We start from the raw sequence: 59,368 nt of genomic DNA on the forward strand, positions 1-59,368 counted from the left end.
CAGAGAGGTTTCCATAAAATAGAGAGAACGTACTTTTACCTTACTGTAGAAAGCTGATAGTCTTTGAATGAAAAAAAAAAAAAGTGACATACAATTACACCCAAACCAGCTGCACAGTGTGTTTAAAGCCACTGACCGGCAGTTTTTATTTGTCTAATTCAGAAGTTAATTTTCCAGTGCACATTACAGGCTCTTTCTGCTGATCAAGACCTGTTTTTCCATGGCACAGTCCCTCCTTCCAGTACAACGCAAAGGCAAGTGGATGGATAGCATCAGATTGCGCTGTTTATTTTATACCCTTGCAGCTCTCAGTCATCACAAATGGTTGTGATGACTCAAAGTATTTGCTGCTTTTCTGAAATGGACACAAACAGAACTTTCTGCTCTGTGAGTTTTATCAGGATATTTATATGAGCATCTGCAATGTGTGTATGCGAAAGGGAAGTGTGTATCCTCTTATCTCTCCCACACTTTACCTGTTGTCCTACTGCCACTGCTTCCCCTGATATCCCGTGCCTCTACAGCCCACTCAGACAGAAATCCTCAGGTTAATAATGGCAAGTACTGATAAGATGAAAAAGGCAATAAAGTGTGCTCAAAGGGGCACTCTTTGATCTCTCAGCAATATTCTACTTCCACTGATCTCGAGTGCTGTCAATACTTTAATGACACAAACAACCTGGCCCAGAGGGTGCAGAGCTGGTAGAGCTGCACCACTTCGTGCTATGTCTCAGCCTGACCACTGCAAGTTGAAACTGAAGGAATGCTTTCTCTTTAACATTAAACATTATAATAAATAAATAAATAAATAAATAAATAAACAAACAGTTAATGAGCATTTTATATAAGCATGTGTAGCTAACAGTAAGCTTTCCCACTATTAGACTATTCCTGCAAAACACTGCAAGAGTTTAGGGCTGAAAATTTTCTTGTCTAAGCAAGCACAGCCTCATGGAATCACAGAATCACCAAGGCTGGAAAAGACCTCCAAGAATATCTAGTCCAACCACCATAGAAGTGTTGTGCAAGACTTAAAGGGAATGGTAGCCCTGAGCAGAGCTATAATCCATAGACCTCATCCATGCTGGAGTGTCAACAACCCCATGCAGGGCACTGTAAGGAAGAAGCACAGTATGCTCCAGAGCTGTCTTGAAAGCTCTGCCCAGGTTGCCCAGAGGCTCAGGCCCTGCTGACCAGCTCCATCTTCATCCACTCATATGGACAATCACTGGGAATTTCTAATATTCCTTCCCTTGACATAAATATCTGTAGGTTTCTGGATGGTCTGAGTTCAAGAACTCAGCAGAAGAGTTGGTTACATATTAGTCTTTGAGTTTCAGACACTTAACAGGGAAGGATTTTCTTGTAGCTGAACTTTCTCTTACGATAATGTGTCAAGTCTGATGAGATCCCAATTGCCTCCTTCACAATTGGATCATCTTCACCCTTTCCCTCCACCGACTGCTGTCAGTAACGCAAATGCATGTGAAGATGTTTAAAGAGAAGGGAAGGATTTTCCCCCTGAAAACAAAATAAATTCCTCAAAAACAAATTTGTAAAGGACTTAGATTATCAAGATCATTCAATCACACAGGTTTTGAAATAGCACAACCCTCAAATGTTATACATGCACAAGAAGTGTAACCTTCTTTCCTCATATTACCAAACACTGAAATTAGCTACATCATTCCCATAATTTTTCTAGATTCTTTTCATCATTCCTTTTGCAAGGCCGTAGCATAGGGAGGCACACTTCTTTGACCTGACTCACTATACCAGAAGAGTAAATTCAATATGGGAATACAAATCCACAACCAGTCAAATGGGAGCCTATCCTTGACAGAGGAAACTCCACGCTTACAACTGTGGCTGCTGATCTAGGCATACAAGATATGTGCGTACAACTTCATCTCAGAATCAACATCTGAATTTGCAGCATGATTTCAAGTTAATTTTGGAGAAAAATAACAGACGTATTAATTCATTTTTATAAATGAGGCAAAAATTAAAACATGAAAAACCTTCCTGACAGCTGATTGCTGAGCATTTCCCTGATATTTTGCATCTCACAGTGAACTTCAGCTAATTGTCAGTAAGGAACCTGAAACACTTTCTAAGCAGATTTAAAAGAGAGTTAGAAGAGCATCAGTAAACAATTAAACTACAGTTTTATGATGACACAGAATTTAGTAATGAGGCTTCATATTTGTCTCCAACACGCAATAGATTTGAAATAAACCCCATTCCATGTCAGAAAAAAAGCAAAGCCTGAATTGACAGTGCAGCAGAGAATTTATTTTTTCCCCTTTTCTCCCTAGCTGAAGTTATTATCACAACTGCTAGAGAATTTGTGAGATTGGGAGATAAGAATCATTATGATCCATTGGGGACTCGTCAATCACAGCAAACTGCTACCAGAATCGAAATTGCATCTGCATTTGAATTAGCAACATTACTCGCCAATTTAGTTCAGAGTGAACATTTTTCCATTGAAGATGGAATTAAATTAGAAAATGAGTGAGTCTTTAATTTCCAGATTATAAATCACTGAAAATAATTCAACTCCTGTACCTTAAGGCCAATTACATTATCCTAAGCGACATTTTATCTCACAACCTTCCAAGTGATTTCATGATGGGGAACCATCACACAAATCAGTTTTGCTCTAGTAGCAAGAAATATATCTACCCACAGAGTTAGACATAAAATACTAGGAACAGTTTTAATGCTGGAGCTTATTTTACATGAAATTTGATTGTCTGTTTGATAGTATATTTTCATGTATTAATGAACTGATGCATATACCAGAAATGGTCAAGTTAGGTGACCAAATCAGATACAAAATGAAAAAAGTTAGAAGGAATTTACTGGCTTATTGAATTTTTGCCACTACCATGCCACAGTCCTTGAAAAGAACATAATGGAGTACTTGTAATACAAACAACATGAGATTTAAAGTCACAGGGTAAAAAAAACACCTTTTTTCCCTGAGTGCTCAGCATTATCAACACCACAAAACAACAATGAAAATAATAAGTATTTTGTTTTGGCATATAATAGCTACAATTTGAATTGTTCTTAAAGGAGAAATCAATCGTTTCTAAGTATAAATATTTTTGGTGGGTTTTCTTTTTTCCTTCCTTTTTGCAAGGGCAGAAGAGACTCTCAACAATCTGGCGATACCCATTCTCCATTAAAAAAGATGCACATAAAATGAGAGCTATTACAAATGGAGTGGCCATGCCTGCATATATACATTCAGTGAGCCCTCACCCATCTTGAGTTTCCTCTCCTCTTACTTGCTGCTTGGCCCTGACAAAAGCAGCAAATTCATTTTTCAAAATGTAAAGATCTCAGTTTCATCTCCTCCAGACATCCAAAAAAACTCCTGATGGAATTATGGTATCCTTCTACCACAAAGCTTCAGGTTTTGTCCAATTTTCCCATGCCAACACAACCCTCTCAGGATCCTTGCCGTGGGTTCATGAGGCCAACAGGCACCCATGGGGCTCACCACACAGAAGAACTCACCTCAGTTACAGAGCACATTTGCTGATAGCTGCTGGCTTTTGCCATCTTGGTCACTGCTCCTTCTTTGCTTTTATAAGCTCTTATGCAACTTTTTTCAGTGGTCCACATTCTCTTATTCTGCTGTATTGAGTCATTTTTCTCTCTCCTTACTTGTCTGCATTCACAGTTCATTTTTGCCATGACTATCTTTATGGTTGCAAGCAAATGATCATGAATAAAACATACAGTATCCTTCATTTTATGTATGTAATATAAAATGTATTTTATATTATTTATATATTTTATGTAGATCTACGTTATATAAGTAAAATGCAAAATTCACTTTTTGTTCATTTGCCATCTGAGGTCAAATTTAGCTTTAAATCATTGCTAATTACCAAATTTAATTATTTTCATTCATTTTATCTCTAGCGGTTCACTTCATTAGCTTGTTGCATGGTATCTTTAACAACTTATGTTCCAAATAGATGGCTCTACCTTTCAACACAGTATTATAGAAAACTGTGACATGTATGCCCCACCATAAAATACACAATATAGTTCCCAAGATATTTTTTCATATTGAATGGCACGTGGCCACTCCTGACTTCAGTCACATTTGTTTACAACATGTATTACAATATCATTATCACAGAATACAGAAATGCTGCTCTGTTTTTTCAGTATATAACTTGTTTAACTATGTCTTGCATTTTCACCCCCTTCCTGAACTTGCTTATCATAATTCTACATCTAAACACTGGCCTCTATTCTATTCAGTATGTCTGAAACAATCTTTTATTTTTAGTTAACTTGGATTTTTAAGCACCTAGATCTAGTCTGTGAAAGCTGATAAATTGATGGCAGATGACAGACCGCACTGCCTGTTTGATCTAGGTTAGGCAGAGTCAGTACTAGACTTCATGACATTAAATGGATAAATATCCTATGTTTCTCATTTTTCAGTTCATGTCAACTATCATCAGGTTGCTACTGATGACCTAATGTTCACACAGAACTCTTAGAACATCTGTCTGCAAAAACCTTGGGGGAACTGTGCCATCAAAAGGAACCTAGAGAATCCCAGTTTTCTGCACAATGTGATAGTGGTTATGCGACCACGAAGGAAATAAAATTGCATCTAGTAAAAACACCTGTGGAACAAGATAGTTATCGTCCAGCAAGCAGAACATGCAAAGGCTCAGTCCTTATCCTTCTCGTAAGCTTGTCCACGTTCAATCTATGAGATCCATCCTGGAGTTAGGCACCTAAGCAAGCGGCTTCTCGCAGGTCGTAAGAGCAATGGGGAAGAGTTATTGGGCATCCTGTCTGCAAGGCTCTGATTTTGACATGTCCTCTTCCTAAAAATACTTGAACACCTGCTCCACTTCCAAGATGTTCTCCTCAATGTCAGCATTTGCAGGTGGATCCTCCTAAATGCCCTCCCTACTTATGAGTGAGAATCAGACTTCTCACTTGAAGTGAGTATGGTTCCATCATCACCATTACACCCATTTTACTTCGACTTTTCTTATACAAAACTTCAAGCATAAATCATGCTCACAGGCTCACCTATCATACATAAATCCAGCGGCAAACAACTGAAGCCAATTGGTCTTGTCCTTACACTGAACTTGGAAGGCAGTTTTCATGGTGAGCAAAGCACTGAGAAACACTTTGAGGATCCTTACTCAGGAGCTGGATGTGTGAAAAGAAACGTGTTGGACATTTTCTCTCATCTCTTCCCTTTAAATCTGGAGTCTTCCAAGGCTGTCTAAGGACTGTCCCAATGCACTGAAAAGAGAACTACAGCTTGAACCCAGAGTCCTACTGTGAAGAGAGAAGTCCATCCATACAATGGTTTAAACCTTTTCCTTATAAATGAAGATACAGTCCTTTGGACAGATAATTTTCTCACAAAATTAATTGAACCAACTTTCTGTTAAATTTAGTCTCTAATTCCCTATAAATACATTTTTTACCAACTTTTTTTTTTTTAAACCGTTTTGTCATGCACTACAGATTATACCCAGAATTCAGCAATGCCAGAGTAATTGAAAACTGAATAAAATTTCCCATCGAGATAAATTTTAGTTTTGTTCTGCAATACTATTCTATTATTCTGTTCGTTTAACTTTTGGAAGGTAGCAAAATAACAATAAATATGGGATTGTTGTGTTTAATTGAACATATAACACAAAGATGTTGCTTCTCAAGATATTCTGTACCCTTTACTTCCATTTAATTATGTATGAACTCAAAAAAAAAAAAAAGCCCTCTCAAATAATGTGAGACGTCTACTAGGGGAGAAGATTTAAAGATGATAAATGTTATTTAGAATCACTGTGATATGATTCATATTGTGATGCGATTGGGAACAATATTAAAACCCACCAAGGCTATTATACCTAAATTTTTGTTTCAATTCATGCAATATTGCTGCTGCTTAATATGATTTCTATTTACTTCTTTCCATTGTTAGTGTTTTATTGAGGTTGTGTCGGCTTTATCAAGCTAATCTTTGCTGCAAATGGAGGTCGGCAGAGCCAAAGCACTGGCAAAAAGCCTGTCTCCATTATATTCTGCTCAGTATGAATTTGCTTGAAAATCGTCTCTAATACAAACTCTTTCTTCACCACTCTTCAATTATAATATTTCTACCTGCACAAACCCTGACAGCTTGATATTTAGAAGCTATATAAACTCGCACAATCTAATTTTATATTCTTTATGAAGAGATACTGTACGTCATTTAAAGTAACTGTGAAAGCATTAATCAGAAGACTTAGAATTATGTAATCTTGGCCACAAATAAAAGCTTGAATTTCAGGTAATTTTAGTTGAAACTTAAAAACATACACAGCTACTTTTATTGACAATGACAGTAAGTCATTAATTTGCATTCTTTGAGTGTCAAGGGGAAGGTAAGTAATCCTGTCATGCCCTTGCTAGAACACAATTTGGCAAAACAGGATATTGTAGAAGCTTTATAAATCTTATATCTATATTTCTCCCTGTACTGGTCTAGGAAATAATGAAAAAGAGCATCACATAAATTTACCTACCAAATGGGGTATGCTCTCTCCTGAATACCCACACACAACTTCCATTAGTATAAAATATACATGCACACCAAGGGGAAGGATTGTCTACCAGATATACAAAGGTCTAGAATAACAGCAGAATTAAAGTCCCTTTAGTAACTTCCAATCCACTCTAGATCACTGGGAAGATACATTTGTTAGTTTGAGTTAAGCCTTGAATCTAAAATATTTGCATAAAAATAACTAAAGGTACACCACAATGGAATAAATTGATCCCCAGAGAGAGTCTTAGATCTGCTTTGGTTTAAGTTGTTAGGTTTGCATAGTGTTAATTGTAGTTTAAAATCAAGGGAACTCAATTTAAAAAGAAAAACCAGCAAGCCAAAACCCTCAAAGTTGTTTTTCAGGACTTTTTGTATTAAGTTTCTAAATATATTTTGGGATAGGTGATTGAAATCTGACAAAAAAACCCACAGCATTTTATAATAATGTCCCGCAGCAAAACTATGGCACCAATAACTAAACAATACTTTATCACCTTTGCCACTCTCAACAGCTCCCATTAATACTGAGATCATAGTGTTAGGCCTTCTATTCCCCAGCTGACCATGTTAGTGACAGCCAGGGCTTAGGCAATGACAGTGAAAAATATTTGCTATGACACAGCCACAAATCACTGTGAGACAAGTTTAAAACTCAATATTCACTGATCTTGCATCTGTTCTTTTCTTGTTAGAACATCAACAACACATTTATTATAAGTTGAATTCCTCAAAGTATCAAAGCATTGATGGAAAGTGATAAAAAATTATTGTCTGATAAAACTAGGTGCACAGAGGGGCCTTTGTCAAGTCAATTATTCACACGAAGCTATCGTCTGAGAAGGAATCAGAATGTCTGAGAAAGAGATTTTACTAAGACTGGTGTTCATTTACATAAAAAGCACCCAGTGCATGAACATAAGTACAGTAACTCAGATTTTCTTAACGGTTGTATCATACAAGTATTGATTTCTATTTCCATCTCTCCCTGGGAACCTAAGCAGACAGATGACATAGTAACAGCTACAGGACATTGTTGTTTTGGATCCTCTTTGAACAAGACGCTTCTGAAGCTTGCCATTTCTGGGTATGGTGGTTAGTAGATGTCCTAGATACACAGCTCTAAGAGAAGGTGTAATGCTTTGAAATCACCAGGAGATCTGTTCAAACACAACGGCAGGTAGCCTACAGCAGATCTTCTGGTATTCCTTACTATAGGAAATTTTGGAGAAGAGCATGAACAGGACCACAATAGTATCAGGCAAACTGAATGCCAACAGTTCCATATACAGGTGCATATACAAATGAAAGATGGCAGTGGTGCACCTCGCCCATATCACTAATCCACTGATTACAAAAGCAGAAAAAAATAAGAGGTCAGTAGACTGAAGGTGGACTGGAGATATTCAAAATTCACCTGGAAATTCTCTTGTGCAACCTACTGTAGTGAATCTGCTTTAGCAGGGGGTCGGAATGGATGTACCCCTTCCTACCTACGTGATTCTGTGACTGCAAATACTGACCCAGCCTCCATATCTCTGCTCCCTTGTAAGCACTTCTTGTCGCTGTTGCCTGATTACAGGACAAGGCAGATTGCTGGTCTGATGCAGCAAGGACTGTCTTGTGTAGTCAAAGTTAGTTGTTTCTAACTCCGTATTAAAATTCTGTAATCAGATTTCTTCTGGCCCACATATTCTAGTAGATGATTTTCCTGATGAAGAATGTCTTCAGTAATAGCAAACTTTTGGTGGCATTGAAGAGGCTGCTCAAGAAGGGGAATGATTAATTCTCAATAGCAAGTTTTGAAGCATATTGAATGACACATTCTTACATTATATATTGATATATAGCACACTGGCCCTATGCCATACTGACTAGCAGGTCATTTCCAACAAGGCATTGTTTATAGATAATGCAATAGGTAAGGGACAGAGCCATAAATGCTGGCTCTTTCAGTTGCACCAAAATCTTCTGGAACTTCATTTTGGTTTGAAAGATGACTGTCTTGGCTATTGATATTAAGCAGAGGCAGCAATAAATGTCTGCAAGACCAATCCTGTCCCTGATTCCCTGAGGCAAGAGGCATAGCCTGCAGACTTAAATTTAGATAAAGCACAGAAAGTTAGACACTCGTCTGAGGGTCAGTCAAACTTATTTAATCAAAAGTTTCTTACAGGTTAGTAACCTGACTTTAGTTGAACTGACAAGTGTGTAACACACGTATTAGTGCTTTTTGCACTTCCCAGTACCTACAAGAATTCATACCTAAAATAAAGTTAAAAAATGCATACAGAATACCCGTATCACTACAACTGCTTCAAAAAACATATTTTCATTGAATAGTTACAATTTTTACACCATCTGCCTCATTTTTCTAACTTAAGTGTTTGTCCTTAGTTCTTTATGACCTCTCTTAGGATAACGCTATAATATAACATAAAGTAAAGCAGTAGTAGCAGCGTGGCACAACCCCAGCCTGCAGAAAATGAGAACAAGACCAAATGCAGCAACCATAGACACAAAAACAAAAAAAAGAAAAACTTGTTTACCTTTGGATGACCTCAGATACACAGAGATCTCCAGCAAAATACTTTTGCTTCCACTACTAAGCCTTAAATAAGGTCTGGAAAGGGGTGGATCTTGGCTCCAGCCCTTCCAGTCACTCAGCCACATTGCATGCACCTGAGCTGCCCTGGGTTGGCCCTGCCTTCCACCAGGTGCTCAATCACTGCTTCAGACTGTGACTTAGCATTTCCACTGCACTTAAAAATCTAGATCGCTTGGCCAGGCTGGATAAGGACATGATTTTCCACTGTTTGCACTATGTCTTTTTGTACATGCAGTGTTGAGCTTACAATGATCTCTATAATTTTGCGTAATTCATCTTCCAGTGATAGTATGGAGCCAATGTCAACCAGATAGTACAATATAATAATAAAGTATAATGTGATAATGAATGAAGTACATCTAAATACCTGCGGTAATTCCATGCCAGCTCCTATGTGGAGCCAGGAGTTGGACTTGATGATCCACTTCCAACTTGGGTTGTTCTATAACTCATATTTTAGTTTGTTTATACTTCTTTGCCATTTCTTCACTGATGCTCCCTATTTGAGATATCTGATTACATACTAGCACCAAAGACAACATTCTGTTCGTGTAAACTCCTTTGACTCCAGGGAAAAAGTACATTCTTCTAAGTACTAGGTTGAATATCTCTTCATTTAATTTTGAACCCTTTGACCTCTCTCATCAAGACAAGCAACCTAAAAAGTGAAAATTGAAGGGAACATCTAGATAGCCTGTTAGAAGCAACACTGGTGTGAAAAGTTGGCTTTAAAAAAAAAGCGCTACCTCCTCTGTTTTATCTTTGGGCAGTCTGGACTGGTACTTCAAACACAGACCCAGCCCCAGTGGTCTGGCTGCCAGGGAGGACTGGAGCTCTATCTTAAAACCTCTGTCATCTCTTCTGTCTCAGAAGACCAGAGGGAAATTCAAAGAAGATTACAAATTTGTGCAGCAAGAAACTACATATTGCATAAATATTTTTATTTCCTTTTTGTGCTAAAAGAATATCCAATAAGCTTCACAGAGTAGTTTTGCGTATCAAGTTATTACCAGGCTTCTTAATCCCTTTTATAAGATCAACAGCAGTGTTATTTTCAAATTGGAAGCTTTCTGTGCCCGGAAACTATATCTTGTCTTGCTAGTAGGGTGACCTAGAGATCTAATTGGCATTTCCACCAATTTTGCAAATGTCTCAAGATCTTCAAAGTTTTTGTGAAAGTTCTGATTTAAAAGAAAATAACTGCAAAATTCAACCTTCAGTGAGCTTTTCAATGAAACAGCCCAAATATTTTCAGTTACCTATTTTGAGGAACAAATCTTCAGCTTTATCTCAGCTCAGGTAACAAACCATTTTGTTCCTTTGGCTTTGCTCTAAAATCAAGACAAAAGATACATTTCTAGAGATGATATGAAATGAAATTGAAATGAATGAGTACTGGGGAAAAGAAGAAACCTTTAGTGCTTGAAATGCTTTGTTATGACTGAATAAACTAAATATGCTTAATATGAAAGGTAATGATGCGACTGATTGAATAGTTTGACATTACTGCACATGAAATATCATTAACAGGTTCAAGATGGTTTTATATCAATACCACATCTCAGAATAAAATAAATGGAAATGTGGGACTACAATAATTTGTCACTGAAGCCTTTCAGTGTCGTTTAAAAAAATATTATCAGTGAAAGTCTAGTCAGCATTACCTGGAGTGTCAGAAGAAATTACAGCCTTGTGCATGTTTGAGAGCGGGCCCAGTTAAACAGCTTAGGATACCTGCAACGTATGTGTATGTGCGAGAGGACAAGTAAGTACCTAGTAGCTCCTCCATCTTTGCCTTCTATGGGCACCACCAAGTCGTACCTGTATTGTCTACTGTAACTAGCTTTCAGAATGTGAGGGGGCACCTGGGCAAAAGCAGCATTGATCCCCTCTCATGTCTCTGAGTGAGGACAAAGCAAACTGGGGAAACTCTGCTACCAGATCTCATACACGAAGCTTTTAGGAAGAAAATTCTGCCATTAGTGTGTAGTTACCACAAACACATACCCATCTTTAAAAATATTAGGGAGGATCCTGCAAACAGACATTCAGTGTTTGCACCCTGTATGCCTGCTCTTTCTGCACGGTGGTAGCAGTTCTCAGCAAAGCTCTAATGAGAACTCCTTGTCTGTGTAGATGATGTTTCCTGAGCAAGCCTGGCTTATTGCTATTATTTGCAAGGTGGTCTTGTGAGCAAAAGATTGCACTGCAAACTCAAAGATCCAAGATGCATAGCCTATGTCAGCATCTAATGGCCAAATGATTTACCTATACTCACCATGAGGATTAGCCTACATGATAAAAACCCTTTAGATTTTGATACAGGCTTGGTTCTCCCTTGATACAGGCTTGATTCTCCTTTTCACCTTCCAAAGGAATCACAGTCAGCATTTCAGTATTCACCCATGGGACGCAGATACTTGCAGCCATCTCGATCAGTGTATGCCATCGCCTTGCATGAAAGCACACAATACTGAGGGTAGCAGGCTGTAAATCAGAATGGTAAATCTGAGCTGGCATTTTGTGGCTGCTGTATTAGCTGCGGTTTCTCTGCAGACATCTCATTGCTTTCCCATTGCTGGCAACAACAGAGGTCAACAGAGATTACATTGTTTGTACAGCCTCAACTTGCTAATCACTTCTTCTGTCTATGGAAATTTATTTTCCGTAGAGCTGTGTCAGATGTTGAGTGTGTACACATCCCACATTTTCTTCCAGGTTCTTGCTCCATCTTGAAGGATGATCACCTCATCCTTCAGTGTTTTGGTCTCCTTACTTTTATCTCCCTAATGTAGGTCAATCTCTGCTCAAAGCTCATTACACTATTGACACTAACCAAAAAGTGGAACCAAAAATGAGAACATCCTTTAAAATACAACCACATATTCTCAAGTTTATTTGACAGACGAGGCTTTTCTTTGGTACGAAGTTGAGTAACATTGAGTAAAAAGTGAGCGTCAAGAAATAGTACATTTATGAAAACACTGAGAGTTGGATGGACTGAAACAAGTTTTATGATTACTTTTAATCTCCCCGTAAGATTTTAAAGTTTTAAAATACGTTCTATTCTAATGGTTTCCAAAACAAGCTTTTCCTTTCAAAAAGCTTAAAACCTTAATTGAAATTATAGTGTTATAAAGATTTTAAAACAAAGTTTGAATTGATTCTCTGCCTCTTTTTATTTTTGAGATGGGTGATTGCTTGTATTGCTGAGAGTAGAGATTTTTTTTTTTTTTTTTTTTTTTTTTTTTGTCATCCCAAAGTCTGTTTTTATTTCTTCTTTTTTTTTTTTCACCCAAGGTATTTTCATGTGAATTCTATTTTAGGTCAATTAATGTAACTTCTTTCTGCTAAATCATTAGAACTTTTCCTTAATTAAGAAAACGAGAGCCCTAATGTCATTCCACTAAGGGAAAAGAAAGTAGCAAGTTGTGACACACACAGAGGATTAACGTGGAAAAGTTGTTAACTCTGTGTGTATTTTTTCTATTGTGTCTTCCTTTCCTCTGATTTCTTTGCAAATCCTTAAAACTTGATAAGCTGCGTTTACGTTAAGCTGTTCCTGATATGCTCCAATAAGTGTGCTTTAGACACATTGTTAACATAAGGCCAAATCTGTAATACAGCATGGACAATTAAGTGCACAATTTTTGTATAAATGCAAAATCCCTCACTGTGAATTATTTAATTAATGCTCTACAGTTCATTTAATAGCGCTCTTTCAAAGGCCATTTCACTCACAGAAAACTAATTTCATTCTTCGGGTTGATTTAATTAGATTGTATGATATATGGTATTGCTAATTCAGTGGCTCTCTTTGCAGTGTCTAGGCCGCTGCTCCTATTGTCGGCAATCTGTCAGCCCCATTTTTAACAGTATTGAAAAATTCAAGCTTTATTATTGCTCGCTCACTCTTTCTCTCCCATCAGGAGGAAAGTAATGAGCTTTTCTTCTTATGAGAGCAAGCAGAGAGTGTGGTGCCCTTAGTGCTTCAGGCACCGAGCAGTATTAACAGCCTGATTCATGAGTTAAGTTTCTAACTGCCCGTGGCTATTAGCACTCAGTCCTTTGGCTGTCATTTAGTTAAAAAGACTCTTCGGTTAATTCACTCTTTTAATGAGACTGTGCTATTCAACTAATGTATTTTACTGTATGAAAGGTCACACCAGGAAGCAAAACAGATTGGAGGGAATGTAGCGGGAAGCCTGGCTGTCAAGAAACAGTTCAAGCCTCGCAGGCATTTAGCGGTCCCGGCGCTGTAATGGGCTGGGGAACTGATGGGCCAGCGCTCACCTCAACAGTTGAGCACCATAAATCACAGCTAAATAGAAAGCAGATTAATCAGAACCACAGACAAAAAGAGCACGTGTTTCATTACCCATATAATCACTAACATGATTGCCAGACAAGCCGGGGAGCTGTACACAGGGCTGACAAAGCGCGGCATGGCACAGGGCTCGGCTGGGCTAAGCAGCAGCCACGCGATCGGCTCCTCGGGCTGCTGCTCTCCTGGCTAGGAAAGGCAGCAACGGAGCACAAAACAGCAATGGCAAGTCGTGGCCATAAAGGCTTTTGTTTGGTTTCCATACAGCCCTCTGCCTCAGCGCGGGCTGCAGAAGGAGGTGGTGAGATGCAGGCCGCTGCACTGAGCAGAGCCCAGCGCTCCTGCTGCCTTCAGGTGTCCCCGGAGCCTCCAGGCAGCTGCCAGCACCAGCGCACGGCACCAAGCTTACGGTGACAACTTGTGTGCTTCTCCAACGTCATTTGCTCGCGGTGCTTCTCACGTCACCAGGAAGCTATATGTAACACACACACACCCGCACTGCCCAGCTTCTCCCTGCTCAGGCTGAAAATCTGCTCTGCCTCAGCATCTCTGCGTGGAATGTCCAATCAAACATGTTTTCCTGAGCATTGCTCGTTAATGTACCAAAGGAGAAAATGAGAGGAACCTCTGCTTTTAATAGCTTCACATCTGCCTGCCAGAGCGTTAAACATCTGAATTATTGTGAGGGCATGTGTGTGTTTTGCTCATTTTTAATTAGTGTCACTGGGGGAAAAACTTCAGCACTTTAGGGGCAAAAGTATATTATTTTTTAGAAATTGTAATTCCCTCAAACTACGGTAAACAAATCATTCTGATTTAAATTTCCCAAGCAACTTCCAAACAGGGAAACCGTATGTTTAATTACTAAACATCTGTTGCAAAGAATACCCCTAGCTTTTGCAGCACTGATATCGCTGTATGAATTTTAAAATCTGTCAGCAAGGGATCATGAAAGCTTTGGGAGCAGAGAGCTGCTCACTTTAACCCCTGAACCAGATAATCTAACAGTAATCCATTCAAAACTAATCAAACATTTACAGAAACGCACCAGCACTGAGGAAAACAATTCATCATCTTCATATGCTCATTACACTTCCAACATCTCAATCTACCTATGTAAATGAGACCGGGGATCTGACATCAGGTCCACGTACAGAAATTATAAACAAATATTCATCCATTATGCTGCTGAAATTTAACAGCTGGAGCACTAACAGTAGCTGAACTCCAAGCCCTGAGTATCAATTATTTATGAACCTAAAACTGACAAGACTGTCTAGGTGAATTAGCTACATATGTCAAGCTTTGTTATAAATCCCAGCCTACTGTAAAACTCATTTTCATAGAATGTATGTACAAGGCTGACAATATATCAACAGTACGGCATTAATAATTTAGAAGAATGGTACCATAAGGGAGCACCTAGAAACTCTGCTCTGCAATATAGTTGATATTACAAATAAAAAAGTCAAATAAAATGAATTTCCCATAAACAGAGAATCAAATAAAGCATTTCTCTATGATTTTATATTCAATTTTCAAAAAACTTACCAGTTGATACTTCCATTTTTAGGAACCATAAGCGTCTCCTGAAGTTGTTTAATTTTTTGCCCAGTGCTAAAAATGCCTTTGAATTTTTAGTTCTGTTGATGTAGGTTGTGTTGCATTTATTTTATTTTATTTTTACAGAATGAGATCAAAAAGTGCACGGAGGGTAAGAGGCAAAAGGAAATTGTTGTTTGCAGCAAGCAGTACTGCATGCTGTGGTTTAAGACCCTGAAATATAATAGACTAACTATAAGTACAGTTAATTATAGGCTAAAATCTACCTTTTGATGAATGCATATCGCACAAAATGAGGCAAAGGGTGCTCTGATCTGATGGTAGAATTTGGTTAGATATGTTAACCAGTGGTGCTATTTGAGATATTGTGAAGTTTCTTTGCTTTATGTTGTGTAAGAAGTCGATGCAGAAGCTACTGGACGCTAAATGCAACCATCTACGTAGCATAGTGGAACAAAAGGGTAAGTTCTAAACTGGAACTGCTATCCGCCTAAGGAAAATTCTGATCTGGAAGTCTACACTGAGATCTAGAAAAAGGACCTATCCAAACTTTACCCAAAATCTTACATATTCAAAGGCAGGTTGGAATTTTGCAGTTCTCTTCTACCCCAAAGAGCCATCAACAACAGCTTTGTTGAAGCAGTGCCCACAATTACTCAAAACCTGAATTTTGTTCAGAAGCACTTTGGTAAGCCTGTGTATCATCTAACCTATGCCCATAAAGGCATGGCTAGTTGCTATTCAGGAAGGTTGTCCACACACACACACAAAAAAAAAAACATTAATACACACGAGAATTTATGACTATCAAATAAGCAAGATGGGTAGTAGCCCATATTTTGATCTGTGAATGTTGGCCTTCCTTTTCTCCATGGCATAACTGTTTATTATTATGAAAAGTGAATGGGGGATTGAAGGGGAGAGAAGAGAGAAAGACTCAACCCCAGACTTGAGAGAAACACCATATCTGAAGGACAGTTAAAGGGAATCATTAGCATTCAGTACATGAGGCTACTGTTGACTTCCTGGGAATTGCTCTCATGCTTAAAGTTAGTTCTTGTTTTGTGCACTCCTTCATGGGGATCCATATGAAAAACATAGCGACAGCATATGAAAACGCGTTTCAGGACAGGAGAAGTCACTAAGACCTCAAAGCTGATTTGCACAGTGTTTTCAAAAATATTCCATCAGTAGCAAAAGCAAAAAATAAATATACATTTTCAAAAGATCTGCGATGGTCCAAGGAAAGGTGACAAGATATTTTAGTATTTTGATGCAGTGAAAGGAGAATTTAGAGGACAAAATAGTTCCTTATGATGCAAACATATACATGAAAGCAGAAATAAAATAGTAGATTTTATCAGGGACATAAGGAAAAGGCTACAATGCCATCACTTCATTTTCAGGATATCATCGTTTCTGACTCAGGAAATACTTGCAAAAAACTGAGAAAATATAATAAATCTGCAGTATTTTTCAAGAGAGAAAAGTGTGCCTTGATGCCTGACACATCAGGTATTTATGGAAAAAGAGTTTTTTCAAGAAGCTGTTGCTGGTCAGACCCAGGGAGACCCAAAGGTCATCCAGTACATCCTCCTGTAGCACAGAAAGAAGGTTCATATAACAATTCCTACTTAATTCTTCAGTCTACTAGGAATTTCCATTTCCCACTGCTTTAATGTTATCTGCATGGGTTATTTGCTTTATGTTTTCATAAGTAGAGTCCAATAATAATAATAATTCACTGAGGGTGAAATTCACTCCCGGGCAGAAAGCCCAAGAAAAGGCCTTTGCATTACTCAAGTCATTCCAAAGTGCTTAAAATAGGATTTGTTTGGATTTAAATGGCGCAGAGAAATTATGCTGGCTCTTTGGATAAGAATGACTTCACCTCAAATGCCCCACAGTGCTGTGCTGCTTACTGTCAAAATCCATAAGAATTGTCCCCACAGAGTTCCAAAGTAGAATGAAGATCTTGTAGTCTGCTCAAAACAATGAACAAAGGAATACAGGCAATCCACAGAAGAAATATCTAAGCTTCATTTCTGGACTTAATTAACTGATTTGGTGCCTGATGACATCTCTCACTTTGCATGTTCTTCTTGTTAACTGATGCTCTTGTTCTCGTTCAGACACATGGCACCTATGAAATCTTTCCCAGTAGCTCTTTCAGTTAACGTTCAAAATCCTGCTTGAATACTTTGTTTTTCCAAAAACAAAGTTTTTTTTAGTTTAGTTTTTTTTAGTTTTCACCTTCATAACGTAGTGAAGGTGAACACTGTTCTAGTTGAGATAGGATGGAGAGGTATGCTAGCATTTAGACTCCATACTCAACTTCTTTGGGCTTTTGCAACTGCAGGTTAAGCTCAAAAGACAGAGGTCACCAGCAAACAAAGAGTAATTGGAGTACACTTGTGAGTTTGAGCTAACATTTCTTGCAATGAGGGCTACGTGGTGCATTTCCAGGGCATCAGCTCAACAGCTGTATGTTTTCCTTTAATTTCTGAGAGGGCTTTTCAACACAATAGTCCTGTGATTTCTTGAAAATTTTAGTTAGAGCTGAACCTAGAGCTGAGAGCCTCATAATCATAACTCAGAGACTGGATTTGGAACTGAAAAATAATTCAAAATGAAAAAAATGATTTTTTTTGAATTGGCTGTACTTGGCGATAACTCTTGATGTTTTCTTCTGTGCTGTTGCAATAAGCTATGATTCTGGGGACCTACTTTTGCGACTAAAAGATAACTCTCTTGGGAAGAAAATTGCCACTCTGACATAAATCTTTGAAACAGGAGTTTATGGGAAAGTGGCAAATATGAAAAAAAAAACAAATATACCAAGCTAAATAGGCATTAATTTATGGACATACTGCTTGAATTCATAAGTGCAGCAGCCATCTGATGATCCTGGAGAAGCAATGGTAGGCTTTTGCTAGAGCCTCAACAGATATAATTAACTACATTTTCGTATATGATCACAGCTACTATTTTTTCTACAATATTTTCTAGCTGTAAAATCTCATAACAATTTTTGCTTTTCATGTAGTTTATTACTTCCCAAGTCATGCTCATTGCTGCCTATGGGAAGTCAGTTGCATCTTGTCTCAGTCATTTGCTGCTGAGACATCAGCTTCATTGTTCTGTTCATTGGTAGTGTTGATAACCAACTTTAAAAAGGAGCACAATAAAAGAGAGTGAAGATTGCATTGCATTAATCATGAATATCACAGTAATAACAGACATCATGTTTGACTGCATTTTCTCTTTTCAATTAGACTTTGCAACTCATAACCCCCACTTTTTTTCCAGAAAACAAGGTCCCACCTTATAGAGCTAAGAATGAATTAGAAATGTCTGATATCCAACAGTTTTTGCCCTTCCAACCTCAAACTGCTGTCCATACCTAACAAATGCTACACTAATACCTGTGGATTAAAGTGATGTAGTTGTACCATCCAAGATCCTCTGAAAGTCAGACGTAGACTGCAGGGTAATATCACAGTTTAATATGGCATCCAATCATTCAGGTAAGTTGTTACACACAAAGAGTAGAAGAGGACACTGGGACAAGACATCTTGATTTATAGTGGTGCCTAACGTAAGTACTGTCCATCAATAGCAAAGATCTAAAAATGAATGCTGATTCACATCAGCCTGAAAAAAAAAACCAACAACACAATTATCATCATACATAAGTGCAGTAAAAAGGAAGGAGATTCTCTATTTTCATCTCCTGAGCCTTGGAAGCAGGCAACAGAGAATATGAGCAGATAACTCATCTCCAGCTTTAAACAGGAGTGACTGATCACCCAGAAGTGCCACCATTTCTGAGTATTCACAGCACTGAGTGCCACCCTATCTGGCTGACATCTTGCTAAAACAGCTCAGGGTTGATTTTGCTTCCAACAAAGCAGGTTAGAGCTGCTAATCCTAGCAGTGCTGTTGCTTGTGCACGGCCTATGCACACTCCATACACCAACAATTAAATTTACAAACCATTTCAAAATTGCATACGGCTAGCAACAAAAATGAGGATTATGATATTTGGATGGCTGAACTTGATGCCTGATAAATCTCTACTTTCTACCTTCTTTCCAGCTCATTTGGAGGTTGCAGCACATATGTCAGGAGACAGAAGTTCACTAATAATGTTTTATGTGCTCTCACATGGAAAAGGTCCTTGTGGTTGTAACAATGCTGATTTTTTAATCATGTCATCACAGATGATGCTTAAAACAAGCAAAGCTCCAGCATTACTGGAGAGTGGCTGCCTTTCCTAGAAAAGAAAACCAACAGAGAAATATTAGATTAGCGCAAAATAGCACAGCAGAAAAACAGAGTGTGAGGACCAGGTTTGCAGCTCTGCTAAATAGAGAGATCCAGGATGTACCAACTTCTGCAAGATTTTTTCATGTCTTTTAATAAAGAGTGGCCAAAGCGAAGAAATAAATGAAGAAAATGTTGTGAGCTGTTCTTTTGTTTTGAGTTCTCTTTAGATTGGATGCGAACTGCAGCCCGAAATGTTCATAAATCCTTACAATGGCCCAGGCCCCATCCAATGATGATTTTTGGGTATTACATGCTGGTGTGATTACTGGAAAGTTTTCATGAAAGTTGGTTTAATTTAATGAGAATCTATCTTGAGAAGCAAGTGAGGAAGGAAATGGACTTGTAAATATTTAAAAGTTTTAAGAGGATTGTGTCATATTTATAGCCTTTCATGATTTTACTTCTACAACACTGGTTTAATGCAGAAAAAGAAAAAAAAAAAATAAATCTGTGAATACATAAAGAGAACTCTCCCCCCATAAGATCAACAGGACCTGGGGGAAACAGCCCCTTACTCAGCCCAGTTGTGCAACTGAGTTCCTATGTGATGTGGATCCATGTGGGCTAGAGTCCCTGCACAAGTATTTATTCCAAGAAAACAGACAAAGGAGGTTTGTTTGAATTTAACGATGGCATTTCCAAATGTGAAGGCTGCAGGATCAGAATTAAGAAACATTCTTCTGGAAGGTTTTGTTTTGTGTCTGTCTAAACATGAGCAACAGAGGTACATTCTCTAATGGATTAATGTGAGGCAGCAAGAAAGCCTTTTAATGGTGTGGAATGCCCATTAATGCAGATTAAAGCAAGAAATGGGAATTATAAAGCAGATACTGTCTGCACAAAGAGCTAAAAAGGTCCTTTGTTGGTATTTTTGCAGTTATTGAACTATCAGGTGTGACGGTGTAACACAAAATATGGAAGCTCAACAAATGTCATACTAAGTACTTTTCAAAACTGTAATTGATCATCAAATTCCAATAACAGCTTAGGTACTTTAGTTGATATTGAGATTAATATACAGCTTCCTGCAGCAAGAACCTCTTCAGTTTCTGACCTTGGCTGGTAGTAAAACCCAATCAATATTTAGACCAAGCAAGCTTTCCAGAGAGGATGCATTGAACACATTAGTTTTCTTAAAAAAACATTCTGCCATCAGCTAGAAAATCTAATCCACTCTGAGGAATACGATGGAACAGAATTGAGTAACAACCCCAAATAAAAATAGGGTTTACTTAAGCTTTTTTTTTTAATTAACTTTTAGAATCATGATTTTCTACTGCTACTTTCTACTCAAGGAGGAAGCACTGAGTTCTTGCATACAGAAAGGCATTAATTTTGAACACCCATTCAGAGGACATGGAATCAGCAATATGATATAAACACTGTGTCCAAGCAAGACTGATCAATATCTTGATGTTCAAGGTGCCAGCTACATACAAGTATTTCAATGGCCAAAAATAATTCCCTGGCATTCCCTGAAGAAAAAAAAAAAAAAAAGTAAAAGATCACAAATACATTTCTAACACAAATTTCTCAATAACAAGTCCATTGACAATATAACATAAATGACACATAGCTAGCACTTAACTGAAATAATGCTTTCATCATACAAGTTATGCATTTTTTCCTTTCTATATCTATCCCTTATGCTCTCACAAAAATATAAAGTATTATGCTAAAATGTATAAAGATTTAACTAGTCTCACCAATGTTTTTTGTGGTCTTGCTTAGAATAGTTTACTTTTATCATGTGTTAGGCTGAGTGAAGACCAAATTGCCAAATTTTGTGATTTTTCTTCCTTTGGACTCCCTGAATCTAAAAATAATTAAACAGTGATTTTAATAGCCATTCATTGGATTAACTGTTTTATAAACATCTAACGCATTTGGCCAGGAAATGGATGAAACACTACCACTTGCATGCCTTTTCATAATGAAGTGTGCACTTCCCTGTATTGCTGGGCAGTAAAAGATCTGGCCCACGTGTGATACACACTTGAGTAAAAATAAGTAGAGAGCGCGGCTGTTAATTGCTACCTTTTTCCATTCCATTCCCACAGTGGAAAGTGACTATTTCTATGTACAGGATTAGTTCAGAAGAGCAATACAAGGGTGGGGGCCAGAGCAAATCTGTGCTTTGGATGACATGGGTATGATGCCTACCATAGACCTACAAGCCATGCCCTCTTAAATCAAAGTGCTGCTCCACCGCAGCACCTTAATTGTTCCAGGTGGTGTAGTCAGTAAACATTTGCTCAAGATTTTATGTGTGTACTGTACTTTCAAGAATTGTTTTCTATTTAAAATATTTGGTTTTACTTCAGTCTTGATAAGGTTTTTGTCCCAGTGCAAATAAGATGAGCTCCAATAACTTAAGTGCAGTCTGTCTGTTGACTTACCCTGGTAGAAATGCATTTCTGTGAGTTATTTTTGGAATGTTCTCATGGTAGGGATGCCTCCCTGCTAGCATGTAGAACTGAAAATGGACACAAACAATGCAGTGACACCGTGGACACAACTGCTACACTCAGCTCATAAGTAAAGGGATAAGCATTGAATACCAAATGACGAAAAAAAATTCAAATTTGAAAAAATAATTATGTTATTACAGAATCAAATTTTTTGATGCTGAAGTATAGAGCTGAAACAAAATGGGATCTAACAACAATGGCATATACAGTAATTCCTCTGCAGAGTGTGGGCAGGAACTTCATCTGTATTCTGGCATAGAGCTTTTGTTCGGTTACATTTTAAGTTTTATTGCCATTGATTGTATAACAAATAGAACAATAATAATATGTGCAGATGGGAGACTATACCTAACCTGTGTGCTACAGTTTAACTGAAACATTCCATTTCTCTCATCCCCTTCCAAATGAAGAGTGAGGGAGACATATTAGCTAATGCCCTAAAGCCTCATGCCCAATATACTAAACCTCAATTATTCACTACAGGAAGACCTTCCATGCTGAGACTGGATGAAACACAGAACACTTCTTAAATGCCAGTGCTCTGAGCAAATAAGCTGTAGAGCCTACTGCAGGGCTGATGCTCCAACAGAGCCATAAGCAGTGGCCCCACAAGATGCAGAGAGGGACAGTTCTTCCCAGACATCTGTGGGACAAGCTCACCCACCTGAGCTAATGAAGCTTTCTGGCAGGTCCTCACAGCACTCAACACACGAACTGGGGATTTTTTTTATTTTATTTTATATTTTTTTTTAATTTTATTTATTTTTTTTTATTTTTTTTTACAGCTCCATATCACCCTCCTACTCCTGCTTGTGACTGGGAGGTGACACTGCAGGCACAGGGGCCCTGCAGGTGCCAGCCCCTCCAAAGCAGTTTTGCATCAGGTGACCGCTGCCTTGCCTTATGGTGAGTAAAAGTCATAAAACTACCATCAGCTCAATGGCTGTAATGACTACTCTGAAGCTTTTTATAGGCGATAAGCTACTGTAAAGGTCTGCTGGTAATTTGTGGATAGGGTACATTACCGTTATCCTTGAGGAATTTCAGCTTCCTTTTTATATGCCTTTTCTCTCTTGAGGGGACCCTGAAATTAACAGAAGGCGTTAGTGTGAAGCTCTGCCAGAGCCTCTCGCTGAGCACGGATTGCATTTATTTCTCCTCAGACATGCTCTCATGCTCCCATGAGAGCTGATGTGGGGCTGGAGGTCCCCTTCTGCTCCTCGTGGTGTCCAGGAGACAGTAAAGAGAAATCTCATGGAAATGGTATAAAGAGGGGACAGAATCCAAACCAAACCAGGTTGGAGCCCAAATGGAAATGGAGGGCGACTGAGTAATTTAGCCAGTAATGGCAAAGCTCAAGCAACTGGCTTCTGTGCACACTGCTGGGCTGCAATGGATGTGTGTGCCATGCTCTCAGCACCACAGGCAGTATTGCTACCAACAAAACAATCTCACACAGATCATGAAATGTTAAGGAGTTCATTTGTTTAAAGCATTATGAAATAGTTCCCTTGCAGATCTCATCCTTTAATTTCCTGCACTGGGGCTGAGGTGCGGGACACCAATACTGACAGATCAGATTAACACCTCTGATGCAGAGATTTTCCGCTGTGCTACTGCAAAACACATCACTGTTGCAATATGAGCTCTGGATTCTGGACCTGTTGCTCCCTGGGGCCTTGAACAAACTAACACAAAGCAAAAACAGCAAAAGTGATTCCCTCCAATGGGGAAACTAATCTGCCTGGGTTGCTAATATGCCTTCTGGAAGGAGAAAAAAAAAAAAAAAAAAAAAAATCCAGAAGATGATGAATTTTTCTTTTTCAGTAAATCTATTTTCTCTCAGCATTGCAAGGCTCCATACAAACCTCGTAGGCGCAGCAAGTTGCTCAGTATGCATACAGTGGTTGGAAGTAATGCAAAGACTGGAGACAGAGGAGAATTCTAGTTTTTCTGTGGTACAGACCATGATTTGGCAAATCAGGTATAAAGCCCAACATTTATTCATGATTACAAAGCTAAGAACTTTTGGCACATTATTTGGTCTAACACACATGGAATTGTGCTAGCTCAAGCAAGCTTTAATTTAATGAAAAACAAGTAAAAGACATAGCAAAAAAAAAAAAAAAAAGGCAGTTATTACCCATATCATGACAAAGTCTTCTACTCTCAGAGATGGAGACCAAGATTTCATTAACATGGGCTTGTGCAGCCCAAAGCTAAACCAACCCTTGCCTTGCAATACTTGCTAGCTGTTAGCCATTGCTGTTACCTGACAGTTTTACATTGTTGAAGGGGGAAAACAAAACATGTAGGAAAATGATGAAACTGTGTTTTGTTCTCAACCCAAAGAGTTTTTCTCCCATTGAAATGGCATTTGAGTGAGTTGCCTCCTGCTTGTGACTCAACACATTAGTGCTAGGGAATGGCCAGGTCCCAGCTAAGCAGCCATCAGAATCTGTGTAATTACAAAAATGTGAGGCACTGAGAAAAAAGCCAATGTGCCCATGGAATGATTCACCAGAACAGTCCTCAACCTTCATTTTCATTTGATGACATAAGTATAAGCATAAGTAGTTACAAATATATAGAGTATGCAAGCCTCAGAACTTAAACATATCTCAGTTTTTAGTAAGCAGGGATGGGTTGTTCCAGGTGGTCCCAGTTTAACCACAAAAGGACAGCAGTTCATGGTGAAAAAAGCACAGAACACATTTTTACAGCTGACAGAAATGCATTATGCAACCAGGACTTATTTGTGTTGTATACATATGTAAGGATTTCCTGGATAAAGATAGGATCGCTTCAGCTATGCACCAGTGAGGGATTTCACAATTGTACAGAATTCTGTTTCTAACTGCAATATTCACCTCATCATACTCCCTGTTTTACAGCTCCAGTGCCCCACAGAAGGTGAAAGTTCTTCCTTCTGTTATTCCCAGCCAAGCTGCTGGGAGCCCAGCCAAGCCTCAGCCCAGCCTTATGCACCAGCCCCGTGGGGATCCTTTGCTTGGCAATTCCTAAGGATGGCTTTATCACACCGTTCTATGATTCTATTATCACTGAAAGGTTAGGAATAGCTCTAGGAAAGTGATACACCCAACTTGGAGCAGTCAGACCTGCTCTCCAATTCATTGGAGCTTAGTCCCTGTTTGCTGCTTTGACCAAAGACACCTAAATTGTCCCCACGTTGCAGCTGAGGCTTGCCAGCGTACAGGTACAGGATATCTGGATATAATCTAAGTCAGTAAACTACCAAGCTACAAACTCACCTTGAAGATGCCATTTGGTAAATGATTTGGCAAGTGACAGTACCATTTTGAGAGTGGAGAGCCATTCCCAATACATACATAGCAATGGAGCACAAATCTCTGCCCTGATAAAAGCTTGCAGTGCCTGAGAATTAGGGCTGTGCCATGCTTTGTGTTCAGCCTTACAAACAGCAACTTCAGTCCCTGCACAGATGTTGGATTTTTAAAATGGAGCTGTGAACTCTTATTGCAGCAATATTCCTACCTGGCATCGAAGGTCCCTCCTTTACCAAGCTGGGAGACAAACTTGGGTACTCTGCAGGGCCAACAGAGGGAGCTGAGTGGGACAGAGATTGTGAAACAGCAAGTGAGTTTATTCAGTGAACTGGAACTAATATTTTTTATAAAGGGTTTAAGTTACTCTTATATCAAAAGCTCTAAGTTCCATTATAAATGGCTTCTAATCCACCTTAGAACTAATGCACTTTACACCAACACAGTTTCAAAATAATGGCTTAGCAACACTCAGGGCTGGCAGTGCAACTGCAGGAAAGCAAAGCACAGCAAGGAACCATGGCCTTCTGAGCTGCACTGAACAAAGCACAAAGTGCATCTTCTCCTTCAGCCCCTTTCAGAGCGCTGGGGCTCAGGATCTGTCATGGTGTAACAATCAGAAAGGAGAACACGGTGAAGACTAATAAAAGAGGCATAATAGCAAAGGGATCAATGCAATAGAAGATGCTACAAAGAAAAAGATCTCACCTGCCTCTGAAGATGTACACTCAGAGGAAGACTCTGCAAGGGAGGGATCACCAACCACAGAACTTTCCCCAGAGCCAGGCAGCCCTTAAATGGGGTCTAAGAGAGGTGCAGCCAGGATCCACCCCTTCTGGTCACACAGCTGAATTGCCCTCACCTGTGCTCCCAGGGCTGACCCAGTCCTTTCCTTAGGCACTCAATCAGTGGCTCAGACCACGACTCAACAGCTCCCATATACATGGACAGAGTGAAAAAATACTCCCTGCCAGAATAGCCAAGTTCTTCTTTAATAAAAATGGCAGCAAATAAAAGTGGGTAATATATACGAAGTCTCTTCCATTATCAATGTCTTTGGTACTGTCCTATCAATCACGTTGTTATTTTCTTTAAAGCCACCAATGTTCTCTCAATCAGCATTTTCTCCTCTAAATACCCCCTATGTGATGGAACCAGAGATATTTGGTATGGGGAGTTTCTCTGCTTTAGTACAGTTTTGTCACAGCTAGATCTTTATTCTCAGAAGGTCAAGTTAATTGATGGTCTGAGTCAGATGTCCAAAAGTAAGCCCACTGCATTAAAGCCAGGTCCAGACAAATCCCCTTCCAGTATGGCTGCTCCTTCTCAGGATCAATCCCAATTTTTTCTTCCTTATGACCTCTTCAGGAGTTTTTGCATGGCTGAAGTCCAAGGTCCACCACACACTGACTGGTGGGAGCTGCTCTGCATCATGGCAGCCTTCAGAAGAAGAGAAACCAGTCATGACTACTGGCTGCTCCACACTGCTTTTACAGACAGCAATTTGTCTTTGTAATGGAGTAGAAAAAGACTATTAACTCAACCAATGCACTACATATTAATTACCAAAATCATTAAAATAAACTTTTTAAGTACTACTAAGGAAGCAATTAGAAAAGTAACTTTGTATATAATACTTTTAGTTCCAGAATGAGAAATGTATGTGACTACTATGGGCCAAAACATGGCACATTTAATTTAAACCCTGGCAGCAAGGGGCAGGTTCCATTGCAGCTATAATAAATTACATACAAGTGCTACAGAACAATAACAAAAACTGTGAGCCATCCATTTCAGTACCATTTACAAGAAATCAATATCAATACTTAATGCAATACTGGTGAAAAATGAGCAAAGATACAGAAAGCATAATAAACCAGTAATGAAAGACCTTGCAGTGTTTCACTTTGGAAGAAAAAACTAACTGTCTATATTTTCATGTAGAGGGATATTTCACCGAGGCAATGTGCTGGAGGTATGAGTGTTTTGCAGATCTAAGTTTAAAATCACCTCTTTATTAAATTTAAAAAAGTTTTTTAAACTGCGGATTACTAGCTTAGTAGAACTCATACATATGGAAGGAAGCATTTCATCTTCCTGAGGTCCTAAATATATTTTTCATTGGACTGCTTTAGATCAAGCATCGTTCTGCTGTGTACCTCTCTGAAAGCATGGGCAAGGGCACTTGCTTCTGCCAAATTTGGGTATTCTGTTTGGGAAATGAAAGGCTTAAGCTTTCCATTTAAACTGTCAAAGTGAATAGGAGATATCATCAGGTATCCCCATTTCCTCCCCTGGTTTTGGATTGCCATCCTCATCATCATCATCTCTTTGCACTGTCAAGATAGATAAGTGGGTAGGTGGTAGTAAGTAGGTAGATAGATAGATAGATGGATGACAGATTAGAAGTCTGACTACCAAGTTTATTCTAAGTAAAAGAGCCTTCCTTTCAACTAAAATCTAGCTGTGAATCTTTCTGACTCCAGTTCTGAGCTCAGAAAGTCCGAGATGTGCCAGTTGATACTTGGAACAGCCTTCGTACACGGTGAAGCTCTTTGCAAAGAGGAAGATGAGCAACTTCATTTTTAATGAAACAATGAACAGATTTAGTTGCAGAAATTGAAGATTTGGAGAAGAGGGAAAATGTTTGGTGGAAACTGGAGGAGACCTGGAGTCACGCTCAGTGGAGGACTTGTGCCCTTTGGAGGGTTGCTCAAGAATGTACATGGCAAAGACTATCAGAAACAGTCACAGAAGCAGTCTGTAATCCTATTGCAAGGCTTGTATGATTGGATTCCCTGTGAGATAAGGATGTCTTGCAGTACTTCATCTTTCTTACACTATCAGTCTTAAGGAGGCTGGGGAAAATATGACAAGTTTGAGAATGGCTGCATAGGCCAGCTTTATCAGTTGTCCTTCAGCTCAGATATCCAGGAGAGTTTATTACTGGCAGGGATCATCTCAAGAAGGAATTCATCAAGTGCTAATATGTGAAAAGGGCAAATGAGGCTGCTCTTTTCTACACAGACTATTTTCTGGGTTTCATTCACGCAGTTGCTAGATTAGTGTAAAGCTAGTAACTGACAAAAAACGATAGACAGGGTCAGTCGGGAGGAGATCTTTTTGTATTTGTTCATCTACCAAGTGTAGCACTGTATACCATGGTCACTCTATGCAACAGCAAGAGGAATGGTGAGCAAAAGGGCTCTGAGGCTCTTCTGGGGATTACCACAGGGCTGGGACCATCCAGGCGGACCAAAATACAAATTCTGCTGTAAGGACCAGGTCTCCATCAGGAGGGGACTTCTTGTACCAGTTCCTACTTCTGCCAGTTCATTTAGTAAAGCGATATGACAGCCTGAATTTTTCTCACCTGAAGGCCAAAATAATGAATAACCACAATAAATCCACTAATGGGCACAAATAAGAGCACCAGCAACTGCAAATAGTTTGTTGTGGCTGTACTGTATCAAATGGTAACTTATTTGAGCAGGATCCTGGTACTGGCAGATGGCATACAGCTCTACTCTCGTGTTAGCAGGAGTATGTCCAGAACATGTACAGCTGTGTAAAAGTCAGTGGGAGCTTGGATTATGTGCAAAATGAACAATCATTGGGGAATAAAAATATTCTAATTGTTGTTTCCACTAATCAGCTTTTAAACATATCCCCTCTCCAGGAGGAAATCAATTTTTTCGCAAGTAGTACAAGAGACTCCTATTATACAGTGTGAATTAAGTCTAACTGATTAATCCCTTAAGTGAAATTTCTTTGTTTAAATTAATTCAGCGCTTTCTGCTGCCACTCAGTTATTTTGCCTGAGGACATCACATTTGTTTGCTCACTCCTACCTGCCTAGGCACACCCATTCAGTACTGTAATGCTCTCATTAGTTAAATGGATGATCCCTCAATATAATTATATGAAACATATTGCAGTAAACATGCTGTCTCACTCTTTAGATCTGCTTTTCATCACTGAGTCCAATCTGATAATTTAAGCATGACTCCATCTGAGCACAACCGGAAATGGCCCGATCCAAATCCCAAAGAATATTTGCAGCAGTTTCAGCAGCCTTTGAGTTTAGGCCGTAATGAGATTACAACCATTTTTTTTTGTTTTTTTTCCTGCAATTGTTTTCTGAAAGTGATCCTATACTTTTACCGCAATAGAAAGACATGCTGGGAAGGGTTTGGGGAAATAAAAAGTTGAATACCCAGTAGATGGTGCTGTAATCAAATTCTAAAACCTGTTACACGAGAGCCACTTAGCTGTGGCACGGCAAGTTTCTGCAATGATTAAAGAAAATATGTTTTCTTTCAAGGCATGTCACTGCATTTAAAACACTTATTCATCTGGAGTAGTAATCGTATAGGTAATAGGGTGAAACAGCATCGAAGTTGAAGAAATAAATAATGTGTGTTGAAGAAAAATGATTTATGGATCTTTTCTCCATGGTCCTACGTTTGCAGGAGACTTTAATGGAAACACAGATAATGCATTCATTTTGGGCAAGCAAAACTGAATTCTCCCTCTCTGCAGTGTTCTGTACTCCACCTAGGGAAAAAAGCTTTAGCTTTTTCAGACTCTCTGACATTGTTGCTACAGTTCTCTGCAACTTGCTCTTCCACGTCTGACTCTCAAATTCACCCATTTTTTAACAGGAGCTGAACACAACAGCCATGTCCTGAGATCAGCCTTTACTTTCCTCCTCCGCAACCATAACTGAAGGTCTCTGCTGTTGATAAACTTTGATCTCCTTTCCAGGTTTTTCGGCCAACTTCTGCTTAATCTTTGAACTGCACCGGTCTGATCTGCAGTTCTCCCAGGGAGGGAACTCCTGGATGTGTCAACAAGTGGAGCTTGGGGAAATTCAGCACTGATGAGACAGATACATGCATTGGCGGTACCTTGCAGGAAGCTCGGGGCTGTCAGTGACCAGAAAGCTTGGCCAGAAAGCCATTCTTGTGCTTGGTGAGCCTAATTTCTTGAGAAAATAGTTCTGTTTGTAGATTTTTATTTGACCTCCGAAGGGCAAGAATCCTTTCCAGAAGGAACAGTGCCTGGGCATGACTTCCCTGGCCAAGGTCTTGATAAGCCAGGGCCTATGTGGTGTAGCTTTTAAAGAAGCCTTTAGACAAAGTTCTCATTCACTTTAGAAGAACACTTCATTCAACGCCTCCCTGGGCAGTGTGACCACAAACGCCGTACACCTGCTTAAACAGATAGTCAAAGTCCTAAGAAAACTGAGGCAAAAGAAAACTTTGTCTCATAAATCACATTTCCTCCAGTAACAGTTCTCACTTGTGCAGAATGCAAAGTCGTGGCAAAGATTCCTTGGGCTATGGAATTTCATTTAATACACAGCCTGGTTTTTAAATGAGAAATATAGCAGGGTGAATGCAGGTACTTCTCTGAGCATAAAACTCTTCCCAGTGCTGTTAATGCACCCATGACAGCCCTCAGTGCCCATGCAGGTTTGCACTGAAGCCATGGGAAGCTGCACAAATACATCTGAGGACAGGATTTTCCCCCTAGCATAAATTTTTCAGAAAATTTAATGATTATGTATGATAATTTTGGCTAATGAATACATTTGTATGATTCATTTATTATGTATCAGTCATTTGTAAGGTATTCACAGCATGTTTTATTAATTATTATTAAAACCTTGTATTTACTTTAAGCCATATCTCATCAGGATTCCTTCTGTGAAATGCTGTAGACTCTCTTTTCACCTCTCCCAATCTCAGACCTGATTTCTGCTTCAGCAAGATGCCAATCCAGTTTCTATAGAAGACAATAGGAGGCTTTTCAATGCTCTCAATGGTCTATAGATCGGGGTAATTAAACACAGAAGGATATCATTAGGTCATTGGCCTATACCAGGCATAAAGGTGATAATTTGTGACAGAAGGTGGGGGTGGAACAAACCTGAGGAATCACTGGGCTTTCCCCATTCGTGGTGTGAGAATGACCACAGCCCAGCCCTGGAGGGGTTGTGGTTCACAGACCATCACTTCTGCTCTGCTTTTGTCCAGCACCCAGAGGGTAGGACCCTTACCCAGGACCATGACTGCTATCCTGTCGTTTCCTTTCTCAATTCATAAACAAAAGAATCAGTGTTACCCGATGTTATTCTGCTGGTTTTTCTGTTGTAGCATTCTGCCATTGTAAGGATAGAAATGTCTGTTTTTTATAGGATTTGGGGTTTTTTATAGAGTGCCTGTTGAAAATAAACAACTACGTTCTCTTCCACATACTGCACACATTTAGTCTCGTATCTCTCCATCACCACTTTTGTCCAAGCCAGGATCAAATGAGGCAAAATTCTAAGAAATAGAGAAAGGGGAAATCCCAATTATTTGACACTAAAAAGAAGCCTCTGTCATTGACAATCGGAAGTGAGAGTAGCTTATATAAATGCATATGAAGAGATAAAATTAATTAAATATAGATTGGAAAAGAAAAATAAAAATGGTGAGAGAGCCCTTGTATGGGGTTGCAGTGAGGCAGTGCACAGCTTGTACCAGGAGAGCAGCCCCAAACCTAAGGACCTAAAATAAGCTGAATACTGAGGAATAATAAAAACGACACCAAAATCTGGAGGGGGAAATGCCATTTGAATTTGCACACAGATCAAAAATAAGCCATTAATTAGACACTGGAGAAAAGGAGACGGGCAGATGCTGATGCTGCCCAGATGCAGAGCAGTCTGCAAGAGCGCCCTTCTGGCTTCCCCAGAATTAAGGGAGAGGATGCTGAGTGACAGATCACGAGTGGGAAAACCACAGAAGAAAAGTAGATCATCCTTTTTTCCTTCACTGTAACCATCTTGCTTGCCTTTCAATGCATTGATTCCCAATATTTATTGAAACATGTCACCGTTATTCTCATTTTTCACACTTAAGCAGCATCAAAGGAACAAAAAGCCAAACTGATTTTGGAGGTAAAACAAGCAAATGCATTTTCTCCCCACATGTTTTGGTGTTGAAATTCGACTCGGGCTGAATTTTTACAGCTAAATTGCAAACTCTGGGGAAAAAGAAGGTTTCTATTTGGAGCCCTAATACAGCTTTCATCACATGGGCCCAACAGCATTGCTGTGCCTCCGACCCTTTCATCCTGAGGTGTGCTATTTGAGAAATGCCTGCTTCCAAATGTAGCAAAATGAGAAATTACAGCGCCTGTCTAACAAATCAAAAATAAATGAAGTAACAACATAAAGGTAAATTTACTGTTATTTATAATTTACCATTTTTACCTTGTTTTCAATTGTCTCTTAGTCCTCTTCATTCTAGGAGCCCATTACATTTTATTATGCTAAACCCTATCTTCTGTCACATAAATTACAGTTAAAGATCTTAATATTAAAGCCTCTTAGCTCCCAGACCATATTTCAGGCTTTGTTCAAACCAGACATTAATGCTGAAATTGAACACAGATCACTTTGTCATCATTACCTATGATCTCAAAAGTATAATACAATCTTTGCTATATATGGCACAAAAAATGCTTCTTTGTATAACACTGAATTATGGAGATATATTGATATTCTTAATATTTTGACAAAACAATAAAACTAAATATGTTAGCTCTTTAGCAGATACCAGCACACCAGCCCAGCTATTGTAACAACAGCTACGGAGGTAAAGGTTTATTTATTCCAGGTAAAATAGAAGATTAATCATATTGCTATTTTAATCTTAATTTTTCCCTGGTATAATTTCACCTTCCTGCTTGCTGATACAGGAAGTCTGTTGCCAATGCTCATCATCGTCTGCCTGCATTCACAATATCCACCTTTGTTATGGGAACAATATTCTCTCTTCAGTGCCTGCAACTCCAGCAAGGAGAAATGCTGGAGCAGGCAGTCTTTCATCCTTTTGCTTGGTTTTTTTTTTTTACTTTCACCCCAGAATTACCCAAAAGGAGATGTGCTGGAGCCTGGACTGGGCTCTGGGTATGAGGATTCCACCAGGTTTGAGATTCAGGTGTGCATTTACACCAGAGAGAGCACCATCATCAGTGATATTATTGGTATAAACATATAAATATCCACGAGAGAGCAATTTACCCAAAAATCTCTTCCTAAAAGAAGAGGCCCCTGAGGATTTTTTGCAGCCCAGTTGGATGTCTGCTCTTTGAGAAGGGGAAGAGCTGCACCCCAGCTGCAAGAGCAGCTCTCCAAACATAGACAAACTCCCTCCAGCACTGCTCTGTGCAGGTGCTGGTTTACACACACAGACCTTCCAGGGATGATTTCTCCATTGGAATACTCCCCACAGTACTTCAGAGCACCCCTCTGTCCAGTGGTATTAGAGTTTGGGGTATAGCAACATCTTTCATTACAAAGGGAGGGTTATTTTTTTAATATATACCTTTTCATTACAACTAGGTAAGTAAGGTCATGAGTTCTTCTCGTGATGGAGGTATAAATATTACATTGTATGGCTGAAATAGTCTGCCTCTGTTTCTGGAGAATACCCTTGGGTAAAATAGAGTGTCAGGGCAGCTGATTGCCTGCTCGCTTCAGTTTGCTTACTTTTTACAAATAAGTTGCTGGACAAATGAATGAAAAGAGAGCGCTAACTTCAGACAATCATATTTGTAATGGATCCCCATTATTGTTTCAGAGGCTTGAATCAGTTATTTCTGAAATTAGCAATATACATATATATATTTTATTATTTTTTTTTTTTCTGATTTTTTTTTTTCCCTGAGGAGGTTTGGAGGGGAATCTTGCTGTGACAACAAGAACATGGGATGCAGGAGAAATGGGAATTCTTCACAGCTTTCTTGGATTGAGATGAACAGATTTGCATGGGCTTGGGTTCATAAAATCTCCCAGCACACACTGCCTCTGGCTTTGGGAGCAATTGCGAGTGGCTTTGAACTGAAGATGGTACACAGTCATGTCACATGCATATCAATTCTGGGGAGCCTATGGCTAGAGATAGCCTCTTCTTCCACTTTGGCTTTCTCATTCTTGTAATTCTTCCCCCACTTTGTAGGAAGGAGCAATCTGTTCCCCAGTGTCTGTGCTGCAGCTGACTCCATCAATTCATTTTTGTAGAACCACACCGCAGGCTCTCCAGTGTTCTGCATCTTTAAAAGTTGTTCCTCATTCATCTTTCCATTTTTCACCTTTGTGCCATTCAGGAGCTGCCACTTACTGATAGATTTTCAAGTATTCCCTTTTCTGATCGCTTTTAGATCCCGTTATTATCCTGCAAGTGCTAAACGATAATGATTCATACGTTCGTTTCAACAGATACACAGTTATTTGCAGGGTTTGTTAATTAAATAAAAAGATAATCTCATGTAAATGTTGGTCTTATAAAGCAGTCTCTTTGGCCAACAAGTACGTATTTGGATTTGATTTTTTCAGTTTTGTTTTTGTTTTGCTACTTGTTGTTCATACACGAGTGAAGCAAGTGATTGATTCATTTGAGTGAATGAAAAATGCGACATAATTGCTCCGGTCTGTCCAGCCTGAATTATGTGCTGCTGGCACAGGAACAAGTAAATAATACCTCATCTGTTTACTGCTCTGATCAACCTTGCCATTTGAACTGGCGGCGAACAAAAGGGAGAGGAAATCCGCAGTTTGCAGATAGCGCGAGCCAGGAATTGGCAAAGAGCAATTACACAGCAAAATAGGGACCTTGCAAATTCCGCCTGGCGCTCAGCGGAGCTGGTAGAAGGGGCCTCTGCTCCTCAGCCTGATTTAAAACTGTCACCTCTGGGAGAGGTCTGCAGGAGGGAGGTGTCTCTTCCCACCCCACCTCTTTGCCAGCACCGAGGAGCACTGTGCAAGAGGTGTGCCCGTGGTTGGCACCATGGTTGGCTTCCTTTGTTTTGCATTTTGTTGATCCTCTGGTCGATCTTCAGATTTGTACGTATAAGGCCGTAAATCTTTACAGAAGACCTCCATTGATTGTGTGAATTTTTTTATGACATGGAAAAACAGCTGATAACACAGCATCTCTCTGTCTCTTGGTCAGTTGGTATCTTCTTCCACAACAGCAACTTCTTACCATGCATCGCCTTTTAAGCAAAGCAGAGGTTAATGCAATGACATTATTCACCTAGAACTAAGCTATTCCCAGTAATCCTTCACCTTTTAACTCTTGTCCCAGGTCCCTTGTCCTTGTGGCACCCTAGTGTCACCATCCTTATTTGTCCTTTGAAGACATGCAATGAACGTAAAAATATCTAATTGCAAACCAGTTTCCTCTACTTATGATCTTGTTGGCCGCGCATAGAGGTAAAGAACACACAAAACTGGAAGAGCCATCAGCTGATAGCCATAATCATAGGCAGAAAGATCAGAAAGCTTTAGAATAAGTATAAGCAAGTGCAGAATTCCTGGTGGTGTCAGTAGGCAGGGCTCAATACAGACTTCCACTGCTCTATATGGATTTTTCCCTTTAAAACACATCATTGTTAAATTTAAAAGCTTGACCTGAAATCCACAGTAAGAAATGGTAGTGGGAAACATGACTTTACTGAGGTTAGCCAGGACTTAATATGCTCAGTTTGAATCTGAGTTTTTAACATCCATGTCAGAAGAAGGAATGTGTTTGCTTACATGCTTTTCTCCCATACATAATCACTGATTTTTTAAAAAATTATTGGGTTTAAAATTCAGATCAAGCTTTTACAATTTTTACTACTGACCTTCATTACACTTTTTTCTTTCGCAGCTGTCAAATTAAAGTGATTTATGCCTTCTAAAGTTAAAGCATATTTCCGATGATCGTGATAATTATCTTGCAGATAAGAGTCCCTCATGTTTAAGACATTAGGTCGACAGGGGGTTGTAATGGCAGCCATAAGTCACACAAGGACTTATCTCTTGGGGACCATCTTGATGTATGCACCCAAACAGCCATCCCAGTGGGCTCGCAGCTCAACAGAAAGCCAGAAGTACCAAAAGTTCTGTGTTTGAAATACATGGACATATAATCCTATGTGACTAGCTGGTATGAAAGTGACTATTAGAATACATTTTTGAATGCTATTTACAGTCAGCCTTACTTCAGCCTTGTTTGCAAGGGAAACACGTCGTTCACAGGTGAGAATGATCTTTTTTATTCATTCCTTCTCTCTATAGAATTTTATTTGGTCGTTAATTAAATACCCACTAAATCTTAAGGATGCTTGCTTGTTTTATTTTGCATGAAATAATTATATTCATAGAAGAAAATGCTAATATGTTTTAAATTTGAATTTTTGTTGTATAAGAGGAAAATGTAATTTTATTTTTCAAGCATAAATTAGATTTACTAAAATGCAATGGACTGTAAAGTGGATGGGAGATTACTTCACATAGAAAAATATTCTTTCTACAAAAATTAATTAGTCCTTACTTTAAAAAAAACTGCATGGACAAATATGTGTTCTGTACATATATGTTGTTATTTGGCAGTAAATTCTATCACGATCTGAACTATTCCTCCCCATATTTCAGGACACTGCAAATCGCTGAGATCCTTCTGCAACACCGAGGGGAGAGCTTGCTCCAAAAGCAACCATTTCAATTTCAAAATGATGAAAGGCAGCAAGTGAATATGCATGAGAAGTTTCCAGAATTGTTAAAACAATTCTTTGTACCTTTTTGGATTGTTGACATTACACATCCAAATAATAATCATGTCTAAAATGATGAGGACTTGGTCCTCCTAGCAAGAACTTGTGCTCTGCATGACCTGCTGAAATCTCATGTCTCCTTGGATGGATCTGTATCAGTGATCAGCAAATGTGGCAGATTTGACCCTAGAATTGATAATTTTTATAACTTTAAATACAAGTTTGCTCCTATTTCTTATTTCAAAGGTTCGTTTTCACAGATAATTCTCCCTGCTACTGCCCCCAGCACTCCCCACTTTGCCTTATCAGCCACATGTTCTCACGCTGGTTTTTCTGTCTCTTCCTTAATAAAAAAAAATAGCCAATCTCGTTTTTACTCAATTACTTCATGTAATTGCAGAAAATGTGGAGATCGATTGGGAAAGTAGCACATAGCTGTAAAATGGTTCTGTGGTAGCAGCCACTACAGGAGGAATAAACCCACTTTGGTGCAAGGATCTGCACCTGGGCATCCTCCAATGGTCCCGTAATTTTCTCCCCCATAACTGTGCTTTAGCCTCTCTGCTGCACACATATGATAGAATCACAGAATGGCCAGGGTTGGAACGACCTGAAGGATCACAAATCTCCAACCCCCCTGCCACATGCAGGGCCATCAACCTCCATATCTAATACCAGCCCAGGCTGCCCAGGGCCCCATCCAACCTGGCCTTGAACACCTCCAGGGATGGGGCATCCACAGCCTCTCTGGGCAGCTGCTCCAGCACCTCACCATACTGGAGGGCAGGTATATAAGGAGAAACAAATCAGTGTGCTGCTTTTCTTTAAGGCACTTACTGTTTGCACGGTGGAGACTGTTTTACATCACTGCATGAAGGAGTCAGGGCCAGTCTCCCAGTACAGGTGCAGAATTGCATAGGAGCAGGTTGGATTCATAAGACAGAGGGGTGTCTAATCAAGGTCTCTGATGTTGTCCTTTAGGCCACCTGTAATTGCTGCAGATCTGAGTGCCCACATTTTCCTGCACTGAGCATTGCACTGTAGCGTTGGCCGTTTAATGGCACCTTTGATATTCAAGCAGGCCAGGTTTAGGGAACAAACTGAGCTGTCGACAGAGGCAAAATGTGTGCGGAGGAGAGCACCTATTAACTCTGCCTTTAAAAGACAAATACCCCGATTATGTGTCATCTTGGCAACCATTTCAAAAGTGCTCTGAGAAGCCAGGAGTAGAGACTGGCAAATCACCGGGCCTGGCAAACTTTGAAGAGATTTGAGATGGAGGCTGATTGAGATTCATAGATAAACTCGTTCCTGTGACAAAACTCTTTCATTCTTCTCAACAAAAAGATTGCTGTGCCTCACAGATCAGAGAAATGTAAAGTATTTTCCACGGAAGAAAGACATAGGCTGAAGTTGATCTGAGTCATCTTTTGTGAATCTGAATTGAGTGAGTAACCAGCTGTGGAGAGCGTGGGTTTCTGTTCTTTTCTGCTAAGATGTTTCTACGTGATGGCCCTTTTGTGATATTTCTGTGGAGATCTCCCTTTTCCTGAGAATTACAGCGAATGTCAAGGTGATCCAGAGTGACATACAGCAATAGTCAGACAGCCGTGGAACATACTGATCCTGCCCACTTCCAAAACACGACTGTCGCCGCCTTTGTTTGCGTCTTTGATTAGCACCCTCTCCAAATAATTGCTGTCGGGGTAATTAGCAGTCTTTAGAGAGATACCGGTGACCAATAGTTGCTATTCTTGTCCAGAACAAGTCTCGTTTTTACTGGATTGCTCAGTTAAAATACAGGCGCTCAGTTGCTGTGTTGTACTCATTTTCCCTATTTTGTATACGCTCCTTTTCTCACCCTTTATCTCCCAGCTTCATGCCTCTTCCTGAGGCTGTGAGCCTTTCCACAGCACTCCCATGGAATTAAGCTGTGCAGAAAGCGAGAATAAATCTCTGATGCTATTTTTTTTTTTTCTCTCTCAGCTAAAATACTTCGGTTGCAGACGTTTTATGAGGGAAAACCAGAACAACAAACTCTCATATCAGAAAAAGAAAGCGACTCGCTGCTTCTATCCCATGAGCAACACCCAAGTAAGGCAAAAACAGGGTGCCTGGTGACCTATCAGTACCATCCTGTGTCAGCACTGTAAAATCAGAAGCTCTCCTGTGGGCAGAAATTTGGACACATCCTCCATAGATTTAAGCAGGAGTGTTCATCTGCGCAGTGCCGTCACGACTGGTTTTGGCAAATCCAGAAGCACATACTTAAGGTTCTGCAGCAGGATTGTGTGTGTTTGGGGAGATTGCAGTGGGAGCAGTTGGCAGCATCTGCAGGAGGATTTAAAGCGCTTTATGTGCTTCTAATGTTTATCATGTCAAGCTTTGTGTCTGAGCACTGTTTCTTTACCTTTAATGGTGATTTCAAGCTACTCCTACATTACAGAGTTCCCAAATATTTGATTTAATACATGTTTGTAACTGAAGATATACCCACTAAAACCACTGCGATATTTACTGTTGGTTTCAGACCCTTTATCTGCAATAAAATCTTTTTTTTTTTTTGCACACCCAGAAAATATTTGCGGATCCTGGAGACATATGACTGAATAGCTTTGCATTAAATTATTCATCATAACAACCAGAGATTAGTCCCAAAAAAACCCGTGTTCTTAGTGGTGATGGCACAGCTTTTTCCGCACAGTATAAACAACAGTTGAGTAACACCTGATGTATCACACCAATTGGAAGTCCCCCAAAGCCTGATTTCATTCACATTGATAATTTGGTTAAACAATGACTTCCAGAAACTACAACCTTTTAATAAAGATACTCACTGCTGGCAGAAATCTCATCCTGCTCTCTGTTCGTGCCTTGGTACATTTTCTAAAGGTTCTCTGCACTTTGTTACTTAATTATGCATCATGTTTACCGTACTCGTTTTACAATTACACGGCGACGTGGTTGTAAGCAGCAGCTGCTAAGGGAGACGAGGAAGAGCCTCGGTTATCTGATAGCTCCCTTGATTCACTTTTCTGCCCCAGAAATAAGAAGCACCTTTGATTGCTCCTTGTAAACAGGCGGAGGCAAGTCTCTCAAGATATCCCATCACGGCTGTCACTCATGGCAACTGGTTAAAGAACTGTACAATTTGTATTGTTATCTTACTTCGAATGGAGATGCATAATATGTTTATAATGGCTATAGATAGACCAGACCGTGCTCTGTCCATCAGCCATGTGGTCTGCTAGATCTGGTGCTGATACGTGTTGCATGCACATGATTTAACCAACCAAAGCACTCTCAGTATGGCAAAAATCAGACAAAGGGAGAAGCAGATTCTCTACTCTGAGAGCTTTGAGGGGACAGCAGAGCAGATTTGCAGGAATGTTGGAACAACTGCACAGATCCCTTGGAGGTGAGCTCAGCTTCATCAACCAGTGTGGGAAGAGCTGAAATAGAGCAAAATGGCATAGATCCCCCAGTGCAAGCAGGCCTGACAGAGGGTCAGCTGAGTATGGCAGGAGGGAGAAGGGCATTGCACAAATCCTCGGACATGGCAGTATTTTGTCTGAGGGAGGAAGGAGAGACATGGAAGTAGGGAACATCTAAACCAGGGTGCAGGGCACAAGGCTCTTTCCTTTCTTCATAGAATCATTAAGGTTGGAAAAGATGACAAAGATCATCAAGTCCAACTGTCAAACTATCCCCACCGTGCCCATTAACCATGTTCCTCAGGCCACATCTCCACAGTTCCTGAGAACCTTTCAGGCGTGCTGTGGCATTCATTGCATCCTTCTGGGGCACAGGAGCTGTGCAATAGGCTTTCCCCATGATCCAACCTGCAGCAGGGATGGAGACGCTCTGTTTTGGTGGTCACTGCTGTAACCAGTAGGATGCAAGTTGGGATATATCATTTGGCCCTAGGACCAAAGAACATCTGTCCTGTTGAGTCTCCCTTGTGTCCCATTGGCTGGACCTGGGTAGACAGAGAAGTAAATGAAGGCAGCAAGGCCACATCTTGGGTGATCTTTGAGTGTTTGCCAGAGTAGCAGGGCCTCTCTATGAGCTCATTTCCAAACTTGACAGAAGTGCCCCTTGGTTCCAGTCCAGACCGGGCGTGCAAATAGAAGGGTAACAAGAAGGAGTTTCCTCCCCATCATGGCTTCTGGTGGAGGGACTTGGGTTTTTTAACTGTTTGTGTGGGTAATTCTGAAATCTCCTGGTCAGAGCACATAACATACTGTCAGAAATCTATCACTGTGCTTTATTTCAGTTCCTTTTTTTTTCCTTCTTGCAGTCATTTCCACCATGTGTCCCTGTATTTCCAGGCAATTCCTACTTACAGAAGGTAAGAAGACAAATGCTGAGAACTGAAATTTGCCCAGAGGCAGATAGGGTTTTTCTTATATTAATTAAAGAAATTAGGAAATGATGAAGGCATAGCCTCGGGAGTTATTCCAGTTTTTATGTCATAGGCTGATACGTTTTGACGTAAAGGAGATATTTTAAAATCCCTCATTGGTGGCTTTCCAAATGTCCACTTCCAAATGTAGCTGGCAAGCTCAAACACAAACCAGTCTCAAGAGTAAACAGAAGTAATAAAGCCAGATCACTTAATTACACTGGAACTGGTTGCTCCATTTTCTTCAGAGTATTCAGATTTTCCTCAGTTGAGAAGAGAAGCCACAAACCTCACCCAGTAATACAGCCTCCAGTTCAGGAGACATCAGCCATATCCTTCTAAAACAGCATGAAAGTGCTCCTGTTGTTCTCCCACGCAGGCAAATGTCATTTTTCCTGAAAGTTTCCTGATGTCTCCAAAATCTATTTTTCACAATTTATGATTTTCAAGCCCATTTACATTCCCATTGAATATCAATAGTTGTCCAGAAATACTAAATGGTAATGAGAAAAGCTGAAGGGCACTCATACATGGCAGGAAAAGGAGAGTGAATATCTTTAATTTGCCCCTTTCCTGTGTTAACTGCTAATTTCAAAACTGTGAACATTGCAAATAGCTTTACACACACATTTAAAAGATAGGGCTGCTCTATATTGACAGATCTCATTCCCAAAAGATAAAACTACGTGGGTTTTTTTTTGTCAGCCTTTCCAAAGACAGAAGCCTTTTACTAGATCATAAATTATTGGGAGGACAGAGTTGATAGACTTCTTTAGGCTGATAATGTACTTTGAAAGAAAAGGCAGTTTTACACTTCTGCAGAATCGTATTTAAAATATTTATATACCTATCAATGGAGACACTGAGGTAATTCACCTCTGGGTCACTGGTTCAAAACCAAACCAGCTCTTTCACATCCAAAACGTGTTGCCTTCTGTCAGCTGTAGAGTTGCCTAATTTTTTTTGTTATGATCCCATTAATTTTGCACCCCTCTCCTTACAGCCCCCTCAGACAAAATTCAGCAACATCCAGAAGAAAGGCCCAGGTCTGGTTAGGAAGAAAATAAAGTTGAACTTAGTGTTTAGCAAAATTTCAGAATGAGGTGGGTGAGATATCACAGGGCCATGCAATAACTTCCCTACTCGAGCTAATTCAATATGTACTATTAGGAAATGCACTGTATATAGCTCATAAGCCAGCTAGTCTGCTGTACACAGAATGCCTGCAGTCTCATAAAATGTTATTCTTTTGCTTTATCTTGTTAGTATAATGTGAAGCTTCATTAAGCCGCCAGATGAATCATATAGTAATTGGATATAATGAATTTAATTATGTAATTTCTTTTTTCATAATGAAACAAAGTCATATTTTACAAACAGGCAAAGTATTGCTTGGAGTTACAGATTTAAACAAACATTTGGCAAGAAATGCACAACTGAGGACGGATGGCTTTTCTCGCTTTTTCCTGGCTTTGTGTAACCTTCACTGTTTGGATTTGGCCCCAACCAAGTCATTGCTGAATGGAAGAAACCTGAAGTTCTTGGCCCTGGTGGATGGTGAGCCATCTCCATCTCCATCTCCATCTCCATCCTCTGTCTCCATGATGGAGCCAATGACAAGTGCGCGTTCCCTGCCTGGAGGAAGCAGGGTGTACGTGACCAAAAGCGTTACCAGAATTACCCTTATGAACCTTTCTCAATATCCAGTACCTTCTCTCATCAGTAAATGGCTGGGTTTTTTTGTTCTGAACCAGAAGCACACAGGAGGTGGGAAAGAAACCCCTCTCTGCCATAGCTGGGCAAGGCATGCCTGTTTATCAGTAGCAGTTAATCGGCAATGTCATCCCCAGGGGGGTTCCTCTACTGCTCTCAGGTGCCACTGATTCCTCTGGGAGATGAAGGGACTCTGAGTCTCCCAGAGACAGCTCAACATTTCGCAGGACAAGGTATTAATGTCAGCCCTTCCCCATCTACCTCTCATTAATGACTTTCTGATGACCTGTGTTTATAATATCCTCCACCCTTCTCGCTGCTTGGTCGTTGAGGATGTTCCAAGGAAATGAAGGCTAATGATAAAACAGTACTTGAAATATCAACATCCCTGGCCTAATTAGAGCCGGGCCAATGGGCCCTAATTGCATAACTGAAATGCACCCAGTTGAGTTCCTTCTATTGTAACTTGACTACACGCCTCAGCCCTGATTAATAGAGCCGGCGCTGCAAACTAAAATGCAGTTAATTTATTGTAAGTTTTATTAGGCATATAAAAGCAGACCAGGAATTACTAGCCTTTCGTTGCTAGAGATACATTTCATCTATGACTCAGACCAGATTCTTCACAGATTAAGCTTGTTAATTTTACTTATTGCCAACATTCTTCACCGCATTGCTGAAGCGAGAGCCACAGGCTCTTGTCTAGAGCGGACAGTATGAAAAGAACCGGGGGCCTCGGACAACAGTAACATTAACTACTTTGTCCTTTTAATTCATCTAATTACATGCAAGAAAAAAGAAACAGACCATTTGCAGGCTGCCTTTAGTTGCCTTTCTGCAGTGATGCTGAGCCAGTGCTTTTGTAGGCTTTTTGTTGTCTTATTAGCGAGCTTTTGTTCAGGGAGATGGTTAAAGCCATTTTCAGCAGCTAGCGAGATGAAACAGTTTCAATAAGGACACAATGTACTTGTTTAAATTACCTTTCAAAATGCTTGAAACCATTAAGGGGGAGGTGCTACAAATAAAAGTTGGATTTTTTTTTTTTTTTTTGTTATAATGTTTTACCCTAATAATAGCTTTTATTTTATTATAATCCATTAGTTGACAATATTATTCTATAGATTATTAGGCTGCAATTTTGTTATTTCATCACACTTTTAGCACTCACTCACAGAGCTGGAAACCACAAATCTCCGTATAATATGCTTTCAATTTTGTTAAAATCTGTATTTAACCGGTTTGGCTGTGAAACATCTTGGGAGAAAATGCGTTTTTAATTCTGTCCTGATTAGCGCTCCGGTTGACGGGGCTGAGCAGTGACATGATGGCACCTTATTTTCTCCTATTCCTGCAGTTAGCTTTTCCCTGGCAGAATTTATTTATTATTTTCACTTCTTCGGAGCTAACAAGTCCAAGCGTAATCCACAACTTCCACTAAAGGGAATTTATCCCTTGTTGAACGAACATCATGGTTAGAAAATCTAATTAAAAAGAGCTGATGTTCCCGGTTTGCTGGCAGGCTAATAGCAGCGGGAGGCTTTTGAAAAATTTAGTGCCTACAGGTGAAATAAAAGCATATTTAGCATTCAGTGGTCACAAACAGAAGGTGATTCAGAACTGCGGTGGGGAAGGCTGGAAAATAAGGCAGGCAGGGCTTCTGGGTTAACGTTGGGAAGACGGCAATGTGTCTTCCTGTTCACGCGCGCTGTTTCCTCACCTGAAATTGTGCTGCGGCAAAGACCTGAGCTTTCTGCAAGATGGAGCCAATATTGGGAAGGCAACTCTATCAATAAAAGCCTTCATCTGTGTATTTTTCTAATTGCCAAAGGCGAGCTTAGCGTTGAGGGTGGATTTTTTGTGCAACGTGCAGCACTCAACAACAGGCAGATGGGTGAGGAGAATTCATCTCAGGCTGCCCTCTGTGCAGGAGGCGTAAGCGCATGGAGACATTGAACTGGGGTTGGTTGTGCTGCCTGCATTTGGTTGACCTCCAGCTGCAGGACCAAAGCCTCCTCTTGCACTGCTCCATCCCATCCTGCTGATTTTGGTGCACGTCACAGAGACCGTACCAGTGGGGCTTCGACAGTACGGTCAGGTCAGCTTGATAAGAACCCCATGCTGACATGAGCCTTGGAAATAGGATCCACTGCTGTCAACTCAGGGGAATGCACACAGCTTTGGCAGAGAGTAAGCACTGAGAAAGGAGCTTTGCCTCAATCTGTTTCTTGATCCTAAATATTGGTTTCATCCTTCACATAGGTCTCATCCAAGGAATCATATTCTCTTAGATTTATAGATGGTGTAGATTTTTATCGTTTGTTGAGGGGAGGGTTGTTTTTGTTGCTTAATTATTTTTTAACAAGTTGCACTAAGGTAAAATTTGCCATGGTTTTTTTTTGTGTACACTACTAGAGTGTTTCACAATTTCCCAGTGAAGATCTTAATGATGGATTCCAGCGTGGGCCTCAGAACCAAGACAGACATCCCCAGTCCATAGAACATGCACATCAGGAGCAGAGAAAGCATTAAGCCCCACACAAGCCCAGCATTTTGGCACACACGGTCAGGGCTACAACACATGAATGGTTTGGGCATTGGCAACTGGCTGCTGACTCTGTGTGCCCTGAATGTGATTAATGTTTATCTTCCACAGCAGTCGTAAGAGAAATGTTTTTAGGTAAGGAACAATAGAAAACCACAATGCCTTATTAACACATGTTTTCTCAAGCAAAATGGGAATGGAGTCAGTTATATTCATGTTTTGTCACTCAGTGTCTTCAGTATCCTGGTAGCTGTGTCTGGAGCACACGGAGAGTTTCTGCTGCTGTATGCTATGAGGTCAGGCACTGTTAGCAGTGAGAGTACCAACACTGATTTCTGCATGCTGGGACAAAATTATGCATACAAAGTCACCAAAAATGATACCACATTAAAGTTCTCCTCTGAACAGCTCTGCTTATTTGATTGTTTGCTTCTAAATAAAGCAATTAAAACTTAAGAGTAATACTGAGACTCTTGAGTAAACTACACCTATGTGCAACTTATGGCAACTGCAGGAGACTGATGGCAATTTTTATTCTCTACCAAATGCATCTCATCTCTTTTTAATGGTAATATATTTCCTCAAAGTGAATCTCTTCAGGCAGACAGTGGAAAAACTATAGAGACCCCACACAACAGCTCCTTTGATATTCTTTCTGATAAGGCCACCCTTTTAGAGAACAATAACTGAGTTTGGCCGCACATTGTGACATCCATGCGTTTGACCATTGAACGCAATGTGTGGCCATTAGAAATAAAAGAAAAATCAATAGGGTTTCATTAAAACAGCAGGCAATCAGGGCTGAGGCACTAGCTTAATTACAGTTTCAGTAGCATTTGCTTTAATTGGAAAGAATAAAAGAAGTGAAGTGGAGTGAATGAAGAAATTAGCATATCTATCACTGTTGTCACATTCTACCGTGGCCTTAAAGCACTGTTTGCTCTTTAGTATCCCTGTTGCTTTGTGAGGCCCTGAAAAAATATGGAAAGGCAATTAGCAAATAATCAGATTGCACCTTTGCAGGACTGTAATTAAACTTCTCTATAATGCTGGGAACGTATTTTTTAATCTTTGTTATATACCTCAGATCTGATTCATAATGTCAGCTGCACGTGTGCAGTGCATACATGTGTGGATTTGCAGAAGAGGTGTACTGGGTGCATCCATCCAGTGGAGGATGCCACTCCAGTGCTGGCCACCACTGAAGGCCAAGGCTCTGTCTCAAGAACGTGAGCATGGGACACTGTTAAAGTAGCCTTAAAAGGTGAAGTTACCACATTTCCATCTCTCCTATCTAAGCACAAATGTGCACCATGATGCTTGGGCTTTTCCAGGCTACTTACAAACTCTGTCTTGGTTCTGAATGTTGACTATTTCATGTCAAAAACTGGTGTTTAGTTTTGATCCTTTCTTCAAAATAGTTCTTTTTCCAGCTTTTTGGTTTGTTTGGTGTTTTTTTTTCATACCTCACAAGACCACACATCTCTTGGAGATGCATCACATTCCTCTAACACTCAAATTTTCTTAAAGGATTACTTGGTGCATGAGGACCTCAAACACCTGTGCAAAGGTGGTATTTGGCTCTCACTGCACAAAGACACACTGAGATCAGGGTTACGATTAGAGTCTGTAAAGGGAAGTGAGCTCCTCAAAATTCAGGAAGGTACTCAGAAGAATTTTCAGGATCACGCTCTCAGCAGTGGATGTTACCAAAGCCAAGATAGAAGATTAAGGCAGTGGAAGGGCAATACAGGAGCGTAACAGCAAAGGGACCAGCACAGGATGGTATTCCAAAGGAAAAAAAGAAAAAGGAAAGTGCTCACCAGTCTCTGAAGATCTGGGCTCCCAGGAAAGATTCTGCAAGCGAGAGATCTCCAACCAGGGAAACTTCCCCAGTGGCAGTCAGCCCTTAAATGGGGTCTAAGAGAGGTGCAGCCAGGCTCCACCCCTTCTGGTCACACAGCTGAGCTGCCCTCACCTGTGCTCCCAGGGCTGACCGGGTCCTTTCCCCAGGTGCTCAATCAGTGGTTCAGGCTGTGGCTCAACAGTTACACATGGCCTCACCTTAATGAGAGCATCAATTCAAAGGAGCTGTAAAAAGGGGAAGGATATGTAATAAAATCCTCATTTCTGGTCTTCCAAATGGATAAACATCCCTGCGTTTCATAACAGAAATGCTGCAGCTCCCCAAAACCCAGTATTGTTTGTTCCCAACCTGGGGAGAAATGTTTCCATCCCAAAGGCAGTGGAAGAGCAGCTGAGGGATGTTTCTCCCCCCAGGATTGCCAATGGATGGCCCAGGAGCTCCCAAACATGGGGAGATGGTGCCATGAGTATTGATTCCCACAAAGGACCTGGACGGGAGGCGCTGTATGGAGAGAAATGTTTTGATAAATTACTACAAACAAAAGTGAATGGAATTAATTGCAGGTTTCATACTGTTTTAAGCATTGTCGGATAAAACATCCTTTTATACAGCTACGATTGAATTAACTTCCTAAGGTTACTGCAAATGCCTGTTGGCCAAGGGATTCTTGAAGGGCAGAGTTATATTTATGGAGTGAAAACCCAATTTCAGGAGGAACTTCCACAGACACAAACAAATGCCTCAAATGGGCTTGGCAGTACGTGATAACTCTATTTGTAATTAAAGGTTAAAGTATACTTAAACCAGTTTGGCAGTTAAAAACAATTTTAATTGAAAATATACATTTGTAATTGCAAATGGAAAGATTTCCTGTAATAGCAGTAACAGACCCATTTTCTAATAAGATGAACAATACAGTTGATGACTGAAGCATCTGTATATAGTTACATACAGCATTTCTGTACTGCAGGCTGCCAATTTATTTCAGCAGTGAAAAGCTTGATTTATTGTTTGTAGCATTACCATCTGTTGTAGTTATTACAGAAATTATATATAAACCAGTTAGTAAACACTTTGCCCCATTGTCTGTTGTTTTGATAATCACCCATAATAACATCTAGCATCAATATGGTCTTTAAACCCGATTTGGGAGTTAATGGAATAAGAGGAGGCAGTCAGTATATGCACCAGGGTAATGTCATTAGGAATGTTTGTGAAGAACAAATTAAATCAGTTGTAAATTGTGCTCTCAAGTCAGCCAGAAAACCAGTCTTGTTCAGGAGAAGGGATTTATATTTTAACCTCGTGCAGAAAATGTACTTAAGCAGATTAAAATAAAATAGGGACTTCGTCGATGGATGTAAATGGTAATTGCTGGAGCTCTAATGGCTTCCTGTTGGCTATGTCATGCAGTGGGCACAGCTATTTTAAAGTTAACCAGTGCTTGAGGTCATACTTTTACAGATTCAGTCATTAAACAGGACTAGGCATGTCACTAAATGGCTGATTATTCAAATGATGAGCCTGCTCAGAAGTTACCCGTGTCATACGCCGGACAGAGGACTACAAAAAATAAAAAATTAAAATCAAGGCAGAGTTGAAATAAAATAAAGATGAAATGAATTCAAGTATAAGTCAATAGAAGCATCTGTTTGGGGTCTCATTTGTTTTGGATGGCAGATTCTGCTTTATATCAGCGCGTGGCGGTTGGCTGAATTATTCACGCCGGGCTTTTCCTTGTGTACAAATAGTTCTCTGTAGCAGACGTGCCGTCTCCCAATAAATTATCATACACTGAAGTATTATCTCTGCGAGAAAAGGTACGGTTTGTAGGCATATGAGAAATAGATGTATTGTATTCCGGTGTCATTTATTATGTGCCTGTGACCATTTCACTTGCCCACCTACCTGCCAGGAGTGCAATGTTATTTCAGTGCAGTTTTAGTGATATACTGAAAAGTCAAACACAGAGTTTCTGAAGACTCTGGCTGCACCAACCTATTCTTCCAAAACAAAATATCACTTCTCACAGCTTCTCTTTTTTTCATTTGCACCGAAGATGATCAATTGCTGTTGCTGAAGGCCTTGTTTATGAGTGAAATATTAAAGGCGTATTCTGAGTTCCGTTTGAATTAGTAAAAATGACACATATCAAGCTGAAAATAATGGCTTTCATAGACTGACAGGATTGAAATGGCTGGGAAATATTTAAGACACAATATCTTCACGTGGCTGTATTCTGCAGATCTAATTCTTTGACAGGGCACGTGAGCCAGGGAACATGGCCAAAGAAGTGGAGAAGAGAGAGCCTGCTCCTGGCCAGAGCTCCAAGTCTGAGGGCCTGGGGAGGAACTGTGGGGAGCAAAAACCGAAAGTGGAGGGAAGGAAGAACCTGTCATACAGATGGGGATTAGAAGGAAAAAAAGAAAAAAGAAAAAAGAAAAAAAGAAAAATAATGGAGAGCGTTTGGAATATTCTCTGTATTAAACAACTTGAAGGAGAGAGTATTTTTCATAAACTAATACAATTATTTTAATTAACAGTCCTTAAAATATTAATGGAAGGCGTCTGAAGGCAGCGTTAATTATAGCTGTGCCACTCTCACAGCTGTACTGAGGGCTCTGTCAGAATTCCCATTACGAATGCTGGTTTTTTGAGAGGTAATAACTCAGACCAAATTTCCTAATGGGTAAAATTTTATTTATGAAGTTCTCAGCACGGGCACAATTTTTTGTTTCCCACATTTCTTAATTGATTTCTGGTTACAGAAAGACGGCGGTTTTGAACACTTGGACGTCTGTCTAACAGGGCTGAGGTTCCTACAGCTTCAGGGCAGCCAACTTTCCTTTGCTGAGGAGACTGGACGTCAGTGCTGTGCCAATGTGAAGGCGGGCAGATGAAGGGGAACATTTTTGCTGCAGCCAGCGGCTGTATTCAGGTACCCTCAGGACTGATCCGAGAAGTCTAGCAATTAGTAGTAGGGTGAAACCACCAGGACTTGCTTTCCATGGGGCTGTGTTGCTGCACAGGGTTTATCTGGCTCTCAACCAAACCCGTGGACCATCCAGCAGCCTTTGCACTGGCAAACATGGGGACAGTTCACTTCACTGAGAAATAAAGTGTGAGCACAGAGAGACTCCATAGCAGACTCTGTAAGCACAAACACAAATCCCAGGAGCCAATTATACCTTTTATCATTTTCATTAATATATTTATTGATTTCTTCCTAGGAATATAAAATGAAAGAACAAAGAACGTCGTGCAACTACGGAGCAGAAATTCTTGGTGCACAGCTGTAAATGTTACGCACAAAACACGATGCACTTTTTTTGTTGTTTTAAATGTCACGTAACTTTCACCCACTTCAACAGACAAAGGAGCTTTGTTATTTTCCCATTAAAATTATAAAATACAAATCTATGTCACTTTGACCACAGAATCTGCTGATCAACGTCAGAGCCCTTCCCCTTGCATAAGCTCGGCCATTAAACCACTTTCTGTCTGGTGAGGGATCTGGCTTCTATATGCCATATTAGTGTGAAAATTACCCTAAATACGAATGCAGCATCATTGCTTGCAGGCTAATGGCTGATACTGTATGCACTGGAAAAAAAAAAAAAATCATTGCCTGCATGTTTACTATGCTGTTCGTGTTAGTTCTGCTGGCTGCTTTTCATAGCATATTACAGCCGCTGAGGAAGAGGGGCAAAGCAGGGAAAATGCAAGTAGTTTCATTGGAGACATCATCCTATACCCACGCAATAGCAACACCTTGCACTTTGGAGAGACATCTGCCAGTAGGTAGAAATGCATTCCTTTCTCACCGCTCCATAGGATTATTTGGTAACCATCTAATGAAGTACTGCACTGTGCTAGTAGCAGAACGTTTTTTTCACCTGCTGGGTAGTTGTTCAACTCAACATACTTAAAGAGACGGGCTACCACGAGCACACAAAGACACAGCCCTGAATAGGCTATGGGTGATTTTTTTAAACAATATCTATCCTAGCATTATGCAGTCACGGTAGTTATTACAAAGTAAAGCACAGACACTCCACAAGTTTGAAATGTGAGTGTTGTAATAAGAAAAAATTACATTTGTTTCATTTTCTGTCCTTGTTACTTTCTTCCTTGTGATAATAGATTCAGATTTTGTGCCATTATCTGGTCTTATTAAAGGAAAGTGGTATCAAATTTAATACTTCCTATATAAAGTAAGAGAGCACCTGCTCATAAAATGTATTTTCCATGCACTTCGCAAAATACAGGGAAATTAACAAAATGGCTCTACTATATTAGAACAAGGGCACAACTGTTACTATCTGTATAAGATTGATTTTGATGAAGATTATAGGAATGGTATTTGTCTGACAATGCCAAGCACTCAAAATTTATCCTTTTTGTGTTTTTTATTCCAAATTGTTCATTCTTTAGCGACATTGCAAGAACTACTTTTCTAAATTATAGCTTTTTTAATATAGGTTTTAGAAAGAACGTCTATGTCAGAATTTTTTTTTTTTTCATATACAATTTCCAGGACTACATTATCACATCGACAAGATGTACAAGCCTAAACCCTTAATGTGTGTGAAGATATAGTCTTTATTGGATAAAACACATACTAACCTGGAAAATGGGCCGTGTATCATCAAATCAGAATCCACATTATGCATGAGACACCCCAGTTTGGAACAAGGCCATCAGCTAGAGCAAAATGGAACCAAGCAACAGGAATATTTTAGCCAAGCCAGGGTTCCATCTTTTTCTCTCAAAAGCCACTTGCAGACCTGTGCTAATGAGATCTTCAGTTGTGCAAAGGCCAGGCTTAGCGACCAGCTTCTCCATACGGTTGAATGTTTGCTCCTGACTGCAGTGAAGTAGCAGGGCAGCCCACCGCTCACTTCCCTTGCTTCCCAAATGGCATCTAGGACAAATTCACCTAGCTTCCTATTGGGCATGAGTAGACAATTTGCACTTGGCCTAACCAAGATGTTTTCTGGCAGCTCACGTTGGATATTAGGAAACTTTAAATGAGGCACTGTCTCTGCCCAGGGAGGTGGTGGTGCCACTGTCCCTGGAGGTGTTCCAGCACTGTGGAGATGTGGCACTGAGGGACGTGGGCAGTGGGCATGGTGGGGGTGGGTTAGGCTTGGGCTTGGGGATCTGAGAAAGCTTTTCCAACCCGAATGATTCTATGACTCTATGAGATCAGAAGCCACTTACACCACTTGAAGCCCTTGGGAAGTTTCTTCTCGCTTGGAAGATTCACTGATTCCTCTGTTCCTCATAGGAAGGGAGCAACGAAAGAACCAGCACTGGAGATCAATACCTCATGGAAGACCGCAGGGAAAGAAGGGAAAGGGTGACAGCAAGTTGAGAGAGGAGAGGTGCAGAAGCTTACACAAAATCTCCTTTGGATAGATGATCTAAGTACAAATTTCTGACAGTACTTCCGCAACTGACTCACAAAGCTAAAAGATTTTATATCACAATGAGAAGCTTTCAGCCATCTTAATCAGCTCCCACTTAAAAAAAAGACTGGAAGAGTACACAGCATCACTGTAGTCCTCAACTGTTCCACTATACCTGATCCAAGCAATGGCCATCCAGCTGGAAGAGGACCGTTGCATATTGACGTCCATAACGCCATGCCCTTCCTGGCTTTGCTGTTCAGTAATGTCAGGCTCCACGATTCAGGGCAACAAAGTGCAATGCATACTGCATTTCATTGGTGATTGAAATAGAGAAAAATGGTTTCTTTTGAATTAGCTCGTCCTGGCAGGTTGCAGGCAGCCAGGCTTGAAGGAAAAGATAAAGTGAACACTCCTTGGACCACATCACTCTTTTAAATATAGTACGCCATTAAGTCCAGCTTGGTTTTACATTCTTGCAACATGACTCTTGTTTCAGTTATTTACTTCTGTTCCCACATAAACGTGGGAATTCATAATCCATGGATGCCGCCTATCCATTGTACTGTACTGCAACAGCATGTGCTGAACTCTTGAACTGTAAAATATATTGATTATTGTTTCTGTTTGTAATTTTTATTTACTCAGAGGAAGATTGCTCTTTATTACTCTTCTCAGCATTTCCTTTATATATATATTGTTTCTACTTCAAGGCCCAGATTCTGGTTCACACTGCAGCGCTTCCATGCAGACAGAACAATAACACTGTGAGCTGAAGTAACTCAACCTCTAACTGCAAATGCTTGTAAGGAAGAGTAAACGTATGCAGGATGTCTGTTACTCGTGTTTGCAAATGACTGTAGGTGTCATCCAACAGGAAGGAACAGGGGTGGAAGAGAACTGGACATATTCAGAGTAGGGTGTTTGTCTTATTTGCAATAGCAGCTTTGTCAGCTGCTCTATAAGGAGCTTCAGAATTTCTTAAAATAAATAGAACATTTCCAGGATATTGCTGCAAAGGAAAGGGAGGAATCTGTAAGCCATTGACAATTTAATCTGATTTACTAAAGCCCCATGCACTGGCTACAGACAAACTGGTGAGGCTTAAACAGTTATTGCTGTGTCAAAAACTTGTTCTTGATTCCATTAGCCAGGATAAGCAGGGCGTGCTGGCACTTACAGCTTTGGAGTGGAGTTGCACCCATCCATGCTGTCTTTGTTAAAATGTCAATTAGTGACACCAGGTGATACCAATTTCAGAGAAAAAAAAAAGCCTTAGCAGTGATTTCATGCTAAAGGATAATTTAATTATTACAAACATGGAGAAATATTTAAGGAAATGTATCTAGATACACCTTTGGCTTCATGGCCAATCTGACAGTGTCATTGATTTCAGTATCTACAAACTGTAGGTGACAAACAGTATCTAGAGCATCACCAAAACCTGTCCTGGAACCTGGTGACTTGGTTGATCACCAAGAACATAAAGCCAGACCAAGCAAAACCCACAGATAGATTATGCAGTTCATCTGGATTTGCTCAATTAGTAAATATTTTGGGATTTGTTTGCTCCGACTCAAAAGCAGTCATGAAAAAAAGACTGAATTTGCTGTTGGTATTAAATAAGTGTGACTCCTTTGGGAATGACCATAACACATCATTTTTTCCAAGAATTTAGGTTCTTCCCTTATATCACTAAACACTTATTTACAGAGAGCAATGCAGATTATACATTCCATACCACTGAGTCAAAAAATACATCTTTTACAGAACTATGCATCCTCAGGCATGAATGATAACTCAAGCAAAGAAACAGAGCATCGGACAGCATAAGTGTGTCAAGAACATGAACATGACACAGTTGGACCAGTGAGAAACAGAGAAAACAAGAACTAGATTCGATGATAGATCACCTGCTCTAAAAGCAAAACATTCAACTCTTTGCACCGTTACTTGATTCCAGATTAATTTAGTTTTTTGTCATCAACCAGGTCCGTGTGAATAACGGGGATGCCGACTTGGATCACAGGAGTAGAATCAACAGGACATCAAGCCAAATTGACTTGTAACCAGGCCACGAATTTAAACAAAGGAAAAAGGATGGTCCTGAAATACAAACACATGCTGGATTTTATAGGATCATTCACAGTTACCACCTTTAATTAATGCTCCAGTTCCGTTTCTGACCAATAGGATTACAAATCTGGCAGACCTCAGAGTCATGGCCATATGAAGCAACCTAGCTGCTGGCCAGGTTTTTGTCTGGGAGAAACGACTGCGCCTGTCTGCCTGCCAAGAGCCATTTACTCACACTCATTCACATCTACACAACCGGCCACAAACGTTGTCTCAACACTCAGGGCAAACCAGATTTAGAAATTGTCTGTCTGGAGAACTAATCCCGAGCAGCTCTTGCAGAACAGCCAATTCTCCAGGGTTCTCCTCCACGCCACGCCAGTCTCTCCTTCCAGCTCCTCCTGGGAGCTCATGATGCTACACTGCAAGAAGAGGCTCTGAGCGAAGTGTTGAAGAACAGAACCTGGGAGTTACTGAGGGATCATTACCACACATGAAATTCAAACCCCACCCTTTGCACACGCCAGCTCTCATTATTAAAAAAATACAGCTCTAAGCTGAGGAAAAAAAGATGCATTATTTCCTAACAAGGAGCTCAATTTGCTTTGCATGGACTTTTGACAAAGAGCGATATTTTCCAAGCCGTCGGTTCATTTTCTTTTCCTTTTTCAAGGCAAATTAGTAGTCTAAGAGCAAACAGAGACAATCTCCACTGCTTACCCCTTGAGTTGATCCGCAGCCATACAGCTGTGTCAGCATACATCTTACTCCAGTTGCTGAGCCCAGACAGCAGTTCAGGTGGACTTAGCTGATGTAGGTGTGGTGCCCAAGGTTGGGCTTTCAGTTCCTGTACATATTTTCCATATGCTGTCCTCCTTTTATGTCCAAAGAGACCCACACCAAATGGCTGCGGAATAGTATATGGTCTACAGATGTGAGATGAAATGGTTGCCCTGCCACTGGGTGTCTTCTCTTTTGACTTCAATTCAGTGCCTTCCAGTGCTTCTGTGGGAACAGATTATGGGATTTCCCAGGGATTTGATGCTACAAGAAGATTTGCCACCCTTCGAATTCCTGCAGCATAAGGAACCCTTTCCAGTGGGCTGTGAGAATCTCTTGTGGGCAATGAACAAATCTAGAGTCCTGCCAGTTATTATTCCCAGCACTGGGCCCATTGGAATTGCAATGGCCCCTAATGACGTGGAGGTGCAGCAGAACTCATCTGTGCTCTGCACTTAATTTCCAACCTTCAGAATCTCACAGGAGCCAAAGAGAATCAGACACCTTCATCACACTGAAAGGGAGGATAAAGACCAGGAAAACCCATAATGTTTCCACTGCCAGATTTATGGAAAGAAAATAGCACATGACCTTTATGATTCTGTCATTACGAACCACTTTTCAGGACAGCTTCAAGAGAATATCTGAACAGTTCTTTGCTTTTCTACCTGAGAATGAAACAGCACCATATTTCTAGTCTTCAAAGTAGGTGAGTAAAGTAAATTCACTTTACCCAAAGGCTATCAAGCAGGACATAACCACGCTGCCTGCAGCTAAATGAGCCCTCCAAGTAAAATGATTGCTCCTAGAACTGATGGATCACACCACCAGATTTGCCATTTGGCATTCAGTATTTGGATGTAAGGTTTTAGCTGCGGTCTTATGAAGCAGAGATTTTTTCCCCATCAAAAGCAACCTCGGGATAATTGGGGAAAGAAATGCTATAAAAGAGCAAATAAAGAAAGGGGCTGATGGAAAAATGAAACATCTCTCTGGCATAAATCTCAGCACCCAGCACAGCAGCTGGCTGTTGTGATGATGGAAGGACTTTGGGAAGGATTCGAAATAACTGAAAGATTTCAAATAATTGGAATAATTGGAACGACTGAAATAGTTAGGCACGAATTCCTAATGGCATGAGAGGTGGTAACTTTTCCTGCCATTCCTCCGTGCAAATTCATCCTCCAAACGCCAAACCTACAAGTGAGGCTGTTACCTGAGATCAGAATGAGAAGGAAACCGGGACTCAGTCTGATTCCAGGCTACGGGATATGAACAGCATTTATGTCCTGCCCTCTGCCAGTAACTTCTGGATGAACTGAGTTCATGCTCAGAATGACATCTGATCCTGACTTGGATCTATTGGTAAATTCTTGCAGTGGGCAGCCAGTGTATTTATGTGTGCATGACTTCAAGAAAAACACGTGTCCTTAAAAAACTGCTTCTCAAAAATAGTCCCCAAACCATCTCAAAAAAAAGGGAAAAAGAGACAGAAGTGAGATGACTAAGGAAGGGTGGGAGGAAGGGACAAGCTTTGTGTTCCTTCTCCTCCTCGTACAGGTATAAACCACCCTGCTGCTGAACTCCTTCTGGTTTTCACAGCTCCAGGGCTGATATGTATGAAAATACATTGCCTGTAGAGTTCACAACGTGGGTCATTTCCAGGTTGAATGCAATCTGATTTCATACATATTGCTGCTGACTGTAATGTCCCATGAATATGGCTGTACATTTAACAAGGGCAGGTGAGCAGATCAGATGGACTGTTCCATTTAAACTGTCGCACACAGCATTCACATACAGATATGTGCAGAAATATATCCACTGTAGCCAACATCTCTTCAGTGATATATACCTATTTATTTTCTCTAATATATTCACTTGAGGAAGAGGCCAATCTATAAAAAACAGCTGCAGTCACAAGTTCAAAAAGAGCATTAGACACTGGAACCGGCTGCCCAGCGAGGTTGCGGATGCCCTCACCAGGGAGATGTTCAAGATCAGGCTGGATGGAGCTGTGAGCAACCTGCTCTAGAGGGAGGTGTCCCTGCCTATAGCAGGGAGTTGGGACTAGATGATCTTAAAGCTCTCTTTCAACCCAAACCATTCTATGATGCTATGATTCCTAATGGAATTGAATGTTTCAGTGCTGGTTTTATCCAAAGCTTTCTGCACTTTGTATCTCCAAGATCCTTTTCTGCTTGGCTTGTCCGTGCATAGGTGAGGGACATCGGAAAGACAGAGAACCTTTTGGAAGAGTCAGTTGATACTGCTTACCTCAACTAGCTACAGGAAAGTCAAGCAGTCAGAAGGGTTTGGGTTCAGAAGGCTGTTGCTGATTTCCTGCTCCAGGATGGATCACTGTTCAATCAGCAAAATTGCTTCTTCCATGTCTTCTCACAACTTTTCCATTCATTCAATCTTTCCTTTCTCAATTTGGCAATACACAGGAGAGGAGCATACAGATCAGTGCAGTAAGGTATTTTCTAGCCACACTATTTGTGTACCTTTCCCGTACAACCTCCGCAGCTGCTGAGCTCTCTTGGCAGCCCCCATCCCTGAGCCCAACACACCCCCCCAATGCAGCATCCCGTGATGCTCACAGACCGATAGTTTTGTTATTTTAATTTTCCTCAGTGACAGTTTTCAGAGACCATACACCAGAAAATATCTCTTTCTGCAATAGTTGGAAGAGTCAAAAGTGAAAACCTTTTCAATTTTCACAACCTTGCCTCTGTGGCAGGCTAAGTCATTTCAGAGCCTTCCTGGGCAATTTGTCTGGGATCAGGCTATTTCCTGAAGCATTCAGAAAAATCAACTTTTTTTTTTTTCCAGTAACTTCACAAACAACATGAAGAAAAGCCACCTGAAAAACAGGCACATAACTAATGCTAAAGAACCTGCAGGAGAGAGAAGACAAAGTGGAAAATGACAAAAATGAAAATATGTGCAATCTTCTCAGCGACGGTTATTCCCTCATCTTTACTACTCTTCTTGTCTCAGGCATTAAAGCTCTCATACCTTTGATTTTGCAACATGGAGAATTTGTTTGGGTTTAATTTTAATATCAGAGCAGTATGTGGTTTACTGAAATACCTGGTGGGAATGGCAGTGATGGGTTGACTTGATGATGCCAGCAGCCTTGTCCAACATTAATGGTTCCGTGATTCAGTGAATATGGTTGCCAAGAAGAAAAAATACAACGATTTGGGCAAATAATTCAAGACCTACATCTAGAGGGCTTGCTTGTATCTGGGACAATGGCAGGAGGATCACCAACCCCAATGCGTTGTCTACCCCTTCCTGAAGGAACGAATGGATCCTGTGTCAGCAGCAATTTCCAAGCCAACCAAAGCCATCGTGAAGCCAAAAGGAAGCACTGTGCAAAGCTACCCATGTTTCACCAGCAAACCCTTCCCTCAGTTTCACTCACAAGGAACTTTAAGAAGAAACTTAACTTTTCCAAACAAAAATAATTTCATCATTTTGTGTGGCATTAACACCCTGCTATTTCTATATGTTATCTATATTTTTCTTGTTGACATTCAACCAATTCAGAGCTAAAAATCCATCCTGCACTTTTTCTGGGGTCGTAAATCATAAAAAGGTTATATTTTATGAAAGTTGAAGCTGAGAAGTAAACAGCATATTTGTATCAAAAGAGTTTCATCTATTAAGCAGCAATGACAGGGCCCTCTGGGCCAAAATCTAGTTTTCTTACTTAAAAAGCTTAGTTCTTTTGTAGACTCCTGCAGGGACCTATAACAGTTGGAATTGGGTTTTT

The 59,368-nt window shown here is 40.2% G+C and overlaps 1 long non-coding RNA gene across 4 annotated transcripts; it reads right to left on the reverse strand.

The window, feature by feature from the left end:
- Positions 1-14,442: 14,442 nt before the first annotated feature.
- On the reverse strand, positions 14,443-25,992 carry LOC128077964 (uncharacterized). 4 transcript variants are annotated; one of them, XR_008205243.1, is made up of 7 exons: positions 25,904-25,992; positions 25,407-25,478; positions 22,916-22,974; positions 21,819-21,895; positions 19,178-19,366; positions 18,516-18,744; positions 14,443-17,072 (listed from the first exon to the last, which is right to left on the reverse strand). It is a non-coding gene; the product is annotated as an uncharacterized LOC128077964 (long non-coding RNA). The 4 variants fall into 4 exon arrangements; XR_008205242.1 differs by lacking the exon at positions 14,443-17,072 and adding an exon at positions 17,339-17,702; XR_008205240.1 differs by lacking the exon at positions 14,443-17,072 and having other exon boundaries at positions 18,441-18,744.
- Positions 25,993-59,368: the final 33,376 nt, after the last annotated feature.

Source organism: Tympanuchus pallidicinctus, unplaced genomic scaffold (assembly GCF_026119805.1).
Source record: "Tympanuchus pallidicinctus isolate F22 unplaced genomic scaffold, pur_lepc_1.0 scaffold16, whole genome shotgun sequence".
Lineage (NCBI taxonomy): Eukaryota > Metazoa > Chordata > Aves > Galliformes > Phasianidae > Tympanuchus > Tympanuchus pallidicinctus.